The sequence below is a fragment of the Arachis hypogaea genome, chromosome 19, assembly GCF_003086295.3.
Source record: "Arachis hypogaea cultivar Tifrunner chromosome 19, arahy.Tifrunner.gnm2.J5K5, whole genome shotgun sequence".
NCBI lineage: Eukaryota > Viridiplantae > Streptophyta > Magnoliopsida > Fabales > Fabaceae > Arachis > Arachis hypogaea.
In genome coordinates, this window is record NC_092054.1 from 113048484 (window position 1) to 113120572 (window position 72089).

At 37.4% G+C, this 72089-nt stretch overlaps 2 protein-coding genes and 2 long non-coding RNA genes across 7 annotated transcripts; 2 read left to right on the forward strand and 2 right to left on the reverse strand.

The window, feature by feature from the left end:
- The first annotated feature begins 17733 nt into the window (after window positions 1-17733).
- On the forward strand, window positions 17734-19472 carry LOC112779789 (uncharacterized). The gene is made up of 2 exons (XR_003190857.3): window positions 17734-18176; window positions 18972-19472. It is a non-coding gene; the product is annotated as an uncharacterized lncRNA (long non-coding RNA).
- A 1580-nt stretch (window positions 19473-21052) lies between these two features.
- LOC112779919 (uncharacterized) lies at window positions 21053-22436 on the reverse strand. Its single transcript, XR_003190918.3, has 3 exons — window positions 22058-22436; window positions 21651-21747; window positions 21053-21293 (listed from the first exon to the last, which is right to left on the reverse strand). It is a non-coding gene; the product is annotated as an uncharacterized lncRNA (long non-coding RNA).
- A 567-nt stretch (window positions 22437-23003) lies between these two features.
- On the forward strand, window positions 23004-27692 carry LOC112779864 (heterogeneous nuclear ribonucleoprotein 1). 4 transcript variants are annotated; one of them, XM_025824216.3, is made up of 14 exons: window positions 23209-23502; window positions 23685-23923; window positions 24097-24186; window positions 24700-24765; window positions 24838-24903; window positions 24997-25082; window positions 25195-25240; window positions 25417-25471; window positions 25717-25793; window positions 25973-26108; window positions 26192-26319; window positions 26386-26490; window positions 27058-27198; window positions 27367-27692. In XM_025824216.3, the coding sequence occupies exons 2-14, from the start codon at window positions 23903-23905 to the stop codon at window positions 27427-27429; spliced, it is 1080 nt and encodes a 359-aa protein (XP_025680001.1). In that variant the 5' UTR covers window positions 23209-23502; window positions 23685-23902; the 3' UTR covers window positions 27430-27692. The 4 variants fall into 4 exon arrangements, with proteins under 4 accessions (XP_072084119.1, XP_025680001.1, XP_025680003.1 ...); XM_025824217.3 differs by having other exon boundaries at window positions 23340-23502; window positions 23645-23923; XM_072228018.1 differs by lacking the exon at window positions 26386-26490 and adding an exon at window positions 23004-23196 and having other exon boundaries at window positions 23272-23923.
- A 758-nt stretch (window positions 27693-28450) lies between these two features.
- On the reverse strand, window positions 28451-30948 carry LOC112779863 (uncharacterized). Its single transcript, XM_025824215.3, has 4 exons — window positions 29741-30948; window positions 29255-29555; window positions 29072-29153; window positions 28451-28864 (listed from the first exon to the last, which is right to left on the reverse strand). The coding sequence occupies exons 1-4, from the start codon at window positions 30369-30371 to the stop codon at window positions 28583-28585; spliced, it is 1296 nt and encodes a 431-aa protein (XP_025680000.1). The 5' UTR covers window positions 30372-30948; the 3' UTR covers window positions 28451-28582.
- Between the last annotated feature and the right edge of the window lie 41141 nt (window positions 30949-72089).

Consider the following 72089-nt stretch of genomic DNA (forward strand, 5'->3'; position numbering starts at 1 on the left):
TTGGTCTCTTCCAAATTTACTTGGGTATTTTCATTCACTTGCCGATCACTCAAGGTTGCTTTGCGCTCAGCCTCCATTGTAGCAACTGCTTGAGTTACATTTTCTGCATTGCCTCCTTGAGCCCTATCTCTACCAAATGCTATTCCCAACTCCTCAAAATGTGGAAATGATTTATTATAAAGGCCATTAGCATTAGGATGGGACTGAAATTAAAAGAAAATAAATAAGCAATTAATATTAAAAAGCTTAAGATAAATAAACTTGTATTAAGAAAGTTATTTAGAATTTACACTCTTCCATTCATTGAAAATTTGTCGCTCCACCACAATCATTTTATCTTTGTCGTTCCAACCAAATCCACTCCTAGCTGTGCCCATCATCTCAACTATTGTAAAATATTATCTTTTTAGCAATTTCACCCTTGATTCAATGTGTGGATTAGCCTAAACATAGCAAAACAATTTAGAATTATTACTACTATGTATATGACACCACAATTTATCCAAGCATAACTAAATATAGTGAATGTATGGAGCAGTAATAATCATTCAGTTTTTGAATAACCAATTTATTATGAATAAGGTAAAGTTTATATGTAAGTTGAATATAAAGTTTCTTTTTTTAATTTAACACTGCAATTTTAAGACTACATATATGAACCTTTTGTAAACTATACAATTATAACACAAATACAGAATTATAAACAAAGAAAACAAGTATTATGTAAAAAAATTGTACCTTAAGATCACATCCAGGGATCTTTTCATGCAGCATTTTTTCCAAATGTTTTCCATAACCGGATTTAAACGTGCCATTGTCACACTTTCAAGAAGTAGTTGCAAGCTCTACCAAACACTCAACTAATTTTGCATCTTCGTGTGGCGTCCATTGACGCTTAGTTTGCTTTGAATTAGGTCGAGTATTCTCTTCCATTTTCTATAGAAGCAGAAAATAACACAAGACAATTTTTCATCATCTTAAAGCAAGGAATCACACAAGTATGAAAAGAATAGCAATTAACAAGCATTTCATAGAGGGGAAGCATTAATTAGGCCAAACATGAAATCTCAATCAATAATTTCTATACAAGCATAAAGGCAACGGAAATTTTAGTAAACCTATATAACTTAGTCAATCATGGTAAACTTCAAAGTCAGATTATAACTGTCTCTGAGGTTACTACCTACTATTATTAGAAAGTTGTTAATTAGTTATTCAATATTGTACTCTAAATATAGGAGTAATAAGTAATTTTGTATTTTCCTGAAGTTGCTGATTACACGAGTTTATGTTATCCATACTATGATTCTTAGGAAATACTAAAAAATATTGAGTGAACAAATAAGTAGAACAGAATCAAAGCCACAAAATTTTGAACCCCTTAAAAAAGAGTAAAATATAAAATTACAAAAACTAAAATCTCAACGCGGCACTCACCAAGAAGGATAAAGGTATATAGAAGGATAAAGGTCTTTAAAGAAGTTCTCAACACTATCACTGATGCTGCAACCAGGGTAAGTAGGAGTGCTGCGGGCCAAAATGGTAAACTGATGAGGCTGAGGTTTGGATGAATAAAAAAAAGAAATTCTTCTTGAAGATATGTGTCTATATTCCTGGAAATTGAAAATAATGTTGACAAATGAGTAATAAATTCAACTGTTGCTTTTCAGATAAACCATATCAACTTGCATACAACAATCAATGAATAAGACACAACTATTATCATGTTATTATTTTTCTTTTTTCTTTTTTTAATATTCTATATACCAGCAAAAGAAATAACAAATATTTATGCATTGCATATTCATCTTAAAATGTGTCCCTTGCTTCTCTGCATTTTGGAGGTTCAAAAATTGACTTAAAAAATCATCCTTGAGACATGTCATGTATGTCCCTATATTTCGAAAGTATATAAACTATCTGATAACTATGAAGACAGTGACGGTTTTAAGTTTTTGGTCTCTAACATCTGTATCTCATTTGTGTTGGAACAGCAACCAAATGCTACCTAACCATGGGGATTTCTTCCATGAGCTACGAGATCATGGACTTACATAAAACAGTAGCAAGCAAATGAATCCAGTGACAAGATATATAGCAGAGAAGTGGACCCACAACCTGAAATAAAAATGATAATAGGACAATAAATCTCACATAGATCCCAATACCATATTGCAAAGTAAGAAAAGATAAGTGCAGAGTAGATAAACTCTTCTATAAATAAAGTTTAGTTCTCTAAGGCCACAGCTCAATTAAGGCAACAAAAGTATTGAGGTAGTATTCACCAGTTAGAGCCATTGTTTAAATTTGATATGGTGAAAACGGTAGTTTATTGATAACCATAGTCTGTAAAACCATAGTTAGTGTTTTAATTAATTTTTATGGAATAGCTGATTAGTGTTAAGCATAGTTAACAATAAAGAAAGACCAAAAGGAAACAGAAGACCAAAGTCCAAAGAGAAAGCACAGTATTCATTATTGGCTACTTGGACAAATAACAAATATTAACAAATAGTTATGCCAATTATAAAAGCTTCTAACAAAACTAAAGAATACCACAACTAATAACCTTTTACACCATGGAAACCAATTTTCAATATGAAACTAATGGCAATGCCATGGCTAATCAAATGTTCTTGAAACATCAAAGTAACAAAGAAGTTAGGCATCAGAACAAGACAAAGAAAGAAACATTAACAAATTCAAAAGATCAAAATTCAGCAATTATTATATAAGATTCAAAGAAAACGGCAACAAACAGAAAGTGATCTTCAAGTTTTGTTCAAGAGCTGAAACTATACAACAGAAGCAGTTAATAAACCAGGCAGAAAATAAATCATCAAATCATCAAAATCGGTGACAACAAGCTTAAACTCTTTATTTGAGGCAAATCATCAAACACGATGTTTGCATGCAACATAATCACAGAGAGCATCTAAGAAATCAAGCAAAATAGAAAATAAATAATCAAATTAGCAGTCTATTGCAGAAAATTAGTGTAATATGATGTAGAAAGCATAATAAAACGCAAACCTTAATGAGAGATTCGAAGAGAATTCAAAGAGAATTCGCAGAGAGAAGCAATGTGAACATAAACTCAAAGAAGAGAAGGAGACCAGTCTTCCATTAGGGTAACGGTGGGGCCGGCGCAGCTCCGGTGGCGGTGGCGTTGGTGAAGTGTCACTGATTTGGGAACAAAAACAAAGCTCTGCTAGGGTTTCGCCGTTTCCTTCTTCATAGAGAAATGAAGAAGAAGCTGAAATCTGTATTAAATAGCAGGGGTAATTTAGTCTTTTTATTTCATTATATACATTCCAATGGGATTGGAATGAAGGATAACCAGGGAAGAGATGGGAATTAAATTGGTGGGAATTCAATTCCTTGGAATAAAATATACCCTGGAATGATTTTTTAGATCTTGAACCAAACATGGAAATAAATCATTCCCATCTTAAAATTCCTGGGAATATACTTGCATTCCCTCCAACCACACACCCCCTAAAAGTATGATTAGGAGGAGACTTGAGTGATTAAACCCAAAACACCAAGCGTTGAGAGTGTATACACACCTAGTGAGGGTTCAATTACTCAATTCTATGTTTCCACCTCACTTATCATGTATTCTTGCAAGTTGCTTCATTTTGAAACTTGAATCAATTCTTTAGATTTTGATTGCATTGAATTAATTCTTTGCTTAGCCCTATATGTCTATACACTTGTTTGGAATTTGATTGTTTGTTTTCACCAAATCAATAGGACATTATAGATAGATATATAAATATAGTATATAGTATACTTGCATGCATTTAAATAGTTGCATTCATTAAGTTGGTGACCCCTTTGATTATTCTCCTTGTTTAGTTTAGCATGAGGACATGCTATTGTTTAAGTGTGGGGGAATTGACGACTCCATATTTTTCGATATATTTTAGCTTGATTTGGATAGATTTCATCACATAAACTCACACTTAAGCACTCAAATAGCATACTTTTATGTTATCTCCCTAATTTGTACTTAAATGTGAAAACATGTATTTTTGTGCTTAAATTAGTGATTTTGATTCACTTTCATGCCATTCGATGCCGTGATATGTTTTGTGTGTGATTTCAGGTCATTTTGGCAAGATTGGCTAGGCAAAAGTGGAAGAAAGCATGTACAAGGGAGAATACATGAAGAAAATAAGGAAAAGCACACACAGACAAGTGTGCGTACTGGTGCACGAAATTGTGATCTCAATGGTGCCAAAAACTTGGTACGCACTATCATAATCTCAATTCTTCTTCACAACTTTGCACAACTAACCAGCAAGTGCACTGGGTCGTCCAAGTAATAAACCTTACGTGAGTAAGGGTCGATCCCACAGAGATTGTCGGCTTGAAGCAAGCTATGGTCATCTTGTAAATCTCAGTCAGGCGGATTCAAATGGTTATAAGGTTTTAATAATTAAAATATAAAATAGGATAGAGATACTTATGCAATTCATTGGTAAGAATTTCAGATAAGCGTATGGAGATGCTTTGTTCCTTCTGAATATCTGCTTTCCTACTGCCTTCATCCAATCATTCATACTCCTTTCCATGGCAAGCTGTATGTTGGGCATCACCGTTGTCAACGGCTACTTCCCGTCCTCTCAGTGAAAATGGTCCAAATACACTGTCATCGCACGGCTAATCATCTGTCGGTTCTCGATCATGTTGGAATAGGATCCATTGATCCTTTTGCGTCTGTCACTACGCCCAACACTCGCGAGTTTGAAGCTCATCACAGTCATCCCTTCCCAGATCCTACTCAAAATACCACAGACAAAGTTTAGACTTTCCGGATCTCAAGAATGGCCGTCAATAATTCTAGCTTATACCACGAAGACTCTGATCTTTCGGAATGGAGGCTAAGAGATAAACGCTCAATCCAAGGTAGAACGGAAGTGGTTGTCAGGCACGCGTTCATAGGTTGAGAATAGTGATGAGTGTCACGGATCATCATATTCATCATGGTTTAAGTGCAAGCGAATATCTTAGAATAGGAATAAGCTTGAATTGAATAAGAAAATAATAGTACTTTGTATTAATTCATGAGGAACAACAGAGCTCCACACCTTAATCTATGGTGTATAGAAACTCTACCGTTGAAAATACATAAGTGATGAAGGTCCAGGCATGGCTGAATGGGCAGCCCCCTAAACGTGATCTCTGAACATAAAATTATTCAAAGACTAACCAGAGATATAAAATAAATCACTAAAAGTAGTTTTTATACTAAACTAGTAGCTAAGGTTACATAAGATAAGTAAATGATGTAGAAATCCACTTCCGGGCCCACTTGGTGTGTGCTTGGGCTGAGCATTGAGCTTTCATGTGTAGAGACTCTTTTTGGAGTTAAACGCAAGGTTGTAGCCTATTTCTGGCATTTAACTCTGGTTTGCAACCTGTTTCTGGCGTTTAACTCCAGAATAGGGCAGGAAGTTGGCGTTTGAACGCCAGTTTGCATCGTCAAAACTCAGGCAAAGTATGGACTATTATATATTTCTGGAAAGCCCTGGATGTCTATTTTCCAACGCAATTAAGAGCGCATAAATTGGGTTTCTGTAGCTCCAGAAAATCTATTTCAAGTGCAGGAAGGTCAGAATCCAACAGCATCTGTAGTCCTTCTTCAGCCTCTGAATCAGATTTTTGCTCAAGTCCCTCAATTTCAGCCAGAAAATATCTGAAATCACAGAAAAACACACAAACTCATAGTAAAGTCCAGAAATATGATTTTTATTTAAAAACTAATAAAAATATACTAAAAACTAACTAAATCATACTAAAAACTATGTAAAAACAATGCCAAAAAGCGTATAAATTATCCGCTCATCACAACACCAAACTTAAATTGTTGCTTGTCCCCAAGCAACTGAAAATAAAATAGGATAAAAAGAAGAGAATATACTATAAATTCTAAAATATCAATGAAACTTAGCTCCAATTTAGATGAGCGGGGCTCGTAGCTTTTTGCCTCTGAACAGTTTTGGCATCTCACTTTATCCTTTGAAGTTCAGAATGATTGGCATCTATAAGAACTTAGAATTCAGATAGTGTTATTGATTCTCCTAGTTCAGTATGTTGATTCTTGAACACAGCTATTTTATGAGTCTTGGCCGTGGCCCTAAGCACTTTGTTTTCCAGTATTACCACCAGATACATAAATGCCACAGACACATAACTGGGTGAACCTTTTCAGATTGTGACTCAGCTTTGCTAAAGTCCCCAATTAGAGGTGTCCAGGGTTCTTAAGCACACTCTTTTTTTGCTTTGGACCTCGACTTTAACCGCTCAGTCTCAAGCTTTTCACTTGACACCTTCACGCCACAAGCACATGGTTAGGGACAGCTTGGTTTAGCCGCTTAGGCCAGGATTTTATTCCTTTAGGCCCTCCTATCCACTGATGCTCAAAGCCTTGGATCCTTTTTACCCTTGACTTTTGGTTTAAAGGGTTATTGGCTTTTTTTTGCTCTTGCCTTTTGGTTTAAAGAGCTATTGGCTTTTTCTGCTTGCTTTTTTTGTTTCTTTCTCTCCTTTTTTTCGCCTTTTTTTATTCTGCAAGCTTTTGTATTTACTGCTTTTTCTTGCTTCAAGAATCAATTTTATGATTTTTCAGATTATCAAATAACATTTCTCCTTTTTCATCATTCTTTCAAGAGCCAACAATTTTAACATTCATAAACAACAAATTCAAAAAAATATGCAATTTTCAAGCATTCATTCAGAAAATAAAAAGTGTTGCCACCACATCAAAATAATTAAACTAAGCTCAAGGATGAATTCAAAATCATGTACTTCTTGTTCTTTTGTGGTTAAAACATTTTTCATTTAAGAAAGGTGATGGATTCATAGGACATTCATAGCTTTAAGACATAGACACTTAAACACTAATGATCATGTAATAAAGACACAAACATAAATAAAACATAAGGCTCAAAAATCGAAAAACAGAAAAATAAGAACAAGGAGATTAAGGAACGGGTCCACCTTAGTGAGGGTGGCGTCTTCTTCCTCTTGAAGAACCAATGGTGTTCTTTAGCTCCTCTATGTCTCTTCCTTGCCTTTGTTGCTCTTCCCTCATAGCTCTTTGATCTTCTCTAATCTCATGGAGGATGATGGAGTGCTCTTGGTGCTCCACCTTTAGTTGTCCCATGTTGGAACTTAATTCTCCTAGGGAGGTGTTGATTTGCTCCCAATAGTTTTGTGGAGGAAAGTGCATCCCTTGAGGCATCTCAGGGATTTCATGATGAGGAATTTCCTCATGTTCTTGTTGAGGTCCATGAGTGGGCTCTCTAATTTGCTCCATTCTCTTTTTAGTGATGGGCTTGTCCTCTTCAATGTGGATGTCTTCATCTATGACAATCCCAGCCGAATTGCAGAGGTGACAAATGAGGTGAGGGAAGGCTAACCTTGCCAAAGTGGAGGATTTGTCAGCCACCTTGTAGAGTTCTTGAGGTATAATCTCACGAACTTCCACTTTCTCCCCAATCATGATACTATGGATCATGATAGCCCGATCCACAGTTACTTCGGGTCGGTTGCTAGTATGAATGATAGAGCGTTGGATGAACTCTAACCATCCTCTAGCCACAGGCTTAAGGTCATGCCTTTTCAATTGAACCGGCTTGCCTCTTGAGTCAATTTTCTATTGAGATCCTTCCTCACATATGTCCATAAGGACTTGGTCCAACCTTTGATCAAAGTTGATCCTTCTAGTGTAGGGGCGTGTGTTTTCTTCCATCATTGGTAAGTTGAACACCAACCTTACATTTTTTAGACTGAAATCTAAGTATTTTCCCCGAACCATTGTAAGCCAATTCTTTGGATTCGGGTTCATACTTTGATCATGGTTCCTAGTGATCCATGCGTTTGCATAGAACTCTTGAACCATTAAGATTCCGACTTGTTGAATAGGATTGGAGAGTACTTCCCATCCTCTTCTTCTAATCTCTTATCGGATCTCCGGATATTCGCCCTTTTTGAGCTTAAAAGGGACCTCAAGGATCACATTTTTCTTGGTCATAACTTCATAGAAGTGGTCTTGATGGACCTTTGAGATGAATCTCTCCATCTCCCATGACTCAGAGGTGGAAGCGATTGCCTTTCCTTTCCTCTTTCTTGAGGTTTCTCTAGCCTTAGGTGCCATTAATGGTTATGGAAAAATAAAAAGCAACACTTTTACCACACCAAACTTAAAATATTTGCTCGTCCAAACGAGCAAAAGAAGAAAGAAAATAGTAGAAGAAGAAGAAAATGGAGGAGATGGAGTGGAAGAGTGTATTCGGCCAATGGGGAGAAGAAGTGTTTGTAATGTGTGAAAATGAAGTAGTGTTGAGGGGTTTATATAGGGGTGGGGGGAGGGTAGGTTTCGTGTATTAGGGTTGGGTTTGGGAGGGAAATGGATTTTGAATTTAGAGGTAGGTGGGGTTTTTGGGGAAGAGTGGATAGATGTGAGTGGTGAAGGGTATTTGGGGAAGAGATATGGAAGTAATTGGTGAAGGGTATTTGGGGAAGAGTGTTATGAAAGGGTGTGAAGAGGAGAGAAGAAGAGGTGGGGTAGGTGGGGATCCTGTGGGGTCCACAGATCCTGAGGGGTCAAGGACTTAACAGCCCTGCTCCATTTAGGCGTGCAAAACGCCCTTGGAATGCACTTCTGGTGTTAAACGTCAGGTTGCTGCTTGTTTCTGGCGTTTAACGCCAGCTTTTCTCCCATTTCTGGCGTTAAACGCCAAGTAGATGCTCTGTTCTGGCGTTAAACACTAGTTTGGTGCTTGTTTCTGGCATTTAACGCCAGCTGGATGCTTCTTTCTGGCGTTAAACGCCAGTCTGCTGCTTCTTACTGGCGTTTAAACGCCAGTAAGCTCTTCCTCCAGGGTGAGCTATTTTTTATTCTATTTTTGATTTTTCAGTTGTTTTTGTGACTTCACATGATCATCAACCTAAAGAAAACATAAAATAACAATGGAAAAGAAATAGAGATAATTAAATAGCATTGGGTTGCCTCCCAACAAGCGCTTCTTTAATGTCAATAGCTTGACAGTGAGCTCTCATGGAGCCTCACAGATAATCAGAGCAGGGTTGTGGCCTCTCAACACCAAACTTGGAGTTTGGTTGTGGCCTCTCAACACCAAACTTAGAGTTTGGTTGTGGCCTCCCAACACCAAACTTAGAGTTTGAATGTGGGGGTTTTGTTTGACTCTATATTGAGAGAAGCTTTTCATGCTTCCTCTCCATGGTTACAAAAGGAGACCCTTGAGTCTTAAATACAAGGTGATCTTTATTTAACTGAAGGACCAACTCTCCTCTGTCAACATCAATCACAGCTTTTGCTGTGGCTAGGAAGGGTATGCCAAGGATGATGGATTCATCCTCATCCTTTCCAGTGTCTAGGATTATGAAATCAGCAGGGATGTAAAGGCCTTCAACCTTTACTAGCACGTCCTCTACTAGTCTATAAGCCTGTTTCATTGATTTGTCTGCCATCTCTAGTGAGATTCTTGCAGCTTGTACCTCAAAGATTCCCAGTTTCTCCATTACAGAGAGTGGCATGAGGTTTATCCCTGACCCCAGGTCACACAGAGCCTTCTCAAAGGTCATGGTGCCTATGGTACAAGGTATAAAGAATTTTCTGGGATCTGGTTTCTTCTGAGGTAATGTCTACCTCATTAATGCACTCAGTTCATTGGTGAACAAGGGGGGTTCATCCTCCCAAGTCTCATTACCAAATAACTTGGCATTCAGCTTCATGATTGCTCCTAGATACTTAGCAACTTGCTCTTCAGTGATGTCTTCATCCTCTTCAGAGGAAGAATATTCATCAGAGCTCATGAATGGCAGAAGGAGGTTCAATAGAATCTCTAGGGTCTCTGTATGAGCCTCGGATTCCTTTGGTTCTTCAAAGGGGAACTCCTTTCTGTCCAGGGGACGTCCCATGAGGCTTTTCTCACTGGGATTCATGTCCTTCTCACTTTCTCCAGGTTCGGCCATGTTGGTCATTGTTATGGCCTTGCACTCTCTCTTGGGGTTTTCTTCTGTATTGCTTGGGAGAGTACTGGGAGGAGTTTCAGTAATCTTCTTACTCAGCTAACCCACCTGTGCCTCCAAATTTCTAATGGAGGACCTTGTTTCATTCATGAAATTTAGTGTGGTCTTGGATAGATCAGAGACTATGGTTGCCAAGCCAGAATGGCTCTATTCAGAATTCTCTGTCTATTGCTGAGAAGATGATGGAAAAGGCTTGTTATTGCTAAACCTATTTCTTCTACCATTATTGTTGAAGCCTTGTTGAGGCTTTTGTGGATCCTTCCATGAGAAATTTGGATGATTTGTCCATGAAGGATTATAGGTGTTTCCATAGGATTCTCCCATGTAATTCACCTCTGCCATTGCAGGGTTCTCAAGATCATAAGCTTCTTCTTCAGAAGATGCTTCTTTAGTACTGTTGGATGCAGCTTGCAATCCATTCAGACTCTGAGAAATCATATTGACTTGCTGAGTCAATATTTTGTTCTGAGCCAATATGGCATTCAGAGTATCAATCTTAAGAACTCCCTTCTTCTGAGGCGTCCCATTGTTCACAGGATTCCTCTTAGAGGTGTACATGAACTGGTTATTTGCAACCATTTCAATGAGTTCCTGAGCCTCTGCAGGGGTTTTCAGATGAAGAGATCCTCCTTCAGAATGGTCCAATGACATTTTTGACAACTCAGACAGACCATCAAGAATATACTTATGATGCTCCATTCTGGAAGCATGTCAGTAGGACACCTTTTGATCAGTTGCTTATATCTTTCCCAAGCTTCATAGAGGGACTCACCTTTCTTCTGTCTGAAGGTTTGGATTTCCACTCTAAGCTTGCTCATCTTTTGAGGTGGAAAGAATTTGGCCAGGAAAGCACTGACCAGCTTATCCCAAGAGTTCAGGCTTTCCTTAGGTTGTGAATCCAACCATGTTCTAGCTCTGTCTCTTACAGCAAAAGGGAAAAGCATAAGCCTGTAGACCTCGGGATCAACTCCATTGGTCTTGACAGTGTCACAGATTTACAAGAATTCAGCTAAAAACTGATGAGGATCTTCCATTGGAAGTCCATGAAACTTGCAATTCTGCTGCATTAGAGAAACTAATTGAGGCTTAAGCTCAAAGTTGTTTGCTCCAATTGCAGGAATTGAGATGCTTCTTCCATAGAAGTTAGAAGAGGGTGCAATAAAGTCACCAAGCATCTTCCTTGCATCTCCACCATTGTTATTAGGTTCGGCCATGTCTCTTTCTTTTTCGAAAATTTCTGTCAGGTCCTCTCCAGAGAGTTGTGCCTTAGCTTCCTTTAGCTTCCTCTTCAGAGTCCTTTCGGGTTCAGGGTCAGCTTCAACAAGAATGTTCTTATCCTTGTTCCTGCTCATATGAAAAAGAAGAGAACAAAAAAGAAAATATGGAATCCTCTATGTCACAGTATAGAGATTCCTTATGTGAGTATAAGAAGAGAAGAATAGAATAAGGAGAAGATAAGAATTCGAACACAGAGGAGAAGAGTGGGTTCGAATTTTTGAGTGGAGGAGGGGTGTTAGTAGATAAATAAATAAATAAATAGAAAGAGATGAGAGGGGAAAGAATTCGAAAATAATTAAAAAGAAAAAATATTTTTGTTTTTATTTTAAATATTAATTAGAATTCAAAAATTAAGAAGGAAAATAAAATTAAATTAAAATTTAAAACAATTAGTTAATGAAAAGAAATTTTTGAAAAAGAGGTTAGTGATTTTCGAAAATAAGAGAGAGAAAAGTAGTTAGGTAGTTTTGAAAAAGATAAGAAATAGTAAAACAAACAAAAAGTCAAGCAGTTAATTGAAAAAGATTTGAAAATCAATTTTGAAAGGATAAGAAGTTAGAAAAGATTTTGAAATTGATTTTGAAAAAGATATGATTGAAAATCATTTTGAAAAAGATTTGAAAAGGAAATTAAAAATATTTGATTTTTGAAATTAAAGTTGATTACTTGACTAACAAGAAACTAAAAAGATATGATTCTAGAGTTTAAAGATTGAACATTTCTTAATAGGCAAGTAACAAACTTTAAAAATTTTTGAATCAATCACATTAATTGTTAGTAAAGATTTTGAAATTATGAAATAAAATTAAAAAGAAGATTTTGAAAATCATTTTTAAAATTTTTGAAAATTATAAAAGAAAAATAAAAAAGATTTGATTTTTGACTTTGAAAAAGTTTTGAAAGGATAGGATTTTTTTTTTTTAAATTGAAAATTTGACTTGTCTCCTAAGAAACAATTAAATTTTAAAACTTTATAACTAAATCAATTCAAATTTTCGAAATTTATGTGAAGAATAAAGGAAAGATATATATATATATATATATATATATATATATATATTATTTTTGAATTTTTAAGAAGAGAGAGAATAACAACAAAAAGACTCAAAACATGAAAATTATGAATCAAAACACACAATGCATGCAAGAACACTTTGAATGTCAAGATGAACACCAAGAACACTTTGAAGATCATGATGAACATCAAGAATATCTTTTTGAAAATTTATAAGAAAAGACACACATGCAAGACACCAAACTTAGAAATTTTCAATGTTTAGATACTAACAAATTGAAAATGCATATGAAAGACAAGAAAAGACACAAAACATGAAAATGCAAAGATCAAACAAAGAAAATCATCAAGAACAACTTGAAGATTATGAAGGACACATGCATGAATTTTCGAAAATTTTTTAGGAAATTAAAAAGATGCAATTGACACCAAACTTAAAAATTGACACTAGACACAAACAAGAAACACAAAATTATTTTTTTTGGTTTTATGATTTTATTAACTTTTTTTTTTGTATTTTTTGAAAATTATTTGAAAAAAGAAAAATAAGGATTTCAAAATTTTTAATGAGAATTCCAGGAATCATGCAATGTTAGTCTAAAGCTCCAGTCCAGGAATTAGACATAGCTTACTAGCCAGCCAAGCTTTCAGTGAAAGCTCCGGTCCAAAACACTAGACATGGCCAATGGCCAGCCAAGCTTTAGCATACAAATCAGGCATACAACAGCTGAATTGATGAAAATCAAAAAGCTCTTGTGATGATGAGTTGAAACCTCGGTCCAAAAGGTTAGACATGGCTTCACAACCAGCCAGACTTCAACAGATCATCATGAAACTCTAGAATTCATTCTTAAAAATTCTGAAGCCATAGAATGATTTAATTTTTTGAAATTTTTTTTGAAAATAAAAATAAAAATAAAAAGCTTAAAATTAAAATAAAATTACCTAATCTGAGCAACAAGATGAACCGTCAGTTGTCCAAACTCGAACAATCCCCGAAAACGGCGCCAAAAACTTGGTGCACAAAATTGTGATCTCAATGGCGCAAAAACTTGGTACGCACTATCATAATGTCAATTCTTCTTCACAACTTCGCACAACTAACCAGCAAGTGCATTGGGTCGTCCAAGTAATAAATCTTATGTGAGTAAGGGTCGATCCCACGGAGATTGTCGGCTTGAAGTAAGCTATGGTCATCTTGTAAATCTCAGTCAGGCGGATTCAAATGGTTATAAGGTTTTAATAATTAAAATATAAATAAAATATAAAATAGGATAGAGATACTTATGCAATTCATTGGTAAGAATTTCAGATAAGCGTATGGAGATGCTTTGTTCCTTCTGAATATCTGCTTTCCTACTGCCTTCATCCAATCATTCATACTCCTTTCCATGGCAAGCTGTATGTTGGGCATCACCGTTGTCAACGGCTACTTCCCGTCCTCTCAGTGAAAATGGTCCAAATACACTGTCATCGCACGGCTAATCATCTGTCGGTTCTCGATCATGTTGGAATAAGATCCATTGATCCTTTTGCGTCTGTCACTACACCCAACACTCACGAGTTTGAAGCTCGTCACAGTCATCCCTTCCTAGATCCTACTCGGAATACCACAGACAAGGTTTAGACTTTCCGAATCTTAGGAATGGCCGTCAATAATTCTAGCTTATACCATGAAGACTCCGATCTTTCGGAATGGAGGCTAAGAGATAAATGCTCAATCCAAGGTAGAACGGAAGTGGTTGTCAGGCACGCGTTCATAGGTTGAGAATAGTGATGAGTGTCACGGATCATTATATTCATCATGGTTTAAGTGCAAGCGAATATCTTAGAATAGGAATAAGCTTGAATTGAATAAGAAAACAATAGTACTTTGCATTAATTCATGAGGAACAGCAGAGCTCCACACCTTAATATATGGTGTGTAGAAACTCTACCGTTGAAAATACATAAGTGATGAAGGTCCAGGCATGGCCGAATGGCCAGCCCCCTAAACGTGATCTCTGAACATAAAATTATTCAAAGACTAACCAGAGATATAAAATAAATCACTAAAAGTAGTTTTTATACTAAACTAGTAGCTAGGGTTACATAAGATAAGTAAATGATGTAGAAATCCACTTCCGGGCCCACTTGGTGTGTGCTTGGGCTGAGCATTGAGCTTTCATGTGTAGAGACTCTTTTTGGAGTTAAACGCCAGGTTGTAGCCTATTTCTGGCGTTTAACTCCAGAATAGGGCAGGAAGTTGGCGTTTGAACGCCAGTTTACGTCGTTAAAACTTGAGCAAAGTATGGACTATTATATATTGCTGGAAAGCCCTGGATATCTACTTTCCAACGCAATTGAGAGCGCGCAAATTAGGTTTCTGTAGCTCTAGAAAATCCATTTCGAGTGCAGGGAGGTCAGAATCCAACAACATTTGTAGTCCTTCTTCAGCCTCTGAATCAGTTTTTTGCTCAAGTCCCTCAATTTCAGCCAGAAAATACCTGAAATCACAGAAAAAGACACAAACTCATAGTAAAGTCCAGAAATGTGATTTTTATTTAAAAACTAATAAAAATATACTAAAAACTAACTAAATCATACTAAAAACTATGTAAAAACAATGCCAAAAAGCGTATAAATTATCCGCTCATCACGTGCGCACAAGTACCCGTGCGTACGCACAAGAAGAAATTTGTGTGTGCGTACGCACAGGTGGACTTTCAGCAAAGTGTGCATACGCACACATCTATGCGTACGCACAGGACCCTGCACGTGGTTTCATTAATGAAACACGTGCTGCACAATTTCTGAGGGCTTTTGGCCCAATTTTGGAAGGCTAGATGCTGAATTGAAGTGCTATATGAAGGGAATATCAACACATATCAACACATTAGGTTTTCATTAGGTAGTATTAGGTAGAATTAGTTAGGAAGCTTCCATAGGTGTAGGAGTAGGAGTAGAGTAGAATTTCTCTCTTAGGGTTTCATTTTCATCTCCATTGTAGCATCTTATAGCAAGTTTTGCTTTTGGATTTTCGCTTCTTTTATTGTAAGTACTCTTAATCTTCTCTTTAATTTCACTACTTTTGCTTTTATGTTCTTATGGTTCAAGTTACTTTGTTTATATATGCAATTTTGGTATCTTGAAGTTTTGATTGATGAATTTCATGTTTTATGCTTTCTTTATGTTTGATTGAATGTTAATTGTGGATATTGTGAGTAGTTGGTTATAGTTTTCTATTTTTCTTTGTAATTTCTTATATTTTGTTTTTATGCACACAAGGTGTTTGTGAAAATGCCAACTTTAGATTTTGAGTAGATTTTCACACCTTGGCTTGGGATTTGAGTTCCTAGGATACTAGAGTCATAATGTCCGACATTCAATGGTAATTCTTAGGTAGTTAGTTGACTCTTGTTTCCATTGACGCTAGCTTTTTATCAACTAGTTTGATAAGTTAGCTAGGACTTATGGATTAAGGTCAATTATGCTTGCTTGACTTACTCCTCGATGTTAGGGGTAGACTAGGTGAGATTGACTCATCATAATTATCATAGTTGTGGTTATGGCGATGATAGAATTTCTTGGATCCTCATTCCCAAGTCAAGGCTCTTTATTGCAGTTATAGCATTTTCACTAGTTTTGATCTTGTTTCCTTGTTAATAGCATTGATTGCAATTTTGATCATTCCTTAGTTCTTTTATTACTTAGTTCCTTTAATCTTTAGTTCTTTGATTACCAAACCCCCATTTACCCTCACAACCGAAAGCGTAACACTTCAATTGCATCCCAAGAGAGAATGACCCGAGGTTTAATTACTCTCAGTTATTTTAATTTGAATTTGACATTTGATTAAGAGAATTCATTGTTGGTTTGGACTATGCTACTAACGAATTGATTCTTGATTCTAAATTGACAATAATTTCTCTTATCAATACACAAACGTAACTAGACGATCCATTTAAAAAATAGTAGAGGGAAGATACAATGAATAAACAATAAGTTACAAGCATAGAAAACAAACAACAAAAATGGCCCACTACGAAAACAATAAAAATGATCATAAGGTTGTCTACAAAGGCAACGTAAACGAAACGATGGAATGAAGCAGAACCTACCTCTTCGAAGGGTTGTTCCTAGTGAAGAATGCAGATGCGATGATGCCACTTGCAAACCCTTACACTTGAAGCTCCGAATTCGACAATGTCTCTCACGTCGTTTCATTCTTCTTCGCGCCAAGCTTCTAGAGCAACATCTCACCCTCTCTACGTGACCTTTCAGTTTTACTCGTAGTGAAACACTAAGTCACAGTAAGTCAGTAACTAATAACAACGGTTGCTAATTAGGGCTTAGGGCAAATCCATTTGATTTGGGGTAAAATCAATTTCAATTAGATTTATTTCCAGCTAGGCTAATAACTTATTTAATTACAAATTCCAACTCAAATAAAATCTATCTTGTCAACAAAAACTGGTGTCTAGCTCAACATCGTCCTCGCCGGAGTTGTGGTCCGGCAAGCACGAGGACACGCTTGGCAATTTTTTAAATCATTCAGATACCATTTTATTAATATCAATAGTCAAGTACCAAAATATCAGCATTTGAATTTTTCGGTTACTGATTTGGTCATTACTTCTAAAAAAAGATAAGTAAAAGAAAAAAATAAATCAATTTACTTCAGAAAATTGATAAAAGATATTATTCTTTTTAAGATAATAAAAATAATTTAAATAAATTATTAAAGTTTATAATAAAATTATGATACTAGCACTACAAGTGCTATATTTTTACTTAAAAGAATAATAATAATATTTTTAATATATATTCCCTTAAAAAAATTTGTTTCTCATTTAGTTCGAAGAATAATTATGTTTATAACATGATTAATTATCATTTACTTCGGAGAATGATATTAATATTAAATAAAGTATTATACATAAAAAAAATAATATAAATAAATCAAACAACGATAATAACATAACAAATAAGAGAAAATATAGGAAAGGAAGAGAGACAGTAAACTGAAATGCATGAGAAAAAATAGAAAATTACCGAAGAAAGAAAAAAAAGCGTTTTGTTTCTATAAGTTTTAATACTAATCCCTTTGAAAGTTTAATGCAGTAATGGATAAAAAATTTAATTGAGTTGAATCACTTGGCATGAGTTTGTTTTCAACGTAATGCATAGATACTAGTATTTAAATGCATAGTTATTATTTAAATGCATGTGTTAAAAAAAATGAGGAGTTTGATTATGGCCCAGCGTTCAAAACCACAATTAGTCAATGCATAAAATTGATATATAGGAATTGATCATATGTCATATAGTTAAAAAAAAGACATATAGGAAATAAAAAAAAATGTATATAAGGATAGGCTACGGATTCGTTACTCCTACTTTTATGTGGGAGTAACATTAGCCATCATAAAAATATTTATAAATAGCACCCCGTTTTTGTATTTTTGGAAGGATTTATAATTAAACCTTTTACCCCTGTATTTTTTCTTTTTACACATTCTTCCTTTTTCTTTTAATCATAGTTTCAAAAGGGACGAGACATTTGGCTCTGCTAGGGTTCTTGCCTCCTTCTACCAGGTCGCTGGTTCTCTATTCCTCTCCCTCTGTGGTTCCTATCTCTGATCATCGTGCACCGTTGTTGGTTCTCTGCTCCTCACCGTGCGCCATCGCTACTGCTCTGCTCCTCTCCGTGTCTCGTGGTCGTTGGTGGGTGATCTCGCCGTGTCTTGCTTCCGTGTCTGCTCGAAGTTGAAGCAATATTTCTTCTCTTGTCTGGACTCACTCTGGCTCTCTGCTTTAGTTCGGTAGTTCAATTCAGGTATCTCTCTCAATTTAGTTTCTTTCTTCTCGAAGTTTCAATTTTTCAATTAAGAAATGGAAATAATATGAAAGAGTCTAATCTGCCGCCGCGCAAAACGCCGTTTTTTGCTCCTGCGAGCTTCTCCTCCTTCCTGGAGCTTTTGCTCTGGTAGCTTCTCCTTATCCATTAACGTGCCTTCGCCTCCTCGATCTGTTTCTCAATTTGCGTTCTAACTTCTCACTTTTAGATCTGTAACTAAATTCACATCCTCTTGTTCTGATTACTTCAATGATTGTTATATGCTAATTATTCTAATTACATCCTCTCTCAATAATATTTTCGATTTCGATTTTGAATTCACTCTTAATTATTTTTTCTAGCATTTCATCTTTCATGAGGCTTTGATAATTGACTGGATGCTCTTTATTTCTAACTCTGTATGTTCTCCAGTTTTTCGGCTGCATAGCAAATGTTTTGCTGATAATCTGTTTCCTGTCTCCTTACTTTTGCTGCCTTCCCCAATTAAATCTTGTTTAAAATATGGATGATGGACTGCTGAATCTTTATTGCTGTTTTTGGTATTTTATTTATTTAAATTTTTTCGTGGCTAGTCTAATAGGATGTCCTTAAAATTTGTAGTATTTTAGGCTATCCTTGGAATTTAATAGATACCATAACTTCAGGATATCTTTTCAATATATTGTGGAATGAATTAGTCCAACACTTCCCATTATACATCCTCATGACTTACCCTTTCAGATTGTTTCAGCACTTCCCTGTGTACTAATCATATTTTCATTTTCCATTTTAAAGGCCGAGCAGCACCTTGCCCTTCTATGTTTGGGAGAGATTGGTAGGAGGAAGGATCTTAGTGCACATGCTCATATAGAAAATATTGTCATTGAATCCTTCCAATCTCCTTTTGAAGAGATAAAGTCTGCTGCCTCTTATGCTCTTGGTAATATCGCTGTTGGCAACCTTCCAAAAAACTTGCCGTTTATCTTGGATCAGATTGATAATTAGCAGAAGAAACAGTATCTCTTGCTTCATTCTTTGAAGGAGGTGTGGCTCAATGTGTGGTTGTTTTGTGCCTTGCTGTTGGGGATCAGAAGTGTTCATTGATGTATTCGCATTTTGGTTAGATTAGCTAGGTAGTTTAAGTAGTTTTAGCTTAATTTCATGCATTTTATTCAAAATAAACAAGCATTTGAATGAAGTTTCTTATTATACACTAATATATCAAGGACTAAGTGATTTTGTAGTTGATTCTAAGCAAATGACATAAGAAAGTGTTGAATAGTTGAATTATAAAAATTGGATACATTATATTTCGCTTCTATGTTTGAATAATTTGAATTGGATACATAAGAACTCGTCCACAGTGAAAGAATTGGTCTTAATCTTGTTTTGGCAAGCAATTAATCTTGTCAATTTTTAAATACAACACAAATAACAAACTACAATAGCATAGACAAGGTTATGTGACAACTAAAATGCTATGAAAAATAAAGAATTACAACAAAAATACAATAATACATATGAGTTCCAATTAGAAAAGAGAGAAGAAAGAAAATAAATATGCATTCAATATCACGTTTCTGAAATTTAAATATTTTTAAAGTTTAAACTAACAAGTTTTACAAAAGGCATCATAAGATAAAATCAATTAAATTCCTTCAAGAATGCATCTTCGTCCAAAACTACACAAGCCAACACAATTTTCCTTGACTGCTCCTTTGTTGTATACCAATACGGTGGGCAGATTTTGATCCGGATAGTTGGGAATGCAATCAGTTGATATTATCTTAACAAGTTTATTTTGTTACAGGATATCTTGTGACAAATTCTTCAATGCATTGCATCAAAATCCCACATTCAGCAATGTCAAAAATAAAGTACAACAAACTTCAATAACAAGCACAAGAAGCATAAAAATAAAATTAAACAAATTTGGATTACCCAAGTAATTTATAGATATTATATGAGGACGTGTGGTGTTCAGAAACATTTTCTGGAATTTGAACTTAGAAATGTCATCTAGCATACCCATCTTTGTAAAGGATGACAACCACCCAAACATCAGAGGGAGCCTGTGAAACCTCTCGAACAAAATCAGATCCTGAAATTGGAACCACTGATCCAAACCTCAACTTTAGCTGCTTCCTTCGTCTCAGCCAATCTCTTCTTCCTGTTAAAGCACAATGCCTAGTAATGTGGTTATTGATAATAATGAGTCCAAGATTCTTGTGACTATGGCAGGGGATGAAAACCCTTCCTACTTAGTTGAACCAATTGCTTCTTTGAATTGTTGCACTTGTGATTGTGAAGCTAATCCAACACTACCTTTATCAAGTTTAATCAATGAAAAAATACTGACCAATTGATTAGAAACAGATTCACAATGATTTTTGTTATGGTGCTTCTTCTTCACCTTTCACATTTGAGTAGTTTTTAGGTTCCCTGAATATGTCAGGCAATTAAGAGTATCTATGTAATAATCACAATGATTTATATCATAAGATATAGAATAAAAACAAGACTTAATCTACTTACACCTAATTCATCATTCATTCCCATGCCAAACTTCCAATTTATCAAAGCTTCATGACTTCAATTTTATCTAAGCTTCATGACTTCAAATGAACTCTAGAGTTTGATATCTTTGTTCGAAATTATTTGTTATGAATATTAAATTTATCAAACTGAAGCAAAAAAAAAAACCATAATTAATCAGACATTATGAAAGGTGTACACAGACACTGTAACATTTGAGCAAATTAAGAGAAGTTCAACAAGCAAGTTCGCATAAACATTAATGCAAAGATTTCAATACATCCTTAAAATATGCATGAGTTAAGTAAAAACATATTGAAGGGACTACAGAAGCTCACAAATTCAAAATATTAAGATCCTTCAATAGTTTCCTTAAGTGGAAATCAAAGTTGGATACAACAGTCATCTTAACTGTGCCAGTGTTTATCATGTTACTATGATAGGAGGGACAAACTTAAAAGAAAACAATGGTTAAGGAGGAAAAAGATATATTTGATTCGTGAAACTTCCAGCATCCTTGAGAAGAGTAGTTGTTTCATAAGCTCCATCTGAAAGATGCCACACATCTCCATTTGCACAATACTAACATGAATAACACTAAGTTCAGAAACAAGCATGTGTCATATTGTATATTTGAAATTTGAAGGCATGTGTCAGGTATTTTTAAAATCTCCTGCTAATTTATTTTTCCTGGATAAGTATGCAATAATATATAGATAAATAGAAACAACAGATGAATTCTGAGGAATGAACAAGAAGGAAGATCAGAAGATGAACAATTAAAAAGGATAGATATTATCAAAGTATTCAAGGTTTTGAATCTTTTGATAGGTAAGAACTGAATTTTCCAAAACAGTTGTGCAATTCATAGATAAATTAACTTTATTAAGAGAATCATCATAAATTGGTACTAATATAACAAATAGAGCAGTCTCCTACGCAGAATGGTCACATTGTAAACTTCTTCAAAATAATCTTCATCACTGCAACCAGGGACTTCAGAAATTACAAGTTTTCAAAATGGCCTCCCATCTCCCTGTTAAAATACAAGTATAAAATATAAGAGAGTGTGTAGTAATGATATGACTGCATAAAATTCTTTTGAAATCAAAACAACATTCAGATAAAATTATTAAACACATAAATAAATCTATTGCCAATGAAAATTGCACATTTGCACACTTCTCAGAATCCATACTGTGGCAAACGAAGAACATTCAAATTCACATAAAATTTTCATAAAAAAGAAAATAAAGTAAAATAAAAATAAAATGGAGGGAGAAGCAGAGATCAGAGATCAGAGTCGCTGGTGAAGAAGGAGAACAGAAAACGATAAAGTGGTATACCCGAGTGTAGCGGCAGCGGCAGAAGCGTGTTGCGGCGTCGAGGATCAGAAAACAAACACGGTGCAGGGGAGAACGAGGAAGCAGCGCGAATAGAGAGGAACATAGAACAACCAAGGCGAGTAAAAGAGGCTAAAACCTAGCAAAGCCAAGGATTTCTTCTTTGAATATGGAATTGAAAGAAACAGGAGAAATGTGTAAAACAAAAAGATTAAAGGGACAAATATTTAATTATTAATTAATTTAAAAATAAAAAACGGGGTTTATTTTGTAAATATTTTATTAGTGGTTAATCATACTCCCACATAAAAGTGGGAGTAAGGAATCCATAGCCATAAGGATATGTCTATAGAATGAACTCAATGAAGCACGTCATAGAGATAATAATAAAAAAATTGATGCAGAATAAAATAGCTTATGTGTAGTGTAAAAGAAACAAAAAGAAATAACTGTGGTGAAAGAGAAGTAGAAAATTACTTAGATCATAATAATATTGTGCTAATAACATGTTATGAAAATAAAGATTAAAGTTTGAGAAGAGAAGAAAGATAAAAAAGAATATAAAAAATAAAAAATGATCTTTATTAATAATTGGTGTATATACAAAACTCTAAAAAAGAACTATTTATAACCAAAAATTTAATTCCTAACTGATTTAGTTAAATTAATTGATTCTATCTATTTAAAATTTAAAATATAATTTTAATCTAAAAATCTATAACAGATATATTTATAATATATTGAAAATTGATTTGCGTCCTATTTTTTTAATTTTTTTGGGTGTGAGAAGGAGTTGTGAGCCTAAGGGAAAGAAAAAACAAAAAAATAAACTTTCGCTTCTTTTCGCGATTGGTTCAGAAGCGGAAGTTTCAACCGTTGTCCGTGTCCAATCTAGCCAGACAGTCTCTTATCCCGTCTTAAATTAATTTTCCCTTTTCTTTCTGAATCTAAAATCTTTTGGACACAGAATGTTGTGAGGCTCACCTCCAATTGAGCTAGAGGCAAATAGTTGTATCAAGGTTCCCGAGTCCAATTACATTTTTTAAAATAAAGAATGTAATCCGAAATAGCATAATAGCTACAGGCTTTTTCGTTTCACAGACATAATGGGCTGGTGCAAGTTTATCCAAAAAAGAAAAAAGGTATTTCCAGATGTTGCTAATTTTTTTTCTCAGTCCAAATGTTTGGCTACTACTTTATAGCTTTGGGCGTGTTAGCTCCTTTCAGGGCCGAAAAGGAAAAAAAAGAAGAACATGTGTTAAACACACAACATAATAATACGGTTGATTATTGATGGTGTGGCATTGGGTGACAGGAGAAGGGTGCGGAGGGAGAGAAGAGGAAGAGAAAGAGAAGAAAGAACAGAGAGAGACATAGAGGAGGGAGGGAGAGAGAAACCGAGCGAGCGAGATCTCCGAATTAGGGTTCCCAAATTCCCCCTGTGCAAGGTCAGTGAGCGCCTAATCCACCCAATTTCTTTCAATTTCTTTGTTATCAATTGTTTTTGTTCCTAGAAAAAAAAAAACAGCGAAGCATCTCGAAAAGCTGAAATTTGATTTGGTAAATATGCTGCTGCTGATGATGATGAAGGAAACTGTGTGTGAGAAAGAAGTGTGCTTGTTGTATGCAGGAGGAGGCGAGTGTGAGGGATTTAGAGAGAGAAGAGAGGTGAGAACGCTGAGTGCTCAGCTGAGAGATTCCATTTCACCCCCAACAGGAGAACGAGTGCCTAGAATTTCTTTTTTATTTTTTTTTCATTTTCTTTTCTTGTTCCCCCTCCCTTTCTTTGCTTTCCCCACATTCTGTTAGGCACTTTCCCTTTTTCATTGCGCTACCTTCAAGTCTCTGATGGAGCAGCGAAAGCTTGTGGTGAGTCACATAAATTCAACTTGTTTCTCTTCAATCCTCTAATCATATGTATTTAGGAGTGATTGACAATAATTAATGTTCTGGCATTCTTTTTGTTGATGAACATTATACTTAGTCAATTGTTCGCGTGTGTAGTTATTTTCTCACTTTCTGCCTTCGTAATTTTTTCCTAGGTTTTGGGTATTCCATGGGACGTGGACACTGAGGGCTTGAGGGAATACATGAGCAAGTACGGTGAATTGGAAGATTGTATTGTCATGAAGGTTAGTCTATCTTTACATTTTTTATTAAGTGTTGCTATTTCATGTTCAATTCACCATTGGAGAATCCACTTGACATACCATGTCAATTGTAGATTTTCACCATTGATTGACAAGGTGGTTTCTCCTTTAGCTCTTGTTTTTGGTAAGAAAAAATGCTTGTTTATTATGAAATGAAAACATTGCACATGACATGGAGTTACTTTAATCATTTATCCTATACAAATTACGTGAAGTATACTGTGAAACAACTGCCAGAATTAATGCATATGAATGTCTAATTATTTACCACGTCAGTTGTACTTGGTTTCTTAATAAATGCATTGTAGCACTTAGCATTACTCTCTTAGGGTAGTGGACTACTGGTTCTCCGTGAATTATTAGCGATCACATCCCATGAGGTTTCAAGATATAGCTCTTAACCCCAAACTCGTGCAAATATTGCACTCTGCCCCAAAGTTACAAAAATGTTGCACTGCACCCTTAGCACGTTCTAATCTACTTTCTTTATTTTAGGAGCGATCAACTGGACGATCTCGTGGATTTGGATATGTTACATTTGCTTCGGTGGATGATGCTAAGGTAACTGCTGTCTTTATGTAGATGGTCATTTGCACACACTTTATCATGATCTGACTGACTTTCTGGTGGCAGGATGTTCTATCAGGTGAACATGTTCTTGGCAACAGGATGCTGGAGGTCAAAGTGGCCACACCAAAGGTAGTAATCAAATTGCTGATAGGACATTAAATCTATTCTGATTCATTGCTGAGTTATACTATCCTGCTGATTTTGTAATGTTTCATTTTAAAGGAGGAGATGAGAGCACCAGCCAAAAAAGTAACCAGAATATTTGTAGCCAGGATTCCACAATCAGTAACAGAAGCATCTTTTAGAAGGTACATGATTATGTTGTATCTTCATTAAAGATGTGAAGACTCGAGAGTGTTGTTTTCATTGCTAGCATAGTCTTATAATTTTATGTTATTTTCTCTTTTGGTGGTTTTGCAGTCATTTTGAGAAATATGGTGATATAACAGATCTGTACATGCCAAAGGTACTCCACTCCCTGGCATTGTCATACGAGATGTAAATTGTAGTTAATATGTATAATTTTGTATGCATGTACGTTGTTGACAGTTGCCCAGCAGATTTATGCATGATGCACACATATTTATATGATATTATTGTAGTTGTATGAATGATTTATGATTTATTTCCATTTTCCAACAGGATCAAGGATCAAAAATGCATCGTGGAATTGGTTTTATCACCTTTGCAAGTGCAGGTTGGGTTGTGTGCTCTACTCCTCACTACGTGCATATTTTAAGTGAATGGGGTTTATAGTACTCTAGTTTCCTTTTAATGTAACTTGATAGTTATCTAAGAGCTTGATTGACACCTGTTGTAAACACCTTTTTAATGCGTACAATATGTGCCCTCATTTGCTCTATATTTTGGTTTATAGACTTACTTTTTGAGTGTAGTGGAAAGGATGTATCAGTTACTATAAGGAGATTTTCTGTCTTGCAGATTCTGTCGAGAGTTTGATGGCAGAAACCCACGAACTGGGAGGTTCTACCGTGGTGGTTGATCGAGCTACACCCAAGGCAAGAATTTTCATAAAAATGTCTAACGTAAAATGTGTTTGTGGGTATATATTCAGTGCAATAATACTTTTGGATTTAGTTGCATACACGAGCCATTTGTTTTTCTACCGAAAGGTATTTTATTTGTTTTGGTTTTCGTTATAACGTTGGTCAAATAATATTGTATATGCCATTTGCAGGATGATGACTTCAAGCCAGTAGGCAGGATGCCACAGGGAGGGTATGGTGCATATAATGCTTATATTTCTGCAGCAACTAGATATGCAGCACTTGGTGCTCCTACTTTGTATGATCATCCAGGCCCAGTCTTCGGAAGTAAGCATGGAATAAAAGCTCTGGTGTATGGAATAAAGATGACTATTGTTGCTGCATACTGATTAGCTTATTCTCTAAATCAGGGGGAGAACCATCTCGTGGAATCGGTAAGAAGATTTTTGTTGGCCGACTTCCCCCAGAGGCAACTTCTGAGGATCTTCGTCAATATTTTGGAAGATTTGGCCGTATTTTAGATGTTTATGTTCCCAGGGTAAGATATTTAAGAACACATACGAGTTTTCTAAACTGCTGAGATCAACAGTCTTCTTTGATGTAGGATCCTAAGAGATCAGGTCATAGAGGTTTTGGATTTGTTACTTTTGCTGAAGATGGTGTAGCAGATCGTGTCTCACGAAGGCCTCATGAAATTTGTGGACAACAAGTACATTATTTAGCATTTGTTTCTATCTTGGATTGTTCCCTATTTTCACAAGTATCTGTTGCCTTTTCTTTGCAATTGAAATTGAAATATATCTATGTGGTGATAGAAGGGAATATATGTTGATTGAGGTTAACTGCCTGTCTTTTGAATGCCCATTTATTATTTGATGTTTGAAGCATGCTATTGTTGGAATAACATTGGAACACTTTAGTATCTAAAGTTGGTACTTTATGAAGAAGAGATGAGTCATAATATGGATTTGTGATTTTGTTCCTATTTATGGAAACCTATCATAGTGCATCGCTATATACGTTGCTTATATCACATGACAAGAAATCTGTACCATAGAACTTTATGATACTTTTTATGACATTACATCTTGGATCTTGCTGTGAATGTCAAGCTGAACTCGATGGTAATTGTGTGATTATATACAGTGTGGCAGATTTGTACATAATGGTGCACAAATTTGTTCTTCTAGTGTTGTCTGTATTCCTTGTGATGGAAAAATTGTGAGTATAATTTCTTGGTTTTAAATATGATTGTGCTAGCATCTTGCTCCTGCAGGTAGCATTAGATTCAGCCACACCTGTTGATGATGCAAGTCCGAGTGGGAATTTTATGATGAATGGTGTGGGTTCTTTTGGGGGTTATGGAGGTCCTATGCGAACTTATGGGAGGATGTATGGTAGCCTGGACTTCGATGATGTGAGTATATACACAGTAATGATTTGATGTGAAGAAAATGGAAATTGGATTAATGTGATTTTGCAAGTGCACCGTGCATGTTAAACATGGGCACTATTTAAGTATATATTAAAGTACCATATAGTTGTACGTATTTGGCTTTTGCTTATAATCTATTTTCTTTTGTAGTGGGGTTATGGAATTCCCAGTGGGAGGCCATCAAGAGCAGATTGGAGGTATAGACCATACTAGGAGAGAGCACAGTTTTATTGGTATCATCGCCGTCCGAAATGCTAAAATAGATGCCAGCGAACTGTTTCTATATTTAATAATTTTTAAGTTGTAGGCACTATGGATTGGATTCTAATTTATGTATTGTAAACCAGATAATACTGTTTCCCCTCATATGTTTTTATTATCGTGTATGTTAGTTGTATTGCATTTGATTCATGTCATAAAGATTTGACAAAGTTTAGTTTATTGCTAAAAGGTCCAACGTAATCTTTCCTCTTTTATCCGAGTTTGCAACCAGCTATGGAACAGATGATGAAAAAATGTGTTCCGTGTATTTGCAGTGTTGATACTGATTTATGATTCACCATAAATAAATGTAGTCTTTTGCCTAACCTACAGGTCAAGAAAACTTGGCTTTGATTTTAGTCCTCTTTATGTAGTGGAATAGCTTTTTGGTTACGTCCGCAAAATGTTTTTAACCGCATGGATGTAGTTCATTTAATTATAACTAAGAGTTGAGATAAAAACACTTGTAACGCCAGAAATTATGGAAAAGGATTATCGTTATAACTTATAAAAGTTGTCAGGCTATCATTATAGTGTTATTTTATCTCAAAATCTTGTAACGTCATTTTCAAAGCAAGCTCGCTGATTTTGTTGATATGTTTATTATTTTTATGAACAAGCAAAATAACTGATGGTTATATGGTACACTATCCTTTAATCACATGTGCAGGCCGAATGGCTTAGTATAGTTAATGACTACGTCCGTGTGCGTCTACATTCAGTGCTCTTAGCCTGACAATGATATAAGGAGAATAAATGAAGGAATTTTAATTGATGGATATTCTTGGTAAAAAGGGGATTCAGGACACAGATGTAGGTGATGTAAGGATCTATGCTTAGGCTTGAACCACTGCAAAATATATCAAATCAAATGGCATCAACCAAATGCAGTATTCACATTTCATATATAAGGCGTAATTTTGTATTCTCTATTGTGTTTATTACGAGACAAAATCTTAATGACAAGAGAGAGTGCAAGTAAAAATAGCTATGTGATGTGTATATAAAAAATCTAGCCACCCATAAAGAATGTGTGTTGTAATACAAAATAGACGTTAAAAATAAGTTAAATAATGTATTTATACACGAATACATAATGGCTAATTTAGTGATTGATTTTTTTTTGTGCACGTAGTATTTTTGATATGCATATATGGGGTGAATCAGTGATCAAAAGTGCTAAAGCATCTGCTTGGAGACCATAACTGAATATAATTTGGTAATGAAAAACCTTGAGAAGCTTGGAATTCTGCTTGCCCTGTTGTCCTTGTTCTTGTTTTTGAGGCATTGCTATTGAACTTCTCATCTTTTCAGCTTTCATCTGCGCCCTTCTCAGCTTGTTTAGAATCTTATCCATTGATGACGATCTCTTCTTTTCCAGTTTCATCTGTATCAAACCTCTTCACCATTAGGGGGAAAAATGACCTATCTGCATACATTTTGTGAGCTTTTTCTACACAAATTTTAATGCCTTCCTTGCTTATTGATCTTATCATAATATATATACATATATATATTGTGTTGAACTAAGGACACACTCCATATGAGAAAGTTCAACTTCAAAGCAACAGATTTTGATGAACTGAAATGAAACCTCGAGTTTGCGTATTGTTGCTTCAGCCTTTGCCTTCTGTTGGCTTTCCCATGCAACGATTTTGGCTTCCTCTTTCTGAATCCTACAACGAAATAGAAGTTCATCGGAAAACACACAATCAGAACAACTAAATTATATGTCTCTAGTTCATTGAATGATATGAACATAACAATGATGACATACTTGGTTATGTCCATGGTGGACTTTGCAATATCTGAACATGAAGTTTGGATTTCACTATTACTTTCTTGAAAGGAGGTGAGCTTTGTTGCATGACCTTTAGGCCACCTAATAACAGTGGCCTCACTATCAACCTCAACATCTCTAACCTCTAATTTACCAGAATGTCCATTTTTCTGATCCATGGCTGATGTCGGCGATGAATTCGCATCGTCCTCATTCTCCGGAGGGCTCATCTGGGTACCGTGATCACGTCTTGAGAAAGGTGACATTATGCGGTTCTCCTCATTCTTAGGGTTCTCATCTGTAAATAAAAGTAACTGAAAACATTTTAAGTATATGCAGATTCTCAGACATTAATATAAACAAGTGAATAAATCTTGGCAAACAGAATATCTTTTTGCAATTATAGCTAAGCGCTGGATCCAACAATATGAAATATGCAATTTTGATTGGTAACTAGGCTGCCCAAAAACAAGAAGCACATACCTTGAGAATTAGGCGAAGATGGGTCACATAACAATTGATTCCACATGGGAGCCAGAACACCATTGTTGTCATTGAGCACCGCACCAGTAGAACATGGTTGCATAACATTGCCGATATCAAAACGGTGACCAAAATCATTGTCATGCGCATCAAAATGATGAAGAGAGAGAGCATCTGGTGCCAAGACTCCTGTTGTGAAAGATGAACCAACCATCAAGTTCCTCACAAGCAAGCCTTGGCGCAGTGGAATTGTAGGTGAATAGTTCGAGTAGTAGGATGATGATGATGTTCCTGGAGGCATAATTGGACCACTCTTTGATTTTGGATGCCTTTGAAGTTGTGATCGTGAATATGAGTTTCTGTTGTTGTTGCTGCTGCTGCCATAGCCTGAAACTGGGCTACAAATCCATCTCTCAGCATCATCCCATTTAGAAGGCATTGTTCTTCTTCCACTGTTGAATGATGTCAAACCAGAATGCCTTCTGATTCTGCTTGTTTGATTCAACACTACTCTCTCTGAATTCCATCCCTTTTGGCTCCCGATGCTTCTTTCACTATGATTTTGCATATCTGGGATTAGAAATGAGCCCAGTTTCATGGAGGAACTAGAGTTATTATTATTACTCTCCATGAGAAAAACTAGGGTCAGTTCTTCACTTTTCCTGAAGCTTCATATTTGTTGTTGCCAAGCTCTTAAAGAAGAACCGAGGTAGTACAAATTTAGAATAGAGATTAAGTGAACATGTTTTTGCCTTTTTGGCTCATCTACTACTACTTCATGTACAACTATTCTTACTTGGGGGTTGTTGAAAACAATGTTTGCTTCTATCTGAGCCAAAAAGAGAGTGTAATGGATTTTGATCACTCATGACTCCATCACACGGTAAGATTAGTCCATTTCACAACAAACCAAAGCAACGGGCCCTGAATTGAACTGAATAGGAAGAAGCCGAGAAATTCAGGTAGAGAGAGATGTTACTGCTGATTTTGTTGCTTAATGTTAGTCAAATTTGACAGGTCAATATTATTGTTGATTGTAGAGCAGTGTCTTTGAATACTGAACAGGACTAACCATGATTATTTTTAAAATAATATCAATATATAGAGGATCCATATTGCAAGATTATGTAAAATGCTTGATAATGATGGGTAGAAGAAGTATTAGATAAGTTGAGAGGATTGGATGTACATAACACATAAGTCCAATAATACCAATGAATGAAGCCACTTTGTTAAGATAACATTGCTTTGGAACATTGGGTGTGGAACAACAAGCAGAACAAGACAAGAAACATTAGCTGTCACCTGTCAGGCATGCTTGATCATGTCCTCTTCCTATTCCCCAACTGATTTAACTCCCCAAGCTAGTAACAATTTCACTCACAAAGCGATTAAAGAATAATCACTACTCTTTCTGCGTTCTTTTTTTTTTTTTTTGGTTAAGGTAAGGGGCCAGAAGCCCAAACAACAAAAGGAACTACACTAAATTAATCATTCTGGGCCAAGAGGTGCCAGTAATATCACTAAGTACCCAAAGATCGCTCCCTGGAGGAGGGGAATTCCATACCATGAGGCTTTGTTCTTGTGCCGCTCCAAGATTGGCGAGAAAATCTGCACAACCGTTTGCTTCGCGATAAACGTGCTCAATCCTAACTTGCCAACCCCTGTCAAGGAGCTCGCTGATCCTGTAGTAGAGGACCGACCCAGAATTCCTCTTCAAGGAAGGGTTTTTGACACTGTTTACTACTGCACTTGAGTCACAATCAAGCCAAATTCTTCTGAACCCCATCGTCCAGGCTATTTCCAGGCCGGTGTATACCCCCCAAAGCTCAGCAAGGTGTGCGGAACAGACACCCAGATTTCTGGAAAAACCCATGATCCATCTTCCTTCACTATTTCTTAGAATACCACCGCATCCCGCCCTCCTTGGATTATCTTTTACTGCCCCATCTGTGTTAATTTTAATCCAATTACTTTGTGGGGGTTGCCACTTGATACTGATAGTCATTCTCCTGTGAGTATTGGTCCCAACGAGATACTTCTCAAAGGCTTTTTGAATGGTGTTAACATAATCCTGAATAAGATTGTACGCTACCACTGGTCTCTTGAAGGATCTTTGGAATATTTCCATATTTCTCCAATTCCAAATCCTCCAACAAGCAACCATATAGATACTAATCCATTCCGCTTGAATCGAGCAACCCCAATCCTTGTTCAAACACTCATGGAACCAATCAGACGTTGGAATGGAAAAGAACTCCAACGCTAACTCGCTTCTAACCAGCTTTTTCCAGATAACCTTTGCCCCCTCGCAATCTCTCAAAACATGCATAGTGTCTTCAACTTGATTTGTGCAATAATGGCAGAGGGGGGAAGTCCCATACCATTTACTCCTTCTGTAGTTAGTGATCAATCTACCATGTATGGCTTGCCACATGAATATTTTTATTCTTTGAGGGCCGTGCCATTTCCAAATCTTCTTCCACACATTGCTGGTACCAATAGGAGGTTGGATAATAGCTTTATAAGCTTCTCTAACTGAGAATCTTCCATCTGAGGAATTCTTCCATGCTCTGCTATCAGGAGGATCTGAGGGTCTAGGGGCAGGGATGGCTTTAATTAAGGGAATGCACTCTGTCTCAAGTGCCCAGAATTATGTGAACTCAGAGGGAGAATGGAACTGCGTTCTTAACCTGAATCAAATCAATTAAGAAGAATTGACTTTGTGATACGCGCTCAACGTCGAAAGATTTTCGGGCCCATCAATTCAAGTTCTAGATGACAAATGAAATACGGCCCAAAGTGACAGAGGCAACAAGTTTTATACAACTATTGTTGGGCTTCACTTTAGTTTTTACTAAATTAATCATTTCAGATCAAATCCTAAAAGTCCCTTAATAGCCCATATTTTTTTCATGATAAAAAAACACACGAGCAAAACTAAGGGGCATTACGCCCAAAAAAAAAAATATATATATGTGAGTGATGAAAATTGCTTTATTAATTGAAACAAAATAGATAGGGCTATTAGCCCTGTTGTAATAATAATAAAAAAAATTGAAACAAAATATATTTTTTATCTTTTCAATTAATTGAACTATTTTAATTTTTAGGAAAAATTTCACTCCATTCTCCTGAGAGATACTAAAATGATATTCTCATCTCCTCTATTTGTAAAATGTACATTTTCCTCCCTTATAATTTTTAGAGTAAAGGACAAATAGGTCCCTGACCTTTTTTCTGCGGACCATTGAAAAATACTTTTAAGTCCCTGACGTCCTTAAAAGTTGGACGGATCAGTCTCTCCGTCCAAATACCTCCGTCAGACCTAATGAAAAAATCTGACGTGACTACCGTAATGCTTGTCATGCGTACGCGTGGGTCACACGTACGCGTTGCCTGACCTCTCACGCGAACGCGTCGCGTTGCCATGAATTCAGCAAATCCCCATTTCTGTATGAATTCTCCACTTTGTATGCTTTTTTTTTTTTCATTTCTTTCAAGTCATTCTTGCCTTCAATGTAAAACCCGATCAAACCGTAATTAATTAAATAATAAATTAAATAGAAGCGAATATGGTTAGAAAATCTAGCAATCAGAATTTGATAATTTAAATATGATATTTGGACTCAGTGGATTTTTCTGAGTCGGAAAACATAGTTTTCTGCGTAAGAACGCGCACTGGAATTTTGACCGGCAGTACCGGCTGAGATCTGTCTGGTACTGTAGCTGAAAAAATTAATTATAAGTGAATAAGGCTAAACAATTAGGATTTATAATTAGGACAAGTGGAAATATTTAAAATGCGATTTAAAGCTCTAATCTTGAAGGTTTTGGCCCAAAATTGGGCCAACGGACAAAAATAAGTGAACTGGGCCCAAGTGGGCCTAGGACCTAACATATATAAACATTAGTTATGAGCATTTCAACTCATTTACTCTAAAGAAAGAGGGTAGGGGCGCTGAATTGAGAGAAGAGAGAAGAAAGGAGAAAACCTAATCCTAGCTCCAACTTCAAATCGCCATAACTTGAGCTACATAACTTCGATAGACGAGCCGTTTGTGGCCACGCGTCGCTCTTCTCATCCTCTACATTTTTATCTAAGTTTTGTGGTGAGTATTTCATTCATCTCTGTCCAGTTTTTGAAATTTCCTACTGTTATATATTTTTGGGTAGTTAGTGTTGAAATCTTGTGATTTTGGTTGTTTAGGGATACTCTAACATGGATTCTAAGTGGGTTCTATCCCTATTTCATATGGGCTGAGGTAAGAAGTACTCAAATCCTTGTGATTTATCATTTTCATGAACCCTAGGTTGATGTATATATGTGAAATTGGTTATGTTAGTGTATTTGGTGATTTTGGTGCACAATTAGGAGGTTGGTGTTGCTTGCGGAGCTTTGCTGAGGCTTGGAGCTAAGGGTTGGTGGAGACTTCCAAGAAGAGCTCAATTATTTTGACTACAAGAGGTACGATTTAAGTTTCATTTAAGTACCGTGTGGTGTGATGAGAATTCCTAGGCTAGATGTCCCTAGGATTAGGTTTGGATGGTGTAAATGGTTGGTACTAATATGCATAGTTGATATGTAATGTAAATTAGTGATTGAGTTGAGAATTGTATGAATTTGTATGTTTGGTGTGTTGAGAATTTGATGAATTGGATAATGAATATTGGTTTGTGGAATATGCACTTAAATTGTGCAATTGGGCCGGAGGCCGTGAATTTTGAGCCGGAGGCCGAAAAGAGGTAAGGAATGTAAGTTGATGTGTGTATTGTGTGATGATATAAGAGGTTGGATGGATTTTTGATATTGAATGTGTGGATAATTGACTTGATTATTGTATAATAGGATTTGAGTAATTGAGGTGTAGAATTTAATAGTTTTGGGTGAAATTGTGTACATGAGGTAGGTTTGGTTTTAGTTGAGTGTAATTATGTGAATGTGGTTGGATTATGGTCATTTGGATGAGTGGAAGTGAATTTGGCTTGTGAACATTAGAAAAATTGGTGATTTTTAGTTTTGGGGTAAAAACTTATTTTTGACCAACTTTGGCGGTCCGTAACTCGGTCCACGGAGTTTGGAATTCTTAAAAATGGATTTTTTATGAAAGCTTATTCAAAGATCTTTCCAACGGTTCAAAAATGGTTGAAAAAATAATTTTGCAGAAGAAGTTATGTGTGGTGGAAGTTTGAGGTTTAAAAATGAAATTCTGCAATTTTTTAACTTAGTAAAATTTTTGACAGAATGCACACCCACGTGTATGCGTGGCCGACGCTCATGCGTCGCTTTCAAAATTTCACTCCCCACGCGTGCGCCTGGCCGACGCGTATGCGTCGATGAGCTAAATCAGTTGCCTAGCCAAAATTCCCAAAAGTTGTGCCTGAGTTGTGCTGGTTTTGTGCCTGGGGCATGAAACGCACCCACGCGTACGCGTAGCTGACGCGCAGGCGTCACTTGGCTTTTCTACTATCCACGCGTGCACCTGGGGGACGCATACGCGTCACTTGAACTTTGCTGCCTTCCACGCGTGCGCATGGGGGACGCGTACGCGTGACCCCATTTTCACCCCAAAGCTGATTTTGAGTTTTTAAAGCCAAATTTTAGACTTCTAAGTCTCCATTCCCACCCTTTATGTCCTAAATACTTATAGTATGCCTAGCAATGAGAAGAGGCTAGGAGATGTGGTAACTTGTAGACGAAGTAAGGGGATAATTAATGATGAATTATGATTAATGATGACTGTATGAGTTGCTGAGGGTAATGATGGAAGTGCAGTGTATGCCGTGAGCCAAATGGTTGTATTTGTAATGATTATTGGCAGGAAATGAAAATATGGCGTTGAGTGATTATTTTATCTTGAGCTCTCTTTCCCGAAAGTGCGACCCCAGAGAGATGAAGGAAGGTGAGGATCCCCTTCCTTGTTCCTCCTGGTATTGTGAAATCGTCCCCAGCGAGATGGTGGGAGGTTAAGATCCACTCCTTGGTTCCTCTTGGGCATATGAGAACGTACCTCCTGGGTAGATGCAAGGGTTGTGGTTGCGCCCCACTTTCTCCAGGTTGGTTAGTATAGAGGCTCCCCAGGTAGACGTATCAGGTACGCGCACACGTCGCCATGGACAGCTCTGAATCATGCGTACGCATCAGGCACGCGCACGCGTCGCTTCTCGCTGGTCAGCTCCTTGGTTTCTTCTCTTTCTCTGTAGAAACTCCATCAAATCCATCCGAATGCTACCTAAAATAAACAGAATTGCACAAGACTCAAAGTAGCATCTATAGTGGCTAAAAGATAATTAATTCTTGATTAAACCCAACAAATTGAATGCAAATTCACTAGAAAAAGATAGGAAAGATGCTCACGCATCACAACACCAAACTTGAATTGTTGCTTGTCCTCAGGAAATCAAACTAATATAAGCTTAGGATGTGAATTTGCATGAGAATGAGAGTTTGATTAAGCTCATGTCTCTTCTTATAGTGGGCTTTATAACTGCAATCTTGAATAGTTTTGACATCTCACTCTCCTTTGAATCAAAAGGATGTCAGTGTCATTTGGAATTAGAATCCGGATAATATTATGATTTCTCTGATCTTTTGTAACTCAATTTAACCTTTGAACACAGCAATTTTTCTTTTCTTTGGTGCTTTGCACCTTGAGCCTAGCCGTGACTTAAATGTTTTGTCTCAAGCTTCACTTGACACAGAAACACCACAAGCACTTAACTGGGGAACTCTTTTGAAGTTCTGATTTTTCTTTCAGTTACTCCCAGACAGTGGTGCTCAAAGCCTTTGGCATACTCTGCTAATTGCAATTGATCTTGAATCTAAATATTTTGTCTCAAGGATTACTTGACACAAGAACACCACAAGCATGTGACTGGGGAAACAACTCTTTGAGCTTATAATCATGTCTGACCTCCCTAGTTATTGATGCTTAGAGCGTTGGACCATGCTTTTATATATTTTTTTTTGTTTTTTTTGCTGTCTCTTTTGCTTCAAGGATTAAATTTTTGTTTATTTCAGAGAAGTCATAATAATTCTCTAAATTCCTGTTTCTTGTACTTCAACATTCTTTGATTCAAATTTAAATATGCACTGTTCATGTCATGCATTCAAAGTCACAGAAAATACCACCACATTTAAGTGAATAAGACTACTCTTCAATATAAACTCAATTTCTCATGCAATATATCACTTCTTTTTTTTTCTTTTTAGATTCAAGTTCAGTGAGCGATACATGAGACAAATAACAGAATGGAACTAACTTTAAGAATTGAAAGTACTAAAGACCATGCAGGCAATCAAAGCAACAGAAAACAGAAAACAACAAAATAAGAGCGAAAGAGAAATAGAATGAAAGGAACTCAACCACCTCAGTTATTCTAGTGGCCATTTCATTCCTCCATGAAGAACCTTCATCTCCCTTTGGTGCTATTAAAATAAACAGAAAAGCCATAAGCGAAGCGACAACACCAAACTTAAAGGTTTGCTTGTCCTCAAGCAAAGAAGAACTGAAAACAAAAAATAAATAGTAAGATGAAAGAATAATAAAAGGATAAAAGAACAAGAGATAATTAGGATTGGGGGGGGGGGGTAGATGAATTGAAATCAGGCGCTGAGGGGTTTAATTTGGGTGTCGCAAGCGACGCGTACGCGTGGATCGCGCTTATTTTTAGGCGACGCGTACGTGTCTGGGACGCGTACGCGTCTGGATGGCCAGGATTTGGAAAACGACGCGCACGCGTCAGGGACGCGTATGCGTGATGGGACTTATGCTTTCAGCAGCATTCCAGCCCCACACCATCATAACTCTCTGGCCATGCACCCATTTACGCTGTTTTTCAAGGTCACGCACATGCGTCAGGGACGCGTACGCGTTAGTGGCCATTTGCGCAAACGACGCGCACATGTCAGGGACGCGTACGCGTGATGCGACTTGTGCTTCCAGTATAGTTCCAGTGCTACTCCTGCTCATCTCTCTGTTCACTCTTATTTGACACGCACATACATATGACACGTACACATCAGCAACGCTTGCGCGTCGTGTGCTCGTTTTTTTTATATGTCGCCTGAATTGTTCGGTTCCTGTTATAAAATAGCTGCATGATCAGAAAAATAGTAAAAACTCAATAAAAATCAAATAAATAAGAAAATCACTACTACGAAAAATAACTAAGGATACGAAATTATCGGGTTGCCTTCCAACAATCGCTTCTTTAATGTCACTAGCTTGACACTTGATTGTTGAATTTTCTTCCTCTTCTTCCAGTTGGTTAAAAGAAATGTCTCCAAGGGGGGGAGGTAAAAATTAGTGCCCCCTGATATAAATTCCTCCGAACAAGCTTTCTTTTATTGTGATTAACTTGATTCACCTTGCTTGTTGGTGTAGAGGTTGGATTGTTTTTTTCTGACCTTCTCTCTTTCATGGATATTTTCTTCGGTTTCTTGATCACAATCCCCTTTTCAGTGCTTTCCTTGGTTTCCTTGATTTCTATGATTTCAAAATTTGGGTGTTGTGTGATGGTTAGAGTGTAACCTTCATCAAGAACTTCTTGAATTGGTGGTTCAATAAACTCACTATCTATACCAGTCTCTACTTCATTGGAGTGTAGATTCTCATCATTGTTTTAATCCTTTACAACCTCCTTTGTTTGTGCATTTTCCTCCTTTGTCTTTGCATTTTCCTCTTCTCCCATGTGTGAGGGTGGAAAGTTCTCTAATTCATTGGAGTATAAACTCCTTTGATTGATTTCCTCACTTTCTTCTATAGAATCTTGCATTATATCTCTTGGGAAGAAATTTGCTTGTTCCTCTTCCTGAGACTTGATAATTGACTGCACATATTTCTCTACATTTTTGACATTCGTCTTTATATCATGTATGAATTCTTTCATGAGAAGCTCAATATCTGATGGTACTTGAGATGAATAAGGAGATGGTGGCTCTTGATATGAATAAGAAGGAGATGATGATTCTTGATAAGAGTAAAAAGATGACGGTTCTTGGTATAAATAGGGAGATAGTGGCTCTTGATAAGGGTAGAAAGATGATGGTTCTTGATATGGATAGAGAGATGGTGGTTCTTGATATGAATATGGGGATGGTGGTTCTTGATAGTTGGAACATGGAGCATTGAAGTTTCTTTGGTTTTGATTTTGCCAACCGAAATTCGGATAGTTCCTCCATCCACAATAATATGAATCACTACTTGGGTGTGAGTAGTAACCCATGTGATCTCTCTCCATTATTTTTTCTTAGCACAAAACACCAAACAGAATTAAATGCACCATGTGGTAAACAGGCAAGCAAAGAAGAAAGAACATAAAGGAAATTTAACTCAATAAATAAAATAACTAGGAAGAATAAAACAACTAAGGGGACACCAAACTTAATTTCAGAAATCAAGAAAAAAGAAAAAAATAATGGTTTAATTGAATAAATCAAAATAATTTTTTTTTGAAAATACTAAAGCAAAATTTAAATAAAATTAAAAGTAAAACGCCTAATCTGAACAATCAAACAACTGATAGTTGTTAATCACAATCAATCCCCGGTAACGATGCCAAAAACTTGGTACGGAATTTATAACCCACAAACTAACCGGCAAGTGCACCGGGTCGTACCAAGTAATACCTTAAGTGAGTGAGGGTCGATCCCACGAGGATTGAAGGACTAAGCAACAATAGTTGATTAATTTACTTAGTCAGGCAAACAGAAAATAGTGTTGGAGAGTTCAAAAAGCATTAAATTAAAGGCAGGCGAATAAATAAGTTGGGAATAAAATATGGAGAAGGCAGTTAAGGCTTCAGAGTTATCTATTTTTCGGATTGACTTTTCTTATTAATTTATTTTAATCATGTAAGATTTATTTCATGCCAAACTATATGTGACTAGACCCTAATTCCTTAGACCTTTCTAGTCTCCTATAAAATTTATCAACTGCCAATTCCTTGGTCACTTAATTCCAATTAGAGGGTGAAGCTAAATTCTAGCTTATGTGCCAAAATAAATCTAATTACCCAAATATAAAAGGATTATATGTCACATATCCCGTTAAATCTAGATAATTAAAATTTAGGAGAATTTGTTTTCAAGCTGTTGTTTTAGTAAAGAGCTTTTCCAAGTTATACAAGAACTCAATTAGAAAGAGGGTCATACTTCCGTTCCACCCAAATTCATAAAATAAGAACGAAAACAATTATTGAAATATAAATTAAGACATGAATTAAAATAGAAAAATAATAAAATCAATCCATACAATAGACAGAGCTCCTAACCTTAACAGTGGAGGTTTAGTTGCTCATGGTTCAGAAAGAAAAATAAGGATTCTGATAAAATGTATTTTTGGTTAAGGTGGAATGGGATCCCTCGTGGAATAATTCCAATCCCCTTTTATATCTAATCCTAATTAATTTAAAATCTATCTTCTAAAACTAAAATAATATCTTTTCCTATTTTAAATTAAATTAAAAATAAAGTTTTAAATAAGAATTAATTAAAGCAATCAGCACGTCTTCAATTGATGGATGGGGACCACTTGCTTCGTAGGGTCCACACCTAACTTGGAGTGGGCATAACCATTCTTGTGTGAATCTCCCTTGAATCTCTGCTATCCCCTAGCTCTAGTCTGTGTTTCTGGGCCGAAAACTGGGTTGAAACTCGGCCTGAAATTGCCCCCAGTGTTTTCTACGAATTCTGCACGTGGCGCATGTCATGCGTATGCGCCAGTCACGCGTACGCGTCAGGTACGCGTATGCGTCGCTGTGGAACTTTCGCTTTTCATGCGTACACGTCAGGTACGCGCACGCGTCGCCATGGACAGCTCCGAATCACCCGTACGCATTAGGCACACGCACGCGTTGCTCCTCGCTGGTCAGCTCGTTGGTTTCTTCTCTTTCTCTGCAGAAACTCCATCAAATCCATCTGAATGCTACCTAAAATAAACAGAATTGCACAAGACTCAAAGTAGCATCCATAGTGGCTAAAAGATAATTAATTCTTGATTAAACCCAACAAATTGAATGCAAATTCACTAGGAAAAGATAGGAAAGATGCACACACATCACAGGGCGCAGATACCCTCTAATGGCGACAGGGCGCATACACCCTCTAATGGCGACCGGGCACAGATACCCTCTAATGGTGATAGGGAATGTACTCCCTCTATTGATATTAATGTGCAACAGAGAGACTGTGGCCGGATTAGCTACCGAACATGTCAGGTTGGCTTGATAACCGACAGATGATATCATAAGCCATAGGGCAGGCATACATCATTTGCATATGTTTGAATTGTTTGGGTTTGCATATTTGTTTTGAATTGCTATATCATATATGCTATGTTACCTGATTATGTGCTACCTTTTCTACTTGTACTTTAATTGTGTATTACTTGTCTGTATTGCTTGTGTTTGTACAACTGAGAGGTCCCTTATGTTGGTGTCGGTGGACGCTGAGGGATATTCTTGATGAGATGAGTTGATGATGTAATTGAATAATGACGATGACCATTGAATGAGATAATTTGAGCTCTGATAAAACGCTATTTTACGGTTTATTTTGGATTGAATTGAGCAGATTTTATCCATTATTCTCACACTTATGCATATAAATTGCGTGTTTTACATTTTCCTTCCTAATTCTGTGATATAGTTGAAAACATGTTTCCTAGGCCTTTAAACTGTCAATTTTAATTACCCTTTATTACCATTCGATGTCGTGATCTATGTGTTAAGTGTTTTTAGGCTTTATAGGGCAGGAATGGCTTAGAGGACGGAAAGGAAACATGCAAAAGTGGAAAGAACACAAGAAAATGAAGTTTTGAGAAGCTGACAGTGACGCGTACACGTGGGCGACGTGTACGCATACGCGTGACAAGGATTTTTGCCAAGTGACGCGTATGCATGGACGATGCGTACGTGTGACAAAGCGTCACGTGCTGCAATCTGCAGAAAGCGCTGGGGGTGATTTTGGGCTGGTTTTGGACCTAGTTTTTGGCCTAGAAAACACAGATTAGAGGCTACAGAGTGGAGGAATCATTCATTCATTCGGATACAACTTTCATTCCCATAATTTTAGGTTTTAGATGTAGTTTTCTAGAAAGAGAGGCTCTCTCCTCTCTCTAGGTTTTAGGATTCTTAGGTTTAGCTATTTTCAATTTTAGATTTCTACTCTATTTTAATTTAGTTTCTTTTCTACTCTTATTTGTTCTAGCATTCTAGTTTATTTATTTCCTTTGTTGATTACTTTATGTTACCAATTTAGTTTATGAATTCTCATGTTAGATTTGATTTTCTATTTAATGCAATTTGAGGTGTTTCATGTTTATTGCTTCTTCCTTTATTTGTTATCATTGATACTTGCAATTGGTTGTTTATATTTAATATTCCTTGCTAGTTTTCTCTGTTTTTATGTTGTGCCTTCCAAGTGTTTGATTAAATGCTTGAAAGAATGTTGGAGTAGATTTTTCTCCTCTTGGCTTTGGTTGAGTAATTGGAGACTCTTGAATTATCAAACTCTTTTTTTGATTGATAATTAGAAGTTGCTAATTGACTTGAATGCCACTAAAGCTAGTCTTTCATCATGATTTTGCTATGACTTGTGGAATCAAGTTAATTCATCCACTTGACTTTCCTTCATAGTTAGAGGTTAACTAAGTGGGAGCAATGGACAATTCTCATCACAATTTATAAGGATAATGAGGATAGGACTTCTAGTTCTCATACCTTGCCAAGAGCTTTATCAGCTATTAGTTTAATTCTTGCAATTTACTTTTTCTTGTTCCTTATTCAAAACCCCAAAAAGATACAATCTCATAACTAATAATAACTACACCTCCCTGCAATTCTTTGAGAGACGACCCGAGGTTTGAATACTTTGATTATTATTTTTATAGGGGTTTGTCACTTGTGACAACCAAATTTTTGTATGAAAGGATTATTATTGGTTTAGAAACTGTACTTGCAACGAGAATTTATTGTGAAATTATTTACTAGCAAAAATCCGTTCATCAAAATGGCGCCGTTGTCAGAGAATTGCAAACGTGTGCCTTATTATTGGTTATTATGAATATTGTGAATAATTTTACCTTTTCGTTTCTTTGTTAGTTGTTTCTAGTTTTAGGAGTTTAGTTTCATTATTCCTTATTAGTTTTTGTTTTTTATTTTCTCTTGATACTATGAATTCTCACCCTTTTGGCTATGAGTTTGGTTCAAATCATATTGTAGGGAATGGAAGCTATAATGAGAACATGCATCAAGGATGGAACAATCAAAGGTGGGAGGAGCCACAAGGATTTGATCAACCCTTTCGGCAACAACCTCCTCCGGTCTCAGATAGGTATAACTCCAATCCTAATGCATATCAATCTAATGGATGTGGTAGTCCTTATTGTACTTATCAACAACCACCACCATATGCCTATGAACCACCTCTTCAACATAGTTTTGAACCACCATACTCACAAGCCACCTACAATCAAACACTTTCCTATGATCCTAACCCATATCCACCATACCAACCACCTTATGAACTATATGAACCATATATAGAACCACTCTAATTCCAACACAATTACTCCCAAGAATCACCACCTCTATATACATCATGTCCATATCCATCAACCCAAGAATCTAAGGATCGTCTCAAGGAAACAATGGATCGGCTCCAAGAAACCATCCATCAAAAGATAGGCTCATGTGATTCATACCATAAGCAAAACATGCCCACGGATGATCGTGAAGAAGTAGCCAAAGAGAGGAGTATGGGTGAGATCCTAGAGTTTCAACTTGAGAACCAAGGATTGAAGTGTGTTGTGCAACAAGTAGAAAAGATAGAGAGTGTTGAACCGCCATACCCTTATCATGATGAACCACCCTCATATCATGAACCTTTCCTCTCAAGTAATGAACCCTCATATCCACCCCAATCTGCAATGAATGACACTCTTGGTGTTATTCTTCAAGGGCAAACAGAGATGCAAAGGGAGGTAATAGAATTTACGGCTGTCTTGACCGAGTTAGTAAATCGATTAGCTTCCCAACATTTGGACACTCAGGGAACTCCCATAGCTAAATGTGGAGAACCAATAGAAGAGCATAGCATGAAGGAGACACTAGAAACTCCGGTGGATAATGAGGAACGTGATTTTGTATTGGAACAAGTGGAGGAAGCTGTAGTAGTTAAAGAGGAAGAAGTGGTTGAAGACTTAGGAGACGCTGAACCTCCATGGGAATCTAGAGTTGTAGAGAATTCCTCCAAGAAGATTGAAATTGATGTCAAGAAGGCTAGTGCACAACCTCGATGGCATATTCCCTATGAAGACTTGGATGGGATAGATCAAGAAGCAAGTTCCCTTGGTGATGAAGATCATGAATCAAGTCCTCCTAGTGATGAATCTACATCCGTAAATGAACTCCTTGAATATGAAGACCCCTTCTCTGACTGAGTCTGAGAATGATGTGGAAGTGGAAGTCCTTCCAAAAGGGTGGACGGGAGTTGAGTACGCTTTGTCAAGAACGTTGGAGACTTCTCTACCTAGGTGGCCATCTACTCCTTCATTTGAGTGGGTAAGACTTATCTCTATTCGCTTTACTGTCCCACTTGAATATGGTATTCTTGAAATGGATGGCCAACTTAGGAGGCCTTGTGGCATTAAGCGTAAGAGAAGGATATTTAGTGGTTGGAGTTGCAAATCAAGGCTCATCAAGGTTGATATTTCAAGAGTTAGATATAAGGGCTCAACTGGTGATAATTTGGTTAGATCTAAAATAAGAGTTTGGTACTACATTGAGAATTTGGACTGCTTGCCACCCAGTTGGGACAATGGTGATCCACTTCAAGACGGGTGTAGAAACAAGATTTGGGATCCGAGAATATATGAGGATCAATTTTGGGAGCTCAGAGCTTGTGAAGAATTCCATCAAAACTTGGGAAATTTACTTGGTATTGATAGAGCTTATTGGAAGTCAAAGCGTTGGTGGCAGTTTCAAGATGAGTTCAAGCACAAGCCACCATGACAAGGAGCTCACCAAATGTCCAACTTAAGGACTTTAAGTAAAAGTGCTAGGTAGGAGACAACCCACCATGGTATGATCTTCCTTTTTATTAGTTTTATTTTATTTTTATCAGTGTTAATTTTCAATTCTGCATGTTTACTATTATTTCGCTTCATATTTGATAGGTAAAAAAAAAAAAGAGAGGAATCGATGTGCAAGCGTCTACGACGCGCACACGTCGTGTGTGTATGCACAACATATTGAAAATGAATGGAGAGTTGTGATGGAGACGCGCGGGAGGGGTGCATGGTTGGTGCACGAAATTGTGATCTCAGGAAACGGCGCCAGAAACTCTGTACGCACGTCTTAATAAATCATTTTTCATTCACAACTTCGATACAACTAACCAGCAAGTGCACTGGGTCGTCCAAGTAATAAACCTTACGTGAGTAAGGGTCGATCCCACGGAGATTGTCGGCTTGAAGCAAGCTATGGTCACCTTGTAAATCTCAGTCAGGCGGATATCAAATAGTTATGGAGTTTTCGAATATTAATAATAAATAGAAAATAAGGATAGAAATACTTATGTAATTCATTGGTTATAATTTCAGATAAGCGTATAGAGATGCATTCGTTCCTCTGAACCTCTGCTTTCCTGCTGTCTTCATCCAATCAATCTTACTCCTTTCCATGGCTGGCTTTATGTAAGGACATCACCGTTGTCAATGGCTACTTTTAATCCTCTCTGGAAAATGGTCCGATGCGCTGTCACTGCATGGCTAATCGTCTGGAGGCATCACCCTTGTCAATGGCTGCATCCCATCCTCTTGTGAAAATGGTCCAAATGTTCTGTCATAGCACGGCTAATCATCTGAGGTTCTCGATCATACTGGAATAGGATTCACCCTCCTTTTGCGTCTGTCACTACGCCCAGCACTCGCGAGTTTGAAGTTCGTCACAGTCATTCAATCCCAGAGTCCTACTCGGAATACCACAGACAAGGTTTAGACTTTCCGGACTCTCATGAATGCCGCCATCAATCTAGTTTATACCACGAAGATTCTGATTAAGAGATCTAAGAGATACTCATTCAATCTAAGGTAGAATGGAAGTGGTTGTCAGGCACGCGTTCATAGGGAATGATGATGATTGTCACGTTCATCACATTCAGGTTGAAGTGCGAATGAATATCTTAGAAGCGGAATAAGTTGAATTGAATAGAAAAACAGTAGTACTTTGCATTAATCTTTGAGGAACAACAGAGCTCCACACCTTAATCTATGGAGTGTAGAAACTCTACCGTTAAAAATACATAAGTGAATACAGGATAAGCATGGCCGAGTGGCCAGCCTCCCATGGAGGTCTAGAGATCTAAAAATAATCAAAAGATGTTCAAAAGATTTCTAATACAATAGTAAAAAGTCCTATTTATACTAAACTAGTTACTAGGGTTTACAGAAGTAAGTAATTGATGCATAAATCCACTTCCAGGGCCCACTTGGTGTGTGCTTGGGCTGAGCTTGAATGTTACACGTGCAGAGGCTCTTTCTGGAGTTGAACGCCAGGTTGTAACGTATTTTTGGCGTTCAACTCTGGTTTGTGACGTGTTTCTGGCGTTTAACTGCAGACAGCAGCATAGAACTGGCGTTCAACGCCCTTTTACGTCGTCTAAACTCAGTCAAAGTATGGACTATTATACATTGCTGGAAAGCTCTGGATGTCTACGTTCCAACGCAATTGGAAGCGCACCATTTTGAGTTCTGTAGCTCCAGAAAAGCCACTTTGAGTGCAGGGAGGTCAGAATCCAACAGCATCAGCAGTCCTTCTTCAACCTCTGAATCTGATTTTTGCTCAAGTCCCTCAATTTCAGCCAGAAAATACCTGAAATCACAGAAAAACACACAAACTCATAGTAAAGTCCAGAAATGTGAATTTAACATAAAAACTAATGAAAACATCCCTAAAAGTAACTAGATTCTACTAAAAACATACTAAAAACAATGCCAAAAAGCGTATAAATTATCCGCTCATCACAACACCAAACTTAAATTGTTGCTTGTCTCCAAGCAACTGAAAATCAAATAGGATAAAAAGAAGAGAATATACTATAAATTCCAAACTATCAATGAAACATAGCTCCAATTAAATGAGCGGGACTTGTAGCTTTTTGCCTCTTGAATAGTTTTGGCATCTCACTTTATCCATTGAAGTTCAGAATGATTGGCATCTATAGGAACTCAGAGTTCAGATAGTGTTATTGATTCTCCTAGTTAGTATGATGATTCTTGAACACAGCTATGTTATGAGTCTTGGCTGTGGCCCTAAGCACTTTGTTTTCCAGTATTACCACCGGATACATAAATGCCACAGACACATAATTGGGTAAACCTTTTCAGATTGTGACTCAGCTTTGCTAAAGTCCCCAATTAGAGGTGTCCAGGGTTCTTAAGCACGCTCTTCTTTTGCTTTGGACCTTGACTTTAACCGCTCAGTCTCAAGTTTTCACTTGACACCTTCACGCCACAAGCACATGGTTAGGGACAGCTTGGTTTAGCCGCTTAGGCCAGGATTTTATTCCTTTAGGCCCTCCTATCCACTGATGCTCAAAGCCTTGGGATTTTTTTTATTTACTCTTGCCTTTTGGTTTTAAGGGTTATTGGCTTTTTGCTCTTGCCTCTTGGTTTTAAGAGCTTTTGGCTTTTTCTGCTTGCTTTTTCTCTTTTTTTTTTTCGCCTATATATATATTTTTTCTTTTTTTTTTTCTGCAAGCTTTGTTCTTTGCTACTTTTTCTTGCTTCAAGAATCATTTTTATGATTTTTCAGATTATCAAATAACATTTCTCCTTATCATCATTCTTTCAAGAGCCAACATGTTTAACATTCTTAAGCAACAACTTCAAAAGACATATGCACTGTTCAAGCATTCATTCAGAAAACAAAAAGTATTGTCACCACATCAATATAATTAAACTAAGTTCAAGGATAAATTCGAAACTCATGTACTTCTTGTTCTTTTGAATTAAAACAGTTTTCATTTAAGAGAGGTGATGGATTCATAGGACATTCATAACTTTAAGACAAAGTTACTAAATACTAATGATCATGTAATGAAGACACAAACATGGATAAGCACTTAACATAGAGAAAATGAAAAACAGAGAATGTAAGAACAAGGAATGAGTCCACCTTAGTGATGGTGGCGTTTCCTTCTTGAGGAACCAATGATGTCCTTGAGCTCTTCTATGTCTCTTCCTTGTCTTTGTTGCTCCTCCCTCATTGCTTTTTGATCTTCTCTAATTTCATGAAGGATGATGGAGTGCTCTTGATATTCCACCCTTAATTGTCCCATGTTGGAACTTAATTCTCCTAGGGAGGTGTTGATTTGCTCCCAATAGTTTTGTGGAGGAAAATGCATTTGAGGCATCTCCGGGATCTCATGTGATGAGCTTCATGCGTCTCTTGAGATCCATGAATGGGCTCTCTTGCTTGCTCCATCCTTTTCTTAGTGATGGGCTTCTCTTCCTCAATGGAAATGTCTCCTTCTATGAAAGCTCCAACTGAGTAACATAGATGGAAGATGAGGTGAGGAAAGGCTAACCTTGCCATAGTGGAGGACTTGTCAGCCACCTTGTAGAATTCTTGAGGTATAATCTCATGAACCTCCACCTCTTCTCCAATCATGAAGCTATGGATCATGATGGCCCGGTCTATAGTAACTTCAGACCGGTTGCTAGTGGGAATGATTGAGCGTTGAATGAATTCCAACCATCCTCTAGCTATAGGCTTAAGGTCCAGTCTTCTCAGTTGAACCGGTTTGCCTTTTGAGTCAATCTTCCATTGAGCTCCTTCCACACATATGTCCATGAGGACTTGGTCCAACCTTTGATTAAAGTTAACCCTTCTAGTGTAGGGGCGTGCATCTCCTTGCATCATAGGCAAGTCAAACGCCAACCTCACATTTTCCGGACTAAAATCTAAGTATTTCCCCCGAACCATGGTGAGATAATTCTTTGGATCCGGGTTCTTACTTTGATCATGGTTCCTAGTGATCCATGCATTGGCATAAAACTCTTGAACCATTAGGATGCCGACTTGTTGGATGGGGTTTGTTAGAACTTCCCAACCTTTTCTTTGGATTTCATGTCGGATCTCCGGATACTCATTTCTCTTGAGCTTGAAAGGGACCTCGGGGATCACCTTCTTCTTGGCCACAACATCATAGAAGTGGTCTTGATGGGCTTTGGAGATGAATCTTTCCATCTCCCATGACTCGGAGGTGGAAGCTTTTGTCTTCCCTTTCCCTTTTCTAGAGGATTCTCCGGTCTTAGGTGCCATTAATGGTAATGGAAAAACAAAAACCTTATGCTTTTACCACACCAAACTTAAAATATTGCTCGCCCTCGAGCAAGAGAAGAAAGAAGAGATGAAGAAGAAGAAGAAATGGAGGAGAGGGAGAGAAAGATGTGTTTCGGGCAAGAAGGGGAAGAAAGGGGTGTGTTGTGTGAAAATGAGGAGGAATGGAGGGCTATATATAGGGAAGGGAGGGGGGGTAAGGTTCAGCCATATAGGGTGGGTTTGGGTGGGAAATTGATTTTGAATTTTGAAGGTAGGTGGAGTTTATGAGGTAGGTTTATGGGGAAGAATGGATGGATGTGAGTGGTGAAGTGGTGATAGGGAAGAGAGATTGAGGTGATTGGTGAAGAGTTTTGGGGAAGAGTGTTTATGGGATTGTGTGAAAGAGGGGTGAGAAGAAGTGAATGGAGGTAGGTGGGGATCCTGTGGGGTCCATAGATCCTTAGGTGATCCTGTGGGGTCCACAGATCCTGAGGTGTTCAAGGATTTACAACCTTGCACCAAATTAGGCATGCAAAATGCCCTTGCACACAACTCTGGGCATTCAGCGCCAGATTGGTGCTTGTTTTGGGCGTTGAACGCCCATTTGTTTCCCATTTCTGGCGTTGAACGCCAGAACCATGCTTGTTCTAGGCGTTCAGCGCCAGTTCTTCTCCAGGGTGCAATTCTGGTGTTCAAACGCCCATATGCTGCCCATTTTGGGTGTTCAGCGCCAGAACCATGCTCTGTTCTGGCGTTGAACGCCAGCCAGATGCTTCTTACTGGCGTTTAAACGCCAGTAAGGTCTTCCTCCAGGGTGTGATTTTTCTTCTGCTGTTTTTGATTCCGTTCTCAATTTTTTTATTTATTTTGTGACTCCACATGATCATGTACCTATAAAGACATATAACTAATAAAAATATAATTAAATAAAAATTGGGTTGCCTCCCAACAAGCGCTTCTTTAATGTCAATAGCTTGACAGTGGGCTCTCATGGAGCCTCACAGATGTGCAGAGCATTGTTGAGACTTCCCAACACCAAACTTAGAGTTTGACTGTGGGGGCTCTGGTTGACTTTGTTTTGAGAGAAGCTTTTTATGCTTCCTCTCCATGTTTACAGAAGGATAACCTTGAGTTGTAAGCACAAGGGAGTCCCCATTCAAAGTTAGGGGGCTAACGTTGGCGCAAACTTTTGCTCCTTCCCCATTGAATTTTCATGTGCCAACGTTAGCCCCCTAACTTGGTGGCTAACGTTGGCGCCACAAGCACACTAGGCAAGGCCAACGTTAGGGTCAAAGTTAGACCCCTAACGTTGGCGCCAACGTTGAGATCAGCAAAATGTGCTAGCTGATATGAAAAGTTGGAGCCAAAGTTAGACCCCTAACTTTGGCTCAAACTTTTGGTCCAACTTTTACAAAACTCAAACCCGGTTCAATTGGTTCACTTTGGTTCTTCTTCAAACTTCAAGAGCAATCAACCAAGGCCTCTTTCAACCCAATTCCACCAAGAAGCAAAGGCCCAACTCAAGGCTTGAAGATCATTGGAAGAAAGTGTATAAATAGGATAGAATTCAAGTTCTCTGGGAGCTTTCTTTTTGGAATTTTCATAATAGTTTTCGGAGAGCTTTTGTTGAGTGAACTTTAATTTCTTTGTCTTGGGGGAAGGAGAATTCACTTCTCTTTCTCTCAGTTTTATTGCTTTCAATTTAAATTACAATTGTCTTGAATCTTGGATTGGAGAATTGAAGAAATTCTGTTTCAATCTCAATCTTGGATCTCTCTGCTTTATTTACTGAATTTGAATTTCCGTTTCTGTTACTTGATTCTCATCTATTCTCTTGCAATTGACAATTCCTTTGCAATTGTTCTTAGTGGATCTAGGAAGGCATTGAGATCTAGACTCAGATTTCTAGTCTCTGGGTCCTGAGATCCAAATCCCCAATTTACATTCTATTTCTTTCTTTCCATGTTCATTTACTTTTCTGCTTCATATCCGATTCAATCCCAATTCTCTTTTACTCTTCTGTTTGATGCTATTTACTTTCCTTTGTTTAAATTCTGCAAATCCAATCCCCAATTCCCTTTACATTTCCAGCCATTTACATTTCTTGCACTTTAAGATTCTGCAATTTACATTTCTTGCACTCTAAGTTTCTGCCATTTAATTTCTTGTCATTTACGTTTCAGCAATTTATTTCTTGTTCTCTTTACTTCAATGCAATTTAATTTCTGCAAATCACAAAACACTCAACCAAATCTTAATTCGCTTGACTAAATTAACCATCAAGCTAAAATTGCTCAATCCTTCAATCCCTGTGGGATCGACCTCACTCCCGTGAGTTTTTATTACTTGATGCGACCCGGTGCACTTGCCGGTTAGATTTGTGTGTTTTGGGAAAGATTTATTTTTCCTCCAAAATATCTCATCAAGTTTTTGGCGCCGTTGCCGGGGATTGATTAGATTGACAATGATTAAGTGAGGTGGTAATCTAGATCAAGCACTTTTTCTTTAATTTTGATTAACCCACTAACTGTTTGATTTTTTGCTTAAACTAACTAACACTTCAATCTGGCAATAAATTAAAGTGTCACTGGTTTTGTGCATTTCTCATGCTCTGCTTGTATATCAGGTACAAGAAGAACCATACCCAATTTTCATGAACAAGACGAAAGAACTCTCAGGAGGTTAAGAAGAGCTGAAAGAGGGAAAAATATTGTTGGAGAAGAGGAATCAGACGAAGAATTCCAGGAGATGGAGGAACATCTAACCAATCCACCAGGTGGAGAAGACAACAACAATGGCAACCCACCCCAGAGGAGAGTTTTGGCTTCCTATACCTTTGCAAATCCTAGACATTGTGGGAGCAGCATCTTGGCTCCAAATGTCAATGCTAACAATTTTGAACTCAAGCCACAACTTATCACTTTGGTTCAGAACAATTGCTCTTTTGGTGGAGGACCACTTGAGGACCCACACCAACATTTATCCACTTTCTTGAGGATATGCAACACTGTCAAAACTAATGGAGTACCCCCTGACAGTTACAAACTGATGCTATTCCCATTTTCTCTCAGGGACAAGGCCACTCAATGGCTGGAATCCTTTCCAAGGGACAGCATCAACAACTGGGATGATTTGGTAACTAAGTTCCTTGCAAAATTTTATCCACCTCAGAGAATTATAAGGTTAAAGGCTGAGGTACAAACATTTACACAAATGGAGGCCGAACCCATATATGAGGCATGGGAGAGGTACAAGGCTCTGATCAGGAAATGTCCCCCTGCCATGTTTAACGAGTGGGAGAAGCTTCAAAACTTCTATGAAGGCTTAACACTGAAATCCCAGGAAGCTTTGGATCATTCAGCTGGAGGTTCCTTGCAACTCATGAAAACTGCAGAAGAGGCTCAAGAACTCATTGATATGGTGTCCAACAACCAATATTTCTTTGCTCATCAAAGAGGCCGCCAACCATCACAAAGGAGAGGAGTAATGGAGCTAGAAGGAGTGGATTCAATCCTAGCTCAAAACAAGATGATGCAGCAGCAAATTCAACAACAATTTGAGCAAATGGCCAAGAGGATTGATAGTCTCCAAGTTGCAGCAGTTAACACTAGCCAACCATCAACCACATGGGGACAGAGTGAAGAAACTCAAGAAGAACAACAACAAGAGCAAGTACAGTATATGCACAACCAAGGACCAAATGAAGTGTATGGTGATACATACAATCCATCCTGGAAGAACCACCCAAACCTCAGATGGGGAGATAACCATAACCAAAACCAACAACCATGGCAGAGGAACTCAAACCAACACAACCCAAGAAGCAACCAAAATCACAACCAGCAGCAGACTAACCAAAACCCCTACAGAAAACCTCAAAACAACTACCCCAACCTCAACCAATACCAATCTAATAACCAACCCACCAACCAAAATGCCTACCATCCACCACCCACATCTCATAACCCACCTCAAGTATCACCTGAAGCCCAAAGAATCACTCACTTGGAGGCCATGATAGACAAAATGTTGAAACACCAGGAAATGGTAACCAAGAATCAGGAAGCTTCCCTGAAGAGCCTAGAGAGACAGATGGGGCAACTCTCCAAGCAAGTATCTATTGAGAGACCTTCAAATTCACTGCCCAGTGACACAATTCCAAATCCCAAGGAGGAATGCAAGGCAATACAATTAAGGAGTGGGAGAATATTGATAAGCAACAATGACACTACAAGGAAGCAAGCAGAGAACATCAAAGAACCAACGAAGGATGAGAAGCAAACAAAGGCAGATGAGGCTAAGGAGCAAGTTGTGATGCCAAACAAAGGCACTGAGAAACTCAAAGAGAAGGACAACCAGCCACATAGCTCAAAGGAAGTAGCTCAGGGACAGCAACAAATAGGAAAAAGCATCACACCTCCACTGCCATATCCCCAGAGGTTCAACAAAGAGGTTAAAGACCAGCATTTTCACAAATTCCTTGAGATTTTTAAGAAGCTGGAAATCAATATTCCCTTGGCTGAAGCACTTGAGCAAATGCCTCTATATTCCAAGTTTCTGAAGGATCTTATCAACAAGAAAAGAAGCTGGGATGAGAAAGAAACCATAATGATTGCTGAGGAATGCAGGGCCTTGATTCAAAAGGGGCTTCCTCCCAAGCTTGAGGACCCAGGAAGCTTCCTGTTGCCTTGCACCATTGGGGAATTGACAATCACTAAAGCAATGTGCGATCTCGGAGCAAGTATTAACTTAATATCATCCTCCTTGGTGAAAAAGCTGCATATAGAGGAGGTCAAACCAGTACAAATGTCTCTGGAGCTGGTAGACAAGTCAATGGTATACCCCAGGGGTGTAATTGAAAATCTTTTGGTCAAGGTGGACAGCTTTATATACCCTGCTGATTTTGTGGTTCTAGAATCAAACAATGATGATGGTGACTCTGTTATACTGGGAAGGCCATTTTTGGCCACTGCTAGAGCTATCATAGACGTAGAGGAAGGGGAATTAACTCTCAGGATGCATGACCAGAGCATCACTCTGAAGGTGTTGCCAGAGGCACAATTTAGCAAGGAAAAGAAAGACTATATGAAAAATGACCAGGAAAGTCACAGCAACATCCCAATGCTAAGTATTGTGCAGACTGATGAAAAAGCCCAAGAGGATGTTAGAGTATTAGCCACTGAAAAGAGAGGTCCCCAAGGAAAACCTACGGCCAGAAAAGAAAGAACAACAAAAGGAAAGATGAAACGCAGAAACAAAGCAAAAAGGGGTTGGAAGAACAGAAAGATTCCAACAGAGGGGCTTTCCAAAGGTGACAAAGTGCAACTGATATATCAACAGCTGGGGGCAAACCAACAAACCGAGGATTACTACACTGTCAGCAACATACTATCATTAGAACATGCTGAAATTGAACACCAGAGAACAAAGAAGAGGATCACGGTCAGGGGAGACAAATTGAGGCCCTACAAGCACCAACCACCATAAAAGAAAGCCTCAATGTCAAGCTAGTGACAATAAAAGAGCGCTCCATGGGAGGCAACCCATACTTTAAGATTCATGTCATTTATTCAATAAATTATGATCACTTGAGCATGAATTCTTTTCTCTTTTCATGAACATGTCCATTTACTGCATGTACTATTTTAAAACATATGCTAAGTTTGGTGTCCACATAGCTTCATGAAAATTTGAAACTCATGCATCAATAATCATACATTTGTTATTTTCCAAAACCTTATAAATAGAAAAATTCTTATTCGGTAATGAAGGCATTAATTGTGATGTACCCTTTGACAAGAAACAAGTTTGGTGTTCATCAAACCTTGATGCACCGATTCAAGGATACAATTAATCCTTCATGAAAAAAAAAAAAAAAAGAGAAAAAGAAAGTGTAATGGAAACAATTCTTATGAACATTTAACGTTTGAACTTCACTAATTGGAGGAAGAGACTCATTTTCTTTATACATTACCAAACATTAAGTTTGGTGTCTTCTAAAGAGAGTGTCACGGTTCAAATAAGATAAGAATTGATGGTTCACATAGTATTACTAAAAAGAACACTCTTGCTACGGTTGGATAAGACTAATGTATGTTGTCTTGTTGTGATGACTAGGAGGTCAAAGAATCTTCAATGAAAAAGACAAGACAAAGGAAGTATAGCATAAGGACAAAATCCCATCACATGCTTCAAGAAAGAAATCTGCCACTCCTTGAGAATGATCACGGCAAAGGCAAGGGAAGGAGCAAACTTTGTCTTCATTCATCCATACATGCATGCCTTTGATCTCCATAAGTCTAATTGCATCCCAACCCTTCATTGCTCATTTAAAAGCATACCACCTTCAAGCCATGCGCATGACCGAATCACTCCTCAACATAACAAGCTTTGTGCAACCTTTCTCTTACTTTAAACTCCAACCACTTAAACTTCTCTTCATAATTTCTTATCATAGCAAGTCCGGTCCTAATTTCTTTTTCCTCCAAACACACATCAAACTCTCCAACATTCTTCACATTCCCTCTCAACCAACCAAGTGATCATGGCATCATCCTCAAGAACCAAACGACAAAAAGGAAAAGATCCAATAGTGGAGGAAGAAACACATGAATATGACCAACGGAGGTTCAAGTCTTGGTTTCATCAAATGCAAATTCAATGGATGAACGAGAAAAGAATCTATCCTGAAATTCCATTCATGTTGCCGGATGATGGATGTCAAGAAATGAAGAACAAAATCCGGAAGAGGAGATGGGAGGAACTTACATCACCAGCCACCCGAATTAATACCAATATCATAAGAGAGTTCTATGCAAATGTCCCAAGGCTTGACATGCGTGAGCCCCCCAACGTACAAGAGCTATGTGCGGGGGGTGGAAGTAGACTTTAGCCCAGACGCAATCAAGAAAGTCTTGAAACTAAAGTCAGTCCGCTTTGATGAACCGGGATACCAACAAAGATTGAATGAAGATCAGGATTATGAGGAGATTGCGAGAGACATTTGTTTTGAGAACTCAGAATGGGAAGGAGATAACAAGAACAGATACAAGTTCCTGAAGAGATGTAACCTCACTCCGGAAGCAAAAGGATGGTATGAGTTGATGAAAAGGTCAATTCTGGGCACAGTGAACACCTCAGAAGTTAACAGGGAGAGAGCCGTGATTCTGCATTACATTATTGTGGGAGGAGAGATAAGAGTTCATGAAATCCTTGCAAGAGACATTCAAAAGCTAGCTGAAAAGAATTCGGCCGGATCTTGGTTGTACTATCCGAGCACCATTTGGAGGTTGTGTGCAAGGGCTAAGGTTCCAATGGAAGAGGAGAATCCAATGTGGTTAAGCCAAGGCATGCCCATAACCATTGAACGGATGATGATGCCCCTTGAAGCACATCAAGGCCGAAGGCCACATGGAGGAAGGGAAGTAGAAGAACCAATGGAAGAAGATGAGCCACACATAGAAGAAGAGCCACAAGAGGAGGAGGAACAGCCACACTTTTTCCCACATGGCAATATGGATATGACTCAAATGCAAGAAGCAATAGGAAGATTGTCTCAACAGTACACGAGAATCCAAGAAAGGCAAGAGGAATACCATTCTCTGTACATGAAAAACCAACAAGCACAAGAAGAAAGGGAGCTAAGAATAATGAACAAACAAAATGAATTCGAGTCAAGATTTCTTGTGATGCAAGAAGAACATGCCTTTCAATCTCATGAATCTTTTGGGAAGTTGGAACAAATGCAAGCTGAAAATTTGAAGGCTCTTAAAGAGTTCACAACACTCCAAGATGCAAGGTATGAAGTACAAGCCGATTACAACATCAATAGCCAAATCAAACTGAACTATATTGGAGAACATTTGCACAACATGGATCCGGCATTCCCAACTTTTGATGAATTCTTCAAAATGAGAAGTGAGGTAGAAGTGAGCAGGGCTATGAGACTCGAAGATAGAGTGGATGAGGCTATGAATAAGGCTGGCTTTTGGCAAGATCAACAGGCACCAAACAAGGATGGTGGGAACACTAGCAGCCAAGTGTATGAAAGGAGAAAGAAAAGGCATGACAAATCAAAGGTGGACTTGCTCCTTGTTCATCACTACAAAGAAAAAAGCATGCATTCTATCTGTTCTAAGTTGTCTTTGCATTTCTAAGTAGTTCTTCTTAATTAAAAGCCTTTGCATTATGTTTGTTTCTTTTAAAATAAGTAGGCTAGTTTATGTGTGTGCTTGTGTGTTTATTTTCACTTGACAAGAAGCATGTGTTGTCCCCTGCATCTTTAAATTCAATAAAAGAACAGTTTGAATGTGAAGTAAAATGGTTTCTGTTAGATAGAAGTGGAATAAAAGTAAGTGGTGGTATGTGTGTGATTGTATAATAGCTCACTTTTAGTGAATAAAGAGCTAGGATATCTCCTTATAAGTAAAGAGTGGCCTACTGTCTAGGAATCCCAATTCAATTAAATTCCTTGGTTAGAAAGAAAAACAAAAAGAAGGAAAGAAAAAAAAGATAGCCAAAAAAGTGGCAGAACAAAAGAAAAATAAAAAGAAACAAAGCTGGACACCAATAGCTTGAACTTTGAAATATATGCCTGTGATGTCTTTATACTAGGATCTGCTTGGATTAGTAAGCTCTTAGGAGTGCCTCAACACTCGGTGACTTGGGTTAACTAATCCGGTATCATCAGCTGAAAGTCCACTATCAAGAGCAACCTAACTACAAGGCATTTAGTAACCCAAAGAGGTGCTGGGCATCAATGTTTTAAGAAGGAATGTGAGCCAAGTGTCTATGGTGAATAATGTGTCAAGTATAAAGAAAAGAAAATGAACTTGTTACACATAAAGGAATAATGAGAAGTCATAGCAGTATGTCACTTGAAGCTTGAAGGAGACTTTCTAGGCCTAGGAGTCAATAAGAAGTGAGTATTTGCATATCCACACAAAACCCCATGAACTATCAATAATACTCTGCTAGCATGAAAATCCTCTTCCATTTCATTCTTTCTTCTCAATAAATCTTTTCTTGCTTGGGGACAAGCAAGCTTTAAGTTTGGTGTTGTGATGACAAGTCATCCTAGCCTATTTTAACTAGTCTTTTTCTTTTGTTTTCACTAGAATTATGCACTTTCTTGAGCTACAAGCAAGCTAATTGAGTAGATTTTCATGTTTCCCTTGATTGAACCAACCATATATGAATTCATGCCATTTCATGAGGTTTTATGCTATATTTGTTGCATATTATGAAAGAATGAATATCTCATGATTTTGAGCATAGCTTTGATGAGTTTGGTTAATTAATGATAGGTGAAGAAAGCTTGGAGAAAGGTTGAAGCAAGAAGGAATGGCTAGGAGTGAAGAGAGGACAATGGAATAAGTGAAATTGAACTAGGAAGCAAAAAGCTGGACCTAAAGTTAGCATCAAACTTTTGCACAAACTGTTGGTTGAAAAGTTAGCCCCAACGTTAGCCCCCTAACTTGGAGGCTAACGTTGGAACTTGAAAATTCTCCCCTGGGCTCCAAAAGTTTGCGCCAACGTTAGCCCCCTAACTTTGAGATCCTCATTATTTGGCATTAACCCACCCATATTTTATTTGTTTTCTATCTTTATTTTTGGGTTACTTTTCTTCACTTTTCTCTTCTTTCAGGATGGCCACCGGGAAGGGAATCGGAAGACGTTTCAATGGGGCAACAGACAAGTCCCTATGCACAGCCTTTGGAGAAAAGCATCAGTTGGAGCAACCCGTCCACTTGCACATCTTAGCATGCACCGAGGACGGTGCAATCTTTAAGTGTGGGGAGGTCGATACTGACTTCCGTGGGTTAGTTATTTCCTATTTCAACACCAATGTTTAATTTTCCTTGTTAAATTAGTTATTGCATTTGCATGTTTGATTACATGATTGTTTGATTTTGTGCATGTTTTTGTACCACTACTTGGTTGGAGTGACAAGTTCTTTTTCAAGACCCTTTTTATAGCATTTCACTAATTTAAATTAAAACTTTTTTTTGCTAAACTTGTTTGAAGATTTTAATTTGGAACATGGTTTATAGCTAAGAACACACAACCTGTGAGACTTTGAGCTTAATTATATGGTTACATTATTTAACCATGATTTTTATTCTTATGTGTTTTCTTCTCTATGATTGCAATTTATAGTTTGTTCCATTCTATATGTCCATTGTTTAGTGTATATTCATGCATACATATGATTGAGACAATCATTTTTTATTAGCTCACTTATCCCAAACAGCCTACCATTTCAATTACCCTTGTTTGCCACTTTGAGCCTTTTTAATCCCTATTTGTTCTTTATATTACCACATCACTAGCCTTAAGTGGAAAAATAATTAATTACCCCATTTGAATCTTTGGTTAGCTTAAGATAGAGAGTGTGTGTCAACTGAGTGTGGGAAAATATGGGAACTTGGGTTAATGGGAATGTGTTGTGTTTTTACTGACAAATATTGGGAATTTGGGTGCTTACTCATGTGAAACCAGAAAAATCATATGCATTGATATATTATATTTTCAGTTATGATAAAAAAAAGAGAAAAAAATAGAAAAGAAAAGAAATAAATGAATAGGGGATAAAATCACCCCAATGCTAAGTTCAATAAAAAGATCAATGCACATGCGATGGAATTAAAAAAAAATTGATGCATGAGTATGTGAAATATACAAAAGTGAGATTTTGGGTAGCTAGGCATGATTTTAGAATTATATAGAGTATGTGTGTGTTAGGTGAGAATTTAGGTTAGTCAAAGATTCAAAGTATAACTCACTTTGCCATACATGTGTCTTCACCCTTACTTTAGCCCCATTACAACCTTAAAAAGCCCTCATGATGTTTTCATTTGTACATTAAATATTCGTTGATTAGTTAGATGAAGAACAAAGTTTTAGAAAGCATGACTAGAGGAGATTAGAGTGAATTAACCCTATACACTTGAGCGATTAGAGTGCATATACACTTCCAGTGAGGGTTCAATGCTTGATTCTGTGTTCCCGGCTTTCATGAGTTATCTTCTTACAAGTTTACTTGTCTCTTATTGTGTGATTTGAATTAGTGGAATCTGATTTATGTTTGTCTTGGAGAATTTGTTTACTTTTAATCAAGTAGGTAGAGCATTTTGCATTTAGTTGCATTCATATAGATAGGTTACATTTCATAAGTTTTTCCATTTCTCTTCACTCCTTTATAGCTTCTCTTGAGCTTAGCATGAAGACATGCTAATGTTTAAGTGTGGGGAGATTGATAAACTGTTATTTTATAGTTTATTTTGTATTGAATTGAGCGGATTTTATGCATTATTCTCACACTTATGCATATAAATTGCGTGTTTTACATTTTCCTTCCTAATTCTGTGATATATTTGAAAACATGTTTCCTAGGCCTTTACACTGTCAATTTTAATTACCTTTTATTACCATTCGATACCATGATCTGTGTGTTAAGTGTTTTTAGGCTTTATAGGGCAGGAATGACTTAGAAGACAAAAAGGAAACATGTAAAAGTGGAAGGAACGCAAGAAAATGAAGTTTTGAGAAGCTGGCAGCGACGCGTACGCGTGCGCGACATGTACGTGTGACTGACGCATACGCGTGACAAAGCGTCAGGTGCTGCAATCTGCAGAAAGCACTGGGGCGATTTTGGGCTAGTTTTGGACCCAGTTTTCGACCTAGAAAACACAGATTATAGGCTGCAGAGTCGGGGAATCATTTATTCATTCGGATACAACTTTCATTCACATAATTTTAGGTTTTAGATGTAGTTTTCTAGAAAGAGAGGCTCTCTCCTCTCTCTAGGTTTTAGGATTCTTAGGTTTAGCTATTTTTAATTTTAGATTTCTACTCTATTTCAATTTAGTTTCTCTTCTACTCTTATTTGTTCTAGCATTCTAGTTTATTTATTTCCTTTGTTGATTACTTTATGTTGCCAATTTAGTTTATGAATTCTCATGTTAGAGTTGATTTTCTATTTAATGCAATTTGAGGTGTTTCGTGTTTATTGCTTCTTCCTTTATTTGTTATCATTGATACTTGCAATTGGTTATTTAGATTTAATATTCCTTGCTAGTTTTCTCTATTTTTATGTTGTGCCTTCCAAGTGTTTGATTAAATGCTTGAAAAGGATGTTAGAGTAGATTTTTCTCCTCTTGGCTTTGGTTGAGTAATTGGAGACTCTTGAATTATCAAACTCTTTTGTTGATTGATAATTAGAAGTTGCTAATTGACTTGAATGCCACTAAAGCTAGTCTTTCATCATGATTTGGCTAGGACTTGTGGAATCAAGTTAATTCATCCACTTGACTTTCCTTCATAGTTAGAGGTTAACTAAGTGGGATCAATGGACAATTCTCATCACAATTCATAAGGATAATGAGGATAGGACTTCTAGTTCTCATACCTTGCCAAGAGCTTTATCAGCTATTAGTTTAATTCTTGCAATTTACTTTTTCTTGTTTCTTATTTAAAACCCCAAAAAGATACAATCTCATAACCAATAATAACTACACCTCCCTGCAATTCCTTGAGAGATGACCCAAGGTTTAAATACTTCGGTTATTATTTTTATAGGGGTTTGTCACTTGTGACAAGCAAATTTTTGTATGAAAGGATTATTGTTGGTTTAGAAACTATACTTGCAACGAGAATTTATTGTGAAATTCTTTACTAGCAAAAATCCGTTCATCAAGCTCCCTGGGTAGATGCAGTGAAGAGATTTCACTTGCTCCAGGTGAGGATATGATGTATTGATATAGAATTGCTGAGACAGAATAACTGGTGATGGTTTTGTTTATGACTCTGATTCTGATTCGTTGGAGAGTTAGAAAGTTGGGAAGCATGAGGAAGATGAATTAGACTTAGCATTCCCTTATAACAGTTGCCTATTTATGGATTAGCGAGAACATAGGGTGAATGTTTGGTGAAAGAAAGTTTAGGATGCTTAGTGTGTTTTTATTACAATGCATTGTATTTATTTGGCACTTTTACCGTACTATGAACCCATAGGTCGGGGGTTCTCATTCTGTATATATCTCTTATTTTTCAAATACAAGTCCAGGTGCTCAGAAGTGAGCTGTGGTTCATCTGAGAGTTGGCGAAGATCTTTATATTCTCCACTTTATATTTTGCTTAGAATCTCTCCACCTTTATTTTGGGAAAGCTTTATTATGTATTAAACTCTCTTGAATTTGCCTATAGAGGCTCATATGTTTCTTTTGGGAGAGATAGGAGATGCTGTTGTCAATTATTTTCATAATGTACCCTAGCCGACCTAAACTTCGCGGGTCGCGACTAGTGGCTATTTACTTATGTTATATATCTATATACCGTCCTTCTCTTATTCTCCTTCATGTCTTCAACCGTATATCGCCTTCGAGTTCACGATTTATCTGTTAGCTGTCGATGCGTGAGTGACACGACTTCGCGATTTTGTTTTTACTCTTTTCAAGCTTCTCGTTTAATACTCCTTTCGAAATCACCTATATTTATATATTAAAATTCCACCCGAGAGTCATACCACCGTAATATCATTGACTTATGACTCGAGCATAAGGATTTGAATATTAGGGTGTTACATTCAAAATTTTAAATCACTCAAACAAACATATCAAGATATCGAATGGGAGAAAAGTAAGCATGATATAGCCTCTACATGATTAAAGAAAGTTACAATGATGAAACTGCTCTCAAAGTTAAAAGTCACTGTTAGTAACATTTTTCGTCGGCTTTTTTTTCTTTTTCTTTTTTATTTTTTGCATCATCATAGACCTGCATTGCGAGTTTTGACATCAAAATGTTAATTTAGTATTCTTTTACATTGTACTCTTATTCTAGTACTCTCAATAATTTGTCTTTTTTAATGAGATCATAATTTATATTATAAAAAAATTACACTAAAATATAGTACACGAGAATTACAATTATAAAAGAGAGTACTAAAAATAATAAAAATTAAATATTTATCTTGATAGTGATGGAAATAAATCTAAAAGTTTTTTATGATATTTTTATATAGATATTGTTAGTAGTCTTAGTACTCTTTTTTAGTACGCTATAATGTTACTATTATTATTCTATACAAAAAATAATAGATAAAAAATGTATATAAACAAAAAAAATAAGAATTCTATAAAGAATAATAATATCCATGAGAGAGTACTAGATAAAAAATATTATAAAAAAAAGCAACAAAATAATCATATGAACAATGAAGGATAAAATTGGGAGATAGAAAATAAATTTCAATCTAACGTGAAAATGTAAATGCAAAAGCTATCATTTTTAGCTTTGGCTAAACTTGGGTTGAAGAGTAGGATCACGTTTACGTTCAGAAGAAGAAAAAATAGCCAAACTAAAAAGTGAAACTTTCAAAAAAACTAAACCTACGTTTGATGCTTGAAATGCTAAACCAAACACACCCTAAATTGCTAAATTTAATTTACTTTTCTCCCATTCGATGTCTTGATATGTTTGTTTGAGTGATTTAAAATTTTGAAGGCAAGAATGACTTGAAAAAAATAGAAAAAAAAGTATGCAAAGTGGAGAATTCATGGTGAAGTGGAGAATTCATGGCAACGCGTACGCGTGACACACGCGTACGCATGAGAGGGAAGTCTGCCAGGCGACACGTACGCGTGACAAGCATTACGGGAGCCACGTTAGATTTTCCGTTGGGTCTGACAGAGGCATTTGGACGGAGGGACTGATCCGTCCAACTTTTAAGGACGTCAGGGACTTAAAAAGTATTTTTCAATAGTCAGGGACGAAAATGTTTGCGAAAAAAAGGTCAGGGACCTATTTGTCCATTATTCTAACTTTTAAAAAACCTCCTCTTTAATCTATTTTAAATTTTGTGTTAACTAATATTAACTTTATCCATTTTTCAAGAAAAAATAAATTATTTTTTACAAAAATACCCTTTAACAAAAAATTTATTTTTTGTCATTAAATTTTGCTGAGTAAAATATCCTTTAATAAATTATTTTTTTATTGATTAAATTGTATTTTACAAAAATATATTTTTAAAAAAATTAATAAGTAAATTATTTTTTTCTAAAATATCCTTCGTTAATTTTTTAATTATTAAATTGTGATTTTACCAAATTTTCGTTAACAATTATTTTTATATTTTACTATTAACTTTTTGATATCAATATATATTATTTTAATATTAAATAAAAAAATTTTACCACTGTTAATATGTATAACAATTAATATATACTGATATCAAAAATATAATCTTACCAAGATTTTTTTTATTTAATGTTAAAATAATACATATTGATATCAAAAAATTAATAGTAAAATATAACTATAATTGTTAATAAAAATTTTGTTAAAATCATAATTTAATAATTAAAAAATTATTGAAAGGTATCTTAGAAAAAATAATTTAATTATTAAATTTTTTAAAAAATATTTTGATAAAAATACAATTTAATCAATAAAAATAATTTATTAAAGGGTATTTTAATAAGCAAAATTCAATGAAAAAATAAATAAAATTTTTGCCAAATAGTATTTTTGTAAAAAAAATAATTTATGTTTTTTTTAAAAATGGATAAAGTTAACATTAGTTAACACAAAAGATTTAAAATGGATTAAAAAAACGTTTTTGAAAAGTTCTAAGGGAGAAAAATGTATATTTTACAAATAGAAGGGAGGAGAGTGTCATTTTAGCATCTTTCAGGGGATGGGAGTGGAATTTTCTCTAATTTTTATTATTTTGGTTTATTTTTAATTTTATTTTTAATATCTAAAATAGAAAAAGGGACAAATTGATCCCTGACTTTTTGGTCTGCGGACATTTAAGCCTATAAGACTTTAAAAATACATTTAAGTCCTTGACCTCTTTAAAATTTGGACACATCGATCCCTGGATCTAATTTGTCTCATTTTAAAAACTCTCTCATGTGTGTATCCGTATCAACTAGTTCAGTACAACAGGAGTCACATTTCATTTTTTAGTTGAATCTGACAGACCCAAGTGAATATGAGAATCGATATGTCCAAATTTTAAAAAGGTCAGAGACTTAAATGTATTTTCAAATTGTTGAGAACTTAAATGTCCGGGAACAAAAAGTTAATGACTTATTTATCTTGTTCTCCTTATAAATTATGTTAGATATGTATAAAAAATTAATCATATATATAATAGATGTTAAAATATAAAATATATATTAAAAATAAATTAAATAATACATATATTTATAATATTTAATTTAGTTTTTGTTTCGGCCCGGCCCAGCTGGCCCAATGCCCATATCCGAGTGGCCGGCCGACTCGACACGTGACTCGAACCGGGAGGTGACCCAAATGTCACCACCCCTTTTGCGAGGTATCTGAGCTAGGAAAGAAGCTTCCTGGAAGGTGGGTCTACTCATGTGGGACCCACCCTAGTACATACTATATAAGGGGAGGGCCCTACGCCTCCCCTAGGTACGTCACCTATCCTTTACCCTAATTGCCGCCTTTGTACGAACACTGACTTGAGCGTCGGAGTTCCTTTGCAGGCCCCCTCCACACCAAATCGCAACTCGGTGGGAACTCACTCCCCGACTTTGTCCTCTTCACAATTGGCCCGGGAGATCCTAACGCACGAAGGCAAATCGAACCCAGCATCCTCACCATCTCCAAGCATCAAGTACACCCGACCCGTTCCGGGACTGAGTAACCGAACATTGGCGCCGTCTGTGGGGACCCCTAGCATGAATGGATTTCCTGTTGGGGCTAGTTGAAAGGTGAGGGGAAGACAAAGCGCATGAGGAAGAGGGAGCTCGCTGGACAAGCAGGGTCGCCTCCCTAGCTTCCTCTCGCGAGTGCACGATATCCCCCTCTCACAGGAGTGAACTCCCCTCCCACTCTCATGAAAGGCATCCCTTCGGGGGGGGGGGGGTTGACAACGCAAGGATAATGCAAGAATTGTGCCACAGAGTGCAAAATCTTGAGAGGGAACTCGCAGCTAGGGATCGCTACCGACCTAGCCCGAGTCCCTCCCACACGCGATCCCCTCAGAAGAAAGGAGAACCCCGGGGAAGAAGTCCCCAGAGGAACCGTATCAGGCTTAGAACGGGCGCGCGATCTCCCTCGGCCCACACTGAGTCCGAGGCCCGGGGCGAAAGCAAAGAGAGACCAAGAAGGCGACAAGACCCCGTAATCTACGCTCGACCTCTCTCAACCCATGTTGAGTCCGAAAGCCAAGGCGAAATCAGAAAGAGGCCGAGAAGGCGACGAGACCCCATCATCATGGGAGTAACCCCTTTCCACCGCTCCATCCTCAGGGTCCAGCTGCCGAAACACTTCGACAAGCCAACAGACATGAGATATGATAGAACCCAAGACCCTCAGGAACACCTAACGGCCTTTGAGGCTAGGATGAACCTCGAGGGTGTGGGCGACGTGGTGAGATGTCGCGCTTTTCCTGTGACTCTAGCAGGACCGGCAGTTCGGGGTCCATAACGACCTTCTCAGACATAATGCGTAGCTTTCTATCACAATTCACCACGTGCATTGCCAAAGCCAAGCACTCGATCAACCTCCTAGGGGTTACCTAAAGAAACGGGGAGCCGACCAGGAAGTATCTCTATAGGTTCAACGACGAATGCCTGGAGATTGATGGTCTGACTGACTCGGTGGCCAGCCTATGCCTGACGAATGGGCTGTTGAATGAAGACTTCAGAAAACACCTCACCACCAAGCCTATATGGACCATGTAAGAGATCCAAAACGTGGCAAGAGAATACATCAACGATGAGGAGGTCAGTTAGGTGGTGGCGGCCAATAAACGGCAGCCTGCCAACCTCCCTCTCCGTCTCTCCGGGAACAGGGAAAGGCCAAAGGAGCCCTCCAAGGACGGAGGACCAACTAAAACTTTCAAGCCCTTCCCCCGAGTTAGAAAGTTCACAAACTATACCCCTCTGACTACCTCGATCGTTGAGGTCTACCAGCAGATAGCCGACAAGAGCATCTTGTCGAAACCTCGGCAACTCAAGGACAGAACCAGCGGGAACAAGAGTCTATACTACCACTACCACAAAGGTTTTGGCCACAAAACCCATGACTACTTCGATTTAAAGAACGCTTTAGAACAAGCTATTGAAGGAAAACTGACGGAGTTATCGCAGTTCATAAGGGAACCCAGGAGGAGAGAGCGTGAGCACTCTGATGATGACAGAAGCCGAATGGTGACGCCGAGCAAGAGCCTAACAAGGACAACGACCGTGGCCTCACTATCGTTAATATCGTAGTAAGAAGAGATATAGCCCCGAGGTTGAAGTCGGCAATGAAGAAGGACGCCAAGATTTTGGCCATATCATCAAGTAACCATGGGACTTCGTCCAGGAAAGCTCCAAGGATATTATTTGGACCAGAGGACCAATGGTTCCCCAACATCCCAGAGAACCCCCCTATGGTGATCACAACAAGAGTCAGAACGGGCTTGGTAAAGTGAATACTCGTGAACACCGGAGCCGACTCTAACATCGTGTTTAGGAACGTTTTTGATGACCTGGGATTCGAGAAATAGATCTAAAGACTCATTAGCACGAAGTAGTCAGCTTAGGGGACAACTTCATAAAGCCCGACGGGGTAGTCTCCCTCCCGGTTCGCATCGACAGAGGAGGAGGAAAGAGATCGGTGATGCCAGGGCATCATGGCTAGTTTTACTAGCCATTTTTTGTATGCTTTAGGTTGGTTTCATGCATTTTCTTAGGAAATAAGCAAGTATTTGGTTGAAAATGCATTCACACCATGATTCAAGCAAAAATTGTGAATTTTGAATGATTTCATGAGAATTATGCAGGAATTGAATGATAAAATGGATGATGCATGATCCCATGATTAAGAGCAAGACTTTGATGCACTTTGTTTGATTGATTTCAGGTAACAAGAAGCAGAGAAGAGCCACGTTAGTGGCTACGTTAGTGCCACTAACGTGGCCATTAACGTGGAAGAAAAGAGAAGCCCCAACGTTAGTGAGAAAGTTAGTGGCATTAACTTTGAAGAAGGAGAGCATGGAACGTTAGTGGTAAAAGTAAACACCACTAACATTAGCGACGGGCAAGAAGACCCACGTTAGTCTCTACGTTAGTTACATTAACGTGGGAACTAACGTGGAAGGAAAGGGAAATGCCAACGTTAGTGGAAAAAGTGAATGCCACTAACGTTTGCGAAGGCTAGAACACCCACGTTAGCTTCCACGTTAGTTACATTAACATGGGAACTAACGTGGAAGGAAAGGGAAATGCCAACATTAGTGGAAAAGGTGAACGCCACTAACGTTTGCGAAGCAAAGAAGGATCCACGTTAATGGCCACGTTAGTTACACTAACATGGACATTAACGTAGGCAAAAATCTCACCCGGCAGCCTGACCATACCTTCTTCAAACAAGAATAACTTGAGCCACAACGCTCCAAATGAGATGATTCCAGTGGCATTGGAAAGTAGGATTCCAGAGCTTTCTAAGAATATATGGCACTATATGGTGGACACTAAATTTAAGGGAGAAAACCTGCCCCGAATGTGCAAAGATGAACATGGTATCAACCTGTAGTAAGGCCAGCTGACCTCTTCACCTTCCAAGAAATATAACTTGAGCTGTAGAGCTCCAAATGATGCGCTTCCAAAGGCGTTGGAAATTAGACATCCAGAGCTTTCCAACAATAATGGGGTGGACAGTAAGTTTGAACTTTAGAACCTGGCAATATTCATCCCCTGATCGCTAACGTTATTGTGACTCATGTTTTCCAGTAACGCTAGCGACTATGCCAGCGACCTTGTCTACTTCAAAGGATCATAACTTGAGTTACAGAGGTCCAATTGAGGTGATTATTGTTGCGTTAGAAAGCTGACATTTAGAGATTTCCAATGATATATAATACTTTATAGTGGGTATGAATTTGGAGCACAAACCAGAGGCATCTTTTAAGCCCCCAAAACACCAACTGGGTAGCAAGTGTGACGTTAGCCACATTAACTTTAGCACTAACGCCACACTTGTAGCGTTAGTATGGCTAACGGCAGCAATAACGCCAAGTCACCCTGGACCTCAATTTGATTCACCTCTCTCTCAAGTCCACTTCAAAGCTCAAGCAAGCAAGCCCACAAGTGTCAACCAATCAAGGCCACAAGAAGCATCTAGAATAGAATTTTTTATTTCATTGTAATTTGCTTTTAATTTCATTTTGTAATTTAGGAGAGCCTATATAAAGGCCTTAGTTTTTACATTCAAGGGAGACTGACATTCTGGAATTGGTGGATTGATGAGGGGTCTTCGGACTCCCTCCCCTCACACACTTTTCCTTCTCTTTCTTTTCTTTGTACTTTTCATTTATGAATTTTGAAGTTTCAATTTTAGTTTTAATCTTCATCTTTACTTTTCTGCACTTTTTTTCTTTTCTATTTTGGTAGAGCAATGATCAACTAACTCTTTGCATTGGGTTAGAGAGCTCGATTGTGATTCAATGGATCAATTGTAGTTCTTATTCTTATTCTTCTTTCTTTTCTCTTGATTTTACTAGAGAGCTTTCGATCTTCATCCAATTGGGTAATTGTCTCGGAAGAGAAATTGCTCATACTTGGATTTCCTCTGAACCTTGGAAGAGGAATGAGGAGATCATGCTAGAAATGCTCTCTCACATTGGATTATGTTGGGGGTTGGATGGATATTGTGACATTTAATCTTACCAATACTTTGATCTATGAATGTGTGTGGTATAATCAGTGACCAAACTTCATCTCTTCCCATGAGTAATTAAATCAAGGAATTGGGAAATTGTTCAAGCTTAGAGAGATTGGATTGCCAAGGAATTGGGATCCAATCACTTAAGATTGCCAAGGAGATCAATGAATGCATTGATTGAGGAAGAGATGAGAATGAACTTGATCCGGAGGATTGCAATATCTCTTGATCCCAATGTTCATTTTATTTTTAGTTCTTACGTTTACTTTTCTTGCCTTTTATTTGTCTGCACTTTATAGTTTTTCCTTTACATTCATGCAATTTACTTTTCCTGTTGCTCATCACTCCTTAATGATTCGTCTGACTAGGATAATCAATGAAGCATTGATTGCTTAATCCGTTAATCTCTGTGGGATTCGACCTCACTCTTTTGTGAGTTATTACTTGACGACAATTCGGTATACTTGCCGAAGGGAAAATTGTTGAGAGACAAGTTTCCGTGCATCAAGTTTATGGCGCCGTTGCCGGGGATTAATTGTGATTAACAAACTACCGGTTGATTGATTTATTAGATTAGACACTTTTCTTTTGTCTTTGTTTTCTTTTGTTTCTTTATTTTCTTTTGCTGACTAACTGTTTGTGATATTGCCTCACTGGGAATTTTCTCATCTGTGACAATGGAAATTCCAATTTCTTTTGGTGATTATTGTTTGAGACAGAGCTTTTTGCAGGAAAGAAAGGAGCATCCATCATATTTTAGTCAATCAAATTTCATGGAAAACTCTCCACCACCACAGAATGATTCACTTTACTATGCTCATGGTGGGTGGGAGTATCAAGAACATGAAATGGGGTACTTTCCAGAGCCACAAAATGGTCCATATTTTGGCAAATTTGATCACTACTCAAGTTGTGGCTGGGAAGATCAAAATCAAAGATATTTCACTCGTTCATACCCCATTCATCAAGAGCCATCACCTCTCAATTATCCAACCTCACCTCCAAGTTTTACATGCCTAAATTCTTCATCATTTGAGTATGCCTCAGCACAAAAGTCTATCCCAAATCCATATAATTCATTTCACCATCCACAAAACTCAATCCACTACCCACAAGAGTCATACCACTTTCAGAACACACAACCACAAAACAACCAATTCCATTCACAAGCCAACCCCGACCAACCATTACAACCTACCCAACCTCCTTTAGATAGACTTGCTAGGATGGAACTCATCATTGAAGAACTCAAAAAAGTAGAGAAGAAGAGAGACTCGCTAGGATAGAAATCCACCTTGAAGAAATAATAAAGACAAACGAAGAGGAGAAAAGAGCAAAAAGAGACCATGAAGAAAAATTGAGACAGAATGCACAACTCTATTCTGAAGAACAATTCATTGAAGAGCTGAGATCACAAAGAGAGACCACTTTACTCTCTCCAGAAACAGAGGAGTTCATTCAAAGGTCAAGAACAAGGGAGGAAGTCAATCAAGGGAACCCACACTCCAATGAAACAGAGAGTTGCATAGAGGGTGAGTTCATTGAACCACCAATTCAAGAAGATCTTGATGAAGAGGATGCTCCAACCATCATACAACACCCAAGTCTTGAAATCAAGGTGGTGAAGGCAATCAACATGAGCACTAAAAAGAGGATGGTGACCAAGAAAAGAAGGACAATATCCATGAAGAAGAAAAGGTCAACCAAAAGCCATCCCACCCCTACCCCAACAAGCAAGTTTACTCAAGCTAACAACAGAAGAAGGCTTGCTGGAGAGAGGCACTCAAAACAAGGGGCATTAAATGGCTCCTCTTTTCTCTTGAGGTCATTCCTCTTAACAAACTAGAAGAAGAGGAAGAAATTCATGAACAACATGTCAAGCTAATGAAATTAAAAGAGCGCTTGTTGGGAGGCAACCTAACCATAGGTAACATTTTCTTTCCTTGCTTAGTTTACTTTCAATAATTTGACATATGATTGCATTCTAAGTTTGGTGTTGCCATGCAACAAAATGATTTTTAATCTTCACTAGGTATTTTCATCATTCTAAAATGACAGTGTCACACTAAGTTTGGTGTTGCCACTTAACTTTCATGCAAAGTACCATGCCAACACCACTTATTAATGCCATCACAATGTTGCTGTTTTTAGTTCTTGTGCCTTTATTGTGATCCTTAATCTTGCTTGCTGAAACACATGCATACTCACACTTTATTCTAAGACATTCATGATCCATCATAAACCCCATCACCACTGTTTTACTTGTTGCTTGAGGATAAGCAATCATTCTAAGTTTGGTGTGGGAAAGGGAAGAATAGGAGGAAAAGGGCAA

Excerpts from the sequence above, each read along its gene's own strand:
- LOC112779863 (XM_025824215.3), bottom strand. The coding sequence starts at position 30,371 with ATGGAGAGTAATAATAATAACTCTAGTTCCTCCATGAAACTGGGCTCA. Across the intron at positions 29,556-29,740 it reads ATCTTCGCCTAATTCTCAAG|ATGAGAACCCTAAGAATGAG; the intron begins GTATGTGCTTCT and ends TTTTATTTACAG. Across the intron at positions 28,865-29,071 it reads CAACAATACGCAAACTCGAG|ATGAAACTGGAAAAGAAGAG; the intron begins GTTTCATTTCAG and ends GGTTTGATACAG.
- LOC112779864 (XM_025824216.3), top strand. The coding sequence starts at position 23,903 with ATGGAGCAGCGAAAGCTTGTG. Across the intron at positions 23,924-24,096 it reads TGGAGCAGCGAAAGCTTGTG|GTTTTGGGTATTCCATGGGA; the intron begins GTGAGTCACATA and ends ATTTTTTCCTAG. Across the intron at positions 24,187-24,699 it reads AAGATTGTATTGTCATGAAG|GAGCGATCAACTGGACGATC; the intron begins GTTAGTCTATCT and ends TCTTTATTTTAG.